General features: G+C 39.2%; 1 protein-coding gene across 2 annotated transcripts; it reads right to left on the bottom strand.

Moving 5' to 3' along the window:
- Positions 1–32,616: 32,616 nt before the first annotated feature.
- Positions 32,617–59,687, bottom strand: BACH1 (BTB domain and CNC homolog 1). Of its 2 annotated transcripts, none has more exons than XM_086617645.1 (5): positions 59,614–59,687; positions 46,423–46,720; positions 41,313–42,701; positions 39,343–39,549; positions 32,617–36,182 (listed from the first exon to the last, which is right to left on the bottom strand). In XM_086617645.1, exons 2-5 carry the CDS (start codon positions 46,660–46,662, stop codon positions 35,721–35,723), a joined length of 2,298 nt encoding a protein of 765 aa, XP_086473771.1. In that variant the 5' UTR covers positions 46,663–46,720; positions 59,614–59,687; the 3' UTR covers positions 32,617–35,720. The 2 variants fall into 2 exon arrangements, with proteins under 2 accessions (XP_086473771.1, XP_086473777.1); XM_086617651.1 differs by lacking the exon at positions 59,614–59,687 and adding an exon at positions 54,175–54,426.
- Between the last annotated feature and the right edge of the window lie 12,402 nt (positions 59,688–72,089).

Here is a 72,089-nt window from a genome sequence, read left to right as displayed (position 1 = left end):
ACATCAAGAAATTATTTTTAAAGTTCTTCAGCACTGTCCCAGCAACCTGACAGGCATTACTGAACTACATTTTATGCCACAGTGGCACAGCAGGCAAAGCGCTCATGGACAAATTATTTTTAGTCATACTCAGTCATACATCTAATAGTTTATATATCTAATATAATACTGTTTGCATCACTTTTACAATCACGAGGAACTAGTGCATTGGAAATGTATCACACTGAACAAAATGTCAAAAGAGACATTCAGTGCTTTAGCAACAATTCACCATTTCCATAAATACTTTGAATGGTGCAAGATAACACACTTATTTGCAGAGTATCCCAACTTTAGAGCGCAAATGTGTGTGCAGCAGGCCCTCAGAAGAGGATGAAGCGATTGTAATTGACTGTTCGTACTGTTGTGTGAGAGACCAAACATGCTAGGCAGGATATATGGCAGTGCATGTGCAAGGAACACGCTAACACTTCTCCAACTAGTGTGTTCTCCTTTGGCAAGAGTCCAGCTGGAGTACCGTGCCCAGGTCTGGGTGCTGTACCTTGAGACTAAAGGGGACAGAAGTGAGATCAGAGCAGTGACAACAGTCAGAGGTCTAAAAGCATCACCTGTGTGGGCAGATGAAAGAACTGAGGTCGTTTAGTCCAGCAATGGCTGAGGGGAAATGTGATGATTTTCAAATGTATAAAGGGTTGTTCCAGAGAGGAAATACTATTCCCTGCAGCACAGGGACAAGAAGGAACAGATCCAGACTTTATCCAGAAGGAGGACATTAATGACACAGAGGCACTGGAGCAGGCTGCCTGGAGAAGAGGTAAAAGACCTGAAGCTGAACAGGCTGAACCTCTCTCAGGGTCACCTTGGTCTATGTGAACCTGCCCTGGGGAAGACAAAAGGTCTCTGAACACACCACTCTCATAATAAAGGTTTTCTGTGTTGGTAGCACTGCCTGGCACACAACTCAAACTTTCTGTCTGTCCCATGGTGGCCTGGAAACGGATGGCATGCAGCCCCACTTCAGCACGGCTGCACCCAGCGACCTTCTGGACTTCTACTTTTGCTGATGCCTCCCCCTCCAAAATGCCATTATAGAAGTGAAGTGATCCGCTCTGCAAGGTGTCTACCTCAAACACAGTCAACTGAATATCCCCAGCTGTGCACTGTGCCTTCCAGCACCCAGAGAGCCTGAGGGAAGGGCTCGGCTTGGGACCACCAGCCCCCACCCCACTGCGTGTCTCTCCCCAGGGCTCTACAGAGGGGAATGGGGCCAAATCCAAGTGCAGAGCAACCCAGGGAAGGGGAAGGGACCAGTAACACAACCAGCAGAACCTTGACAAAACATACTCTATTTATTTATTTGTATGCAGCAGTGCCATGCTTGTAGCACGCTGTAAATTCTCATAATCAAGAGGAAGAGATGATCAGTATCTTAAGTGCTAGAAAGCATGGATAACATACATCAGCAAATACTTTGATCCCGACTACTTATATCACAGAGTAATGGGCTGAAATAAAAGTGGCTCCTATTGATGACTGACTAATGATCGTAAATTAGAGATAAGAAGTGGCAAGTCTAAAGCAGAGCAGAGGTTCCGAGTGCAGCAGTGGGGCACAAGGGTGGCAGGAAAAATGAACTGGAAAGATATTATGACTCCCAAGATCCACCAGAGGGCAAGGGAATTTTCCTCAACATAGTCAGAAATAAGCTTGCTGTTGAGAAGTGGAGTCACAAAGCACTGGGCAGAGCTGCAAAGGGAAGGAAGAAGTGAAGAGAGTCGACATGGCTGAGCAGAAAACGTCAGACAAGAGGGAATGAGCATGTCAAGGGGATGCCACGCTGCACTGCCATCACACCGGAAAGTAATGTGTATTCCCAATTGTAAGCAAGCTACAAGCATACTCCCCTGGGAAAATCCAGTAATGGGAAAATAAATGGGATGAGGACCTTGGATAAAGATGGCTTAACACTGTACTTCTCACCCAACCTTCGTCCTGCTCGCCTGCGATGGCCAGCGGCCAGGTTTCCTATTACACATCTCCCAAGCCTTGGGCTGAAACTGCACTCTCTGTCATTCCCAGGGTGGGGTGCTGCTTTGGACCCCTGCGAGAGCATCTGCAGGATGGTGTGACTGGGGACAGGAGCTCCAGAGCCTGTCATGAAGTCCCCACCAGCAGGGCTGGTCCCGGAGGCAGGCAAAAGTGCCATGCCGGGGACGAGCCCTGGAGCTGGTGACCTGGGCTGCCTAAAAGATGTGGAGAAAGAGGGAAATTACCGACAAAGAAGCTGCAGTCCTGAACGAGGATCAGCAGCAAAATGTAAAGACAGCTAAAAGGAGGGTGTATGAGACGCAACTTCAACAGGAGAAATAATAGGGGAGGAAATAAAGGAAGGAAGGGACTGAGTGGGAGGAGAAAATCCTACACCTGCATGTGAGGGGAATGGGCTAGGAAGAAAATTGCCTCTGAGTGAAAAGGAAGCAGCCTAGACAAAGCCAATGTGGTGGGAAAACAAAAGAGAAGAGAGCTAACACATTGGAATGAGAAAGGGAAGAAGGAAAGTGGGGCAGTTCATAGAACTCCTAATCAGTGCAAATGAGAGGAGAGCTGGTCTTTCCAAGAGCTCAAGGGCTATGTTTTGACAGAACCAGAGAACCCACGTAACTCTTTACATGCCATTCTCTGCACTACAAAAAATGGAGAAAAATCCAGGGTTATGGTAATTATAGAAATATTTCATTTTTCAAGGTTTGACTCAATGTGTCCCCTAAACCAGTGACATGGATCTGCGAAGAGGCTGATTTTATGCAGCAAGGAACTATTGGGTAGAGCAATGAAGAGTACAGGTGTGCCAACAAGATCAAATACGATTTTTCACTATAACCCACATTTCTGAAATGATTTATATCAGAGCTTTGCCTAGTTTAAATCAGCCAAGGCGTGTATGAAGTGACTTTCTGTGAAAAATATTATCTACATTTAGCTGAGGTTAACAATATCCCCAAAGTTTACATGAGAATCTGCATGCCATTTACAATTGATTAACTATTTTTTGGCAGACTATTTGTGCAATGAATTGATGACATTTTGAAAAGAGCTATCTGATGTTTTAACATAGACTTAAAATGTGACCTTTGATTTATACGAAATGCATATAAAGTGGGTAAAGTGAGGTGTTAAACTCACTGCATAAGTCTTGTCTGATAGCTACACAGCCTTTCTGTTTCTGCTTTCCTTACCTATGAGGTTCTCTGCAGGAAGATTTTGGTGGATTTTTCAGGTGCAGATTTGAGCATCCTCCATTCCACAGTGCTACTTCGAAATGTTAATGAACGATGATGCTCATCCAGAGCCAAAGCAGCTGCAAGACATGTCATTCTTAACATTAATAGATGATCAATGTTTATTCAATTTAGCCAGATTGGGTTCTTTTTAATAAATGACGGGACTTCTACATTTATTTAAGAAATCCATCACTTCTGCAGGTAGAAACTTACCATGATAGTTAATGTCGAACATTATTTTTTCGTTTAAATCTAGATAAAGAAACATGAGGGTTTCTGAGGTTAGCTTTAGCCCTTGAGGTGAAAAAGCAGATGGGGACAATCTAGTCTGAAGCACCTGCCAGAGTGACTCCCAGCTATTCCATCTGAAGAAATATTATACCATACAGCAGCAGTGGAAAGGAGAAACTTCTGCTTTATATGCATTTGTTCTTCTACATGTTTGGCTTTACACTTATTGACACAAGCTTGTTATCCGTACTTCAGTGGTTCCATATACTTCCAGGAGATCCCAAGCAGAAATACACATTTCTCATCGATGAAGGGTTTCTGCACAGTAAGATTGTTTCTCTCTCTGCTGTGCCAGAGCTCAGATTTCTGCTCTTGGTGAAACATCTGTCCAAGTTTCCTCATGCAACTGTCATACATCTGCTTTTATTCTGCTGCTTTTTGCTTTGTTGTGATCTTTAAAAAAATACAGAAGATTAGTGTATCAACAGTAACATGGCAGTTAAAGGTTGCACAGGGATTTTCCCTTCAAATCTGACCTTTCCAGTGTTATTGAAAAAAGAGCACAGTCATGGCATGCATATATATATATATATATATATGTATGTATATATGCAGGATCATTTCTGGTCTTTCTAGGCATATTGTAAGGCTATATAGGGAGGCCAGAAAATTGAACTGGAAAGAGTCTTGAGAGGTCACTTAGTTCCCCTGCACCAAAGCACAGCTGCAGATATTCGTGTATTCCTGACAGATGTTGATCTTTAATTCCTCCAATCAAAGAGAATCCTAAATATCTCAGGGTGGTCCCCTTGTGGGAGAGAAATAGGAACATTAGTGGTTTCCTAAGGGTTTCCCTTAGGATATGAAAACAAGACAGAAATTGTGACTTTTTTGTTGCTATCGATTAGATCAATAGCAGATAAAGGAAAAGAGATAGGGTGCCTGGGTCAGAAATCTAATCCCATAAACTAAGGAAGGTCCATTGGAACAGAGGAAGATAACATTAACCAGTATCTGCTTATGAAAAGCAGTATATGGAGACAAGTATCTCCATTTTCCCAAAGAAGGCATTTCAGCCTTAATTTTCATTGCAAAAATTATTGCAGCTACAAGGCCAGATGCATGCAGTAAGTTTTTGAACTGTTACAAGCCAAGAATTCTTCACCTTTGCTCAAAACCTGCCTTTTCTATATTTAGCTCCTTGTACCAAGTTGATCTCTGAGATCTTCACTATTGAGCAACTGAGGAATCAAACAAATCTACAATGCTATCGTGTAGAAACAAAAGGGGAGATTTCAAAGCAGTTTTTTCCACTAATAGAAACAGGTAAGACAACACTTGATTTCACAACTCAACAAACAACCCAAGAAAAACCCTAAAATAGCCAACGGGGCACTATGGATTTCTACAGTTACATAAAAGTCTCAGAGGTAATAATTATTGACAGGCATCCAGTTTCCAACAAATTCCCAGAGGCTGAAAAACTGGTCTACAAATTTCATGGAAGAGAGATTAATCTTGAAATTTTCTGTCTTATTTTGACTAGATCAGAAAGACCACAACTGATAACAGCCTTTAAGAAATCTGGCACTTTGAACCCGCAGACTACTCCAGCTTAGGTAGAAGCATGAATTTACAACCTTTTATTAAGATAGACATGCAAAAAAAAAAAACTTTTCCAAAGAGGATTAAAATGTGGTTGTCACTCATACCAAGTTTTCAAGCACTCGTCACTTACTACATCATTTAAACTGAACTGCCCAGTCCTCAGCCTTAGTAGTAGTATAAGACTACCAAAGGCTTCAGCTGAAGTCAGGTCACATTATGCTAAGCATTGCTCATGAGTAGAATATAGAACCAAAGTAAGCAGATGACACTTCCTATCCACTTAAAATAGAAACTGCAAGTGAAAGCAGAGAGAAGTCTATTACCGCTAATTTACACAGAGTAACCCATTTCAGAGGTGTTAAGCAATTTGATCAAGGTCACATAAGACATCTGTGGCAGAGCCAAGAACGAAAGTCGAGAAATGCAAAGTCTCATAGGAATTTCTGAACTCATTTATCTTCTCCTCATTTAAATCCTTAAATAGTAAGGACAAAACATAACTAACATGCCCAAAGATAACAGATACATGATAAAATTTGTATCATATAGGCTTTATATCATACAGACAGGCATGATTATGCTGCATCCATCAATGAAGTCTTCTAGTTCAGACTGACGCTTCTTTAAACAATTAGATGAGAAGCACAAGCCTGAAAAAAAATGTGCATTGTCACTTTTACTGGCACTAAGCAGTACTCTCTCTTCAAAAGTGATGGAGTACATGAATCTCTCCTAAAGAGCATCGTACTAGTTAGCAGACCTTCTTTCTCAAAATTATAAAGTACCTATTCAACAAGACAGACTACATACACAAAACCAGAGCGAGAATGTTTGCAGAGTGATGTGCCTGATACATGAATCCACTTCCCCTTCCAAGAAGCAGAGGGAGTCCCCATCCCTGGAGGTGTTTAAAAACCGTGTGGATTTGGTGTTGAGCAACATGGTTTAGGGACCCTGACAGTGCAGGGTGAATGGTTGGACTCGATGATCTTGAAGGTCTCTTCCAACCAGACAATTCTATGATTCTATGAAGGAAGATGAGCTATGGCAGCACGCCTGCGTGCACGTGGCATGAAGACATACCCTCCCAGTGCTGCAGTCACACCAGGATGGGGCTTTGCTCCGCAGCAGGGGCTGTCGAAGGCCCCCACCCACCGGGGTCAGCTCTGCAGCAGCGACGGACTATGCAGGATGACCAACATTTGAACAGACTAGTGAGCTTGAGGGAGAAATTTAATGTGTGCTTTGTGTAATGTAATTGTTATTTCACCTACTGATAAAAGAACAACCCCCAGGGGAAAGGTGAGTTAAGATGCTACCCCCAAATGTGCATGATCTATGCTGGAACATGGCAATGAGTGAACCATGAGACACGCGGACATATGTGACTTTAAACACGCATGTTCTTCTCTTTCACCCCCTAGTCCTACTATTGTAGCAGCATTAGCTTAGCTCTTAAAACCAACTTTTTCAATTAAACATTTTTCCAGCTGTTAAAAAAAAATAATTTTCAAATAAATTTAATTTTACATCTTTTCTTTCTTTCTCTTTCTTTCTTTCTTCCTTTCCTTCCTTCCTTCTTTCCTTCTCTTTCTGTCTTTCTTTCTTTCTGTCTTTTTTGTCTTTCTTTTTTTCTGTCTTTCATTCATTCTTTCTTTCTTTCTCTCTCTCTCTCTCCCTCCCTCCCTCCCCCCCCCCCCTTATGTGAACAGCTTGCCACAGGATGGAGAGTTTTTTAAGAGATGCAGGTAGGAAAGAGGTGGGAGGAGGAGAGAACTTTTCTAAAAACTGGAGAGAATGTGTAGGCACTGTTCATCTTGCTGTAGTTGAAAGGTATGACAGAGGTGAGGGAAAGATGAGGAAAGACAGAAAATAGAAGAAAAAGAAATCCAAGCATGTTTTTTAAAAAACAAACTAAGTAGCTATGAAACTCAGTAGTTTCTTGTAAGACACAGGAATTTGGCTCATTTAGAGGCAGCTCTGTTCCTGTGATTTCAGAGAATATTACAGCTCAGCACAGTCAATCCTTAGCACCTCTGTACTCTACAAATAATAACTCCTTCCTCCTCCTCTTTCCCTAACCACCTTTCCTGGTGCTAAAATCCTCCCTTACTCCTTACTTACCTTCTCTCTCCAACAGCCTAACCATCAACATAGAGAGTTAAAGTCAGAGCAATTGTTCCCAGTTTGTATTTCACTTTGAAAGTGGCAGTTTTCATTTCAGCAAAGGACAGTGCATGTGTCAGAAAGCGTTTTTACTTTTCCCAGCTGTAACAGTTTGTCTAATAAAAGTTATTATCTCTGTTCCCAAGCCCCACCTGCCTCATATTCTTAGCTCCTGATAGCGAGAACACTGCTAACTCTCCTCCCCTCCTCCCAAAACACTAACAGGGGTTCATTTATGTTAAAATTGAGCAGCACTTGAGAGAACACTTCACCATTTGTGGGATGTCTCCTGTTTATGGGTACAAAGATGCTGGGAAAAGACAGATTTGATCACATTACTCAGCGACTGAAGCTCTGCTTCAAATACTAGAAGTTAGTGTCTCTCTTTAAGACCCATCTGTCGACATTATTCATATGACACTCCTCACCGTACCATCCGAATCCTTTTAATGTACCACTTCCCACTTTCCTGTGTAGAGCCTAGTCATCAAAAATGCACTTTGGGTTCAGATAAATTTCTCTCTAACTTTGGTAAAGATAAGGAAGGGAATTTCAGAAACTAAAGACCTGTAGACATCTTCCAAATTATCTTTTGCTTTGTTTTTAAGGTAATTTAAGAAAGGCAGCTGCATTGACTTTTGTAAAGTGGCACAAGTGATTTTGCTTCGTACATATGAAAAGGCAACTGCAATGTAAAATTTTACATGACGAAGGTGATGTAAAATGCCTTGCCCAACCTCAGAGCCTCATGGAAAAAAAAAAATTGATTTTGCCATCTAGCGAAGAGGGCAATAGTGTTCTGGTGGAAAAATTCAACATTCCTGGCTCTGGCAGGAGCACAAACTCTGCCTACCAAAGGCTTCAGAACAGCCCAGGGGCTGCCGCCTGGTGCTTCGGCTTACTTTGCAAAGCATACCTGATACCTGAAAAGGAAACTGAACTTTCCAAGACTCGTTTTGTAGTTTTAGCAAGCAGGTATTCTTCATTGCAGCGCTGGGTGCAGGGGGGATTTCTCCTCCTTGCGTGCACACACGGCTTTTGGACAGAAAATTAGTTATACACTACAATCATGCATGATTCATAACATATTTACATATTCTGAAACAATTGGTTAATTTTCTCTCGCTTTACATGTAAATTACTTCGCATGCTCAGTTTTCCTCCTCTGCCCCTTTCTTTTGGGTCTAGGGTGTATTTAGGGTAGTTGGTCTGTGAGTTGGTGGTCGCAATCTCGCCCTGCCGGAATTACCTTTTCCCCCAAGTCACTGCATGTTCACAGTTCAGAAAAACATGATAACAAAGTTTATGCAGTTTCTGGGATGTTCCCCCCAAGGGCAGACAGTTCTTGATAAAGAGTCTCCGTTTTAATCACTCCTGACAGCTTCAAGGATGGTCATCTTGTTAGTTTCTTTTAGGTATGTGTAAATCACCTACTGTTGACTGAACCCTTCATGAAACTCTTACACAAAAACTTTAACCCCTTTACTGTTGAGTAACATACCTTTCCCAGAAAAGCTCCCTCTCAGTGTTGCTCAACCCTCAACTCCAACACGCAAAAGTGGTGGCTTTTGTGCAGCTCTCTGTGGGTGACAGAGCCCAGGTTCACACTATATGGTTCGTGTCTGGGCAAGCTCTATTTTTAAACAAGATTTTTTAATTTTTAAATAATTTAAAAATTTTTAAAATCTTTAAATTGTATTTTTAGAAACAGCAAGAACCCAGTTGACAATGTAAGCATTTGATTTGGTATCTTTGCAGGGATTTCAGGACTACAGAAAGTTGATTACTTACTTGAACCGAATTTCCTCCACATTTTTAGCATCCCTCCTCTTACTCATCTTCCTTGTGGCTTTATGTCTGTGAACTATAGCATGGAGAGGAGTAGCATTTCATCTCATAAAATGCGAAGAGTTCTTTTGCAAGAAAATTGCACATATGGTGTATGACACAGCCTAAAGATTCATCAGTCCTTGCTCTGCTGGTAGCTAGCAAGAGAAAAATCTTCCTAAAGGTAACAAAACTGGTAGGGAGCTCCGGATTTGGCCTAGGGAGAAGTCATTCTAAAATCCTGGAGGAAAAAGAGTTTTAACATATTCACTAAGTTTTGGTATCTGATCACAAACCTTAAGACGTTGTGTCTTAGATGGAGAAAAATGCCTCAAGAAACAGAGTGGAGACGAGAGGGTAGGAGAGCTTCTGAAAGTCACACGCAGAGCTGCCAAATTAAATGTCATACCAATATATGTTATTCGGGGAAATTAATACGCATTGTCCTACTATTCTGTCATTAAGAAAAGCATTCAGAGGTGATGCTGATGACAAAGCTTCCAGAAACAGTTGCAGCTCCTGAGCCCTGGGGCAGCAGCGGTAGCAGGAACGCTCTGCTGACATTGGCACCAGGTAGCTGCTTACACACCTCCTGCCTGCCACCCTCACTTCAGGGTGAGTACAGGGGTACCCCCAGGACACCCCCAGAGATGCAAATCAGGATTTCCCACTCCTGAAATATGTGTGGATGTCCAGAGTGAGAGGCATACCACCAAGTCAGCGTGCCCGGGAAGGGCCAGCATTGCCACGGTGCCTCACAGCTGGATTGTGCCCTGTGTTGTTCGGTGGGGTTTGCACACACGCTGATGAAAAAACACAGCTGGACTCTGGAGAGGGAGTTCTTGAATGAAGACAATCTCAGCATAGGGTCCCAAGTAAGACAGTGCAGACAATAAAACTTCCAGATCTAGTCTACAGCCAGTAGAACAGTGCTGTATTTGAGTAAAATACAAAATATCCACAAAATACAGCAGTCATTTAGGAAGGCAGAAGCTGTTGTAGACTCAGTATTTCAGCAGAGCACAGGGGGGTCCCTGAGCCAGCTCTGAGGCAACCTGGCCCCAAAGCATCATACAGCACTGTGCCAACTACGAGTTGCTGCACTGTGGCTGTTCAGCAAGGTAGAAATGCCCTCAGCATATTTTCGTGACAGAGAATGAGTCTGGATAAGCATTAAAGCACAATTAGAGATGTCTCCTTCAGACAAATGGATTTTGGTGCCCATGTTCCTCAGCTGTTCACTCCTGCCAAGTCAGAAAAAAACGACAGTGAAACAGACTGCCAGCTCATAAACAGACAGAGGCGATTGACTTCATTGCTAAAGAGGAGCAAACTCACCCTTGAAAACTCATTTTTTTAAGAAGTTAACAAAAAAGCAGCATTGCAAAGCCCTATACTTGGAAGTGCTTCATCCATGACTTGTCCTAACTATCAGCCTCACCAATACAGCGCAAAATCAGAGATGTTTCCAGCTTCAGCCCTGTGCCAGCAGTGCTCTCGGCTGCACACCCTTCATGGAGCCAGCCTCGCTGCCAGCCTCGGGCAGAGACCCCCACAGCCCAGCAACTCTGGGACCACATCCCGTGGGAGCTGGCTCCCTTCTACCAGTGCTCACGCTGGGGCTGATCCTAACTACCTGGCAGGGCGGAAACGCACTGCCCTTATCCTGCATGACCTAACGTAGCTTTGGATTTACACTGACAAGCGTGCTGTGTCTGGAGGTGTTCTCCAGGCTTTGACCGTGCTTTCAGGTTGGCTTTTAGCCTGGCCATAAAGTCTTCCGGGCCCACAGGAGGCAGGTACAGTGGGGGTGTGGTGGGACAAGACTGCCAGCAGCACTTTGGGCAGCCTGAAAAGGAAAGCCTATTGATTTACTGTAAGGTAAAACATACTGCAGTGTCCTAGACCATTATAATCCCATTTTGTCTTTGCTGAGGTTTCAACCTTCTATCACTCTCTTCTCTTCTCTTTAAGCAGGAGTGTCTTTATTCTAGGCACTAGACTGAGCTGTAGCCCCAGGAATTGTGTCCCAGGTCTTTACCGTTTAGGTAGGGGAGCAAACTGCAAACCTAGTCTGTCGTACTCTGCTCCTCTTGGTCAACATAGGGAGTATATTAGGATATCTTGTATCCCAAATATCTATTAACTATTCACTTCATTCCACAATTGCAAAGTGAAATCAGGTATTTCTTATACGAAATGGTATTAAAATCAAGATGATTTTGGAGAAATGATTACAAAATGTTTTGGGACCAGCTTTAAAAGTGCTCCAATGGCACTTTTGGCAAAGTAAATTCTTTGTTATTCAAGATATTACATGTACTTGGAGGAACTGAATGCAGGCATCAGAAATCAAAGTGATCACTCTATATCTGTGTTCCTTGTGTTTTGCTGGTCACAAAATTATTTTGCTTATTTTGCTCAGTCTTCTCAGAGGCTTAAAGAAGAAAGGAAAAGACAAAATAAAAGCTGAGAAATGCAGATGTGATATGAATTTCTAGAGAACTAAACCTCTTGATAAAATATAAGAAATTCATATAATCTTCTTTTCCCATCACATATGGTTTCCGTGTGGGATTAATGTTTCTCTTCCAATTTGAATTGCATGTTTCTTTTAAAACAGTAATTAAAATATTAAGAAAAGTCATCAGAAAAATAGATTTTAAGGCAGCTTTTCTTATTCACAAATGTAGTAGTAGTAGTTAAAAGAACCTCACTATTCCCAGTTAAAGGACTTCACACTACAACATATTACTGACATTCATCTAGCTATAAACAAACACCCACTAAAGAGCAGTACGTTATGGTTAATTAAACAACAACAGTTGGGTGGGAGAGGGAGGAGGAGGAAGAAATAATAGTCATTTAGTTTAACTGGAAAAACGTGAAGAGACTTGTAATGCAGCTACAAATTCAGCGAGTCAAAAATACAAGACTCTAAAGTTACTACAAATACAAATACAAGTACTACAAATAGCAAGCAATGTCACCATCGGGGCAGAGTCTCAGCTAACTGATCAGTCATCTTTCATTAGTGGTGTCAGAGCATCTGTAATTTCAAGAGAAGATAGAATGAATGTATCTAATCAATATTGGTCTTTCCACTCAAGCTCTCCCATTTATTTTTCTTCCAAAGGCTGCAGGGTGGCTTTTCTTGTCCATCATTCCATTTCTGCCCAGAGAGGAACACGCAGCCCTACTGTCAGTAGCCTGGGAGGGGAATGCTCAGCATTGTCCAGGGACGTGTGATTTAAGCTCATGTTCAAACTCATTCCCAGGTACTGGTAGGAAGACGGCTGCCACCCGGGACCCCCTGCTCAACTTCCAGCTCTCCTGTTGTACAGTCAGCAAAGTCTCAATTCTGTGGGGGCTCAGCGCCCATCCATGGATGGCCTGTGGTCTAGAGACCCTGCACTGGTAGGATATCTGGGGTATCTGGGTGCATGCAGTCCTTGTGCAATCGGCCTGATGCCTTCAGCCTTGGGCTTCCTGCGAGGGACCCTTCCTGGCAGGATTTGAGGTGGCACCACCAGACTGCTTGGCAAGCCCCAGGCTCAGGGGGATGATGAGGCCAGTAGCTCTCATTTTTACAACTTCCACCAGCTCTGATGCAGAAGGGCAAAAGTAGCCAGAAACACAAATATTTGTGGGATGGAAAAACCACTCCTACATTGCATTTATTCCAGGCTCATCTCTGCCCTTCTTTTTAAATAACACTTTAACGATACATTATATAGCAATTTAATAATAACTCTTCATTCCTAAAGTAAGCAACTGTAATTTATCAGCCTTTTATAGACTGATAAATAGGAACAGAGGGTAAATGTAGTGCAACGTTGAAAAATCAGCCCGGGTTGCCCTGCCCTGGACTATGCCTATCCACTGTAGGACAACTGTACCTGAGACAAGACACCTTAGTTCATCTCATCTCTGTTCTTTTGCCCTTGCCTCCAAATCAGGCAGCCAGAGGGAAGAGCAGCATTGCAGACAGGAAGGCAAAGACTGACACCTTGTGCCCATGGCACCCAGCCAGCTTTGCACCCACCGCTGCCATCTCCGGAGCTCAGCAAACCTGAGAGAACTCTAGCCCTATTTCCCACCCAAAGCAGGGCCAGCTCTGGGATCACACCAGGCTGCTCAGGGCTTTGCTCATTTGGTCTTGGAACCCCTCGCCCAAGGATGGAGGCTGCACTCTTGTGTTGAGCTGGGGTGCTGGTGGGCACTGGACTTAAAGAGGTTTTCAGCACAGATTTCTAATGAATCAGTCCAAGCTTTAGAAATCAAAAACATTAACTAGGAATCAGGGATGGTAGTTCCAGGTGACAAGGGACCTAGATTGCAACCCTACCCTTGCCAAGAGCTCCCTGAATGGGAGCAGGGGTTATGGGGCTTGGGTGCCTCAGATGCTCCCTCTAGAAAAGGTGAATCGTCACTTTGAAGTGACCATTTAAACTTCACTGCTTCAGTCATTAATGTTTGTAAGAAGTTATTAAATTTCACAATGGAAGGTGCCACAGACGAGATGCAAGTTTTCTTTCCTGTGATAATCAAGGAAAAATATTGCATCTGAACAGTTCTGTCTTCAGAGTCCTCTGTTAGACTGTAGCCAGTATGCATTTCGTTTGTGGTTTTATGGAAAGTGTATGTATGGAAAGTGTATTTCAGCACTTTTTCCAAAACTCATTAGCTAAATCAATTTTAATCCATTTTCTATCTTCCCCCAGGGTGAACAGTGGAGGAAAACATAGATAAAGAGAAGAAATGTAAGCAACATCTGCAGATGACGTCTTCCAGCAGTAGCACTCTAGCATCTGATAACCTCCCACTGACAGTCTTTCTTGTGGTAAAGGCGGTAACAAACTGTTGCTGGGCAGAAGGAAAATGTCAAGCACATCATAAAAGTCGTAGCAAACATATACCTCAAAATGCTGGAGGATTTATTGCAAGCATGTACTTCTCCTTTGTATTGCCATATTCTGAACTCCCTAGATCTTTCATAAACAAAAATTAAATGGAGTCCTATTTATAAGACAAAATGTATGGGTTTATGTATAACTTCTTCAATTATTCTTTTGCTATCAATATACCAGAAAGAATATTTCATACTCAATTACCTAAAAGAGTCTATCCAGGCTCAATTGCTCAACACTGTGCTGCCAGTTAAGGAAGAGAGTTTTAAACTCCTCTTCCTAAAGGCATAATAAATAACAAAAAGCTGCTTTGTCTTTTTTTTTTTTTTTAAGAAAAATAAAAGATTTTTATGCTTTGTTCCTGCTAGTGAAGCTGTGCCACTGCTTGTATAGGAAAAGCAATATTCAATAACTAGGACTTTTAATTTGTTTTAATATTTTTTGGTCTATGGTACGTGATGTACCTCTAATAATAAAGTAGCAAGCAAGTGCAGTGTGGTGGGTGCTGTATTCAGAACACAAATGAACTGGTAGTCTTTTGAAAAAGAGTAAGAGACCTCTAGAGCCCCACGAGATTAAGGGCTCTAATGCACTTGAAAGAACTAGCACAATGCAACAGCTGAATTTTACGTACCGTGCAATTATTAATCAATATAGCTAAAAGCCTAATTCTAATATGTTTTTCTAGCATTAAAAATATACTAATAAGAACTACACTTGTAAACTGCTTTTTGAAAAAGGAACTCAAGGCCTTTTCTTTTGTCACTCAACTGGCCCGCTGTCACCAACCCCACAGTGGAGAAGTGTTCAGAGGAGAAGGGGAAAAAACAAAACAAAACAGACGAAAAAAAAAAGCCACCAAACCCAACAATGAGCTCAGAGAATAATGTATCATGAAGAAGGCTAAACTTACCTCAAGATCAGGGAGACGGGAGGGCAACCTCAGTTTTGGGTAAGACAGCTGCACCAGTTCCCTGAGACAATTAACAGAGAGCAATGACTTCCTCAGTCTGCCGTGGGGCAGGCAGCGTGTATATGCGGCTCAGCCCAACATAAAGTATAAAACCTGCACAACTAATAAAGCAAAATTGGAAGGGAGCAGTGATTTGAGCTGGCTTCAACCCATGTATTCCTTTCCGGAGTCTGGGGAAGCCCAGTGTTGTGACATTGAGCGTATAAAGACTGTTAACAGGATTCATTTACATTTGTGTTGTGATTCAAATGTATGTTACAATTGCTGTATTATGCCTGTGTTGTGGTTTCAGTACATTGCCGTATCACTCTGCTAAACTAAAATCCCATGTAACACCAAATAAATCAAACAAGTAATTGAACATTAAGTACATTTGGTAATAAATAAAATTTTATAATAAGTAGATTCAATATTAAACCCTCTTAGTGTGGAATATTTAAAAGACCCTGATCAGAGAGTATTGGACTCTGACATCCACTGGCCTGGGCAAGTTTATTCTGCAGAAGTGTAAGTTGTAATTTTTATATCTTCGTATTCCGTATTACAGATGTAGCTTTGTGACAACACAATGTAGCACATAATGCTCACACATATGAATTTCAAAACAGCATGCCAATTACTATCGGAAGCATCAAGATGTATGAACAAAGACAGCTATATAAATTATAGTAATTGCTGAATAGACATAATCATGATCATAACCATGATCCTACATTATTATTATTACTAGAAAACAAATTGATTTCCTTTATTCTTAATTTCAAACACACTGGAGCCCATTGCCCACATTGCAGCACTTTTTCTGCCTTAGGGTGAAACTGAGCCTCCAGCCACCACTCAGCAGTGAATATCAACTGACAGACACTTCAGAGAAGGCACCTTACAGTATCAGTCATGGTGGTGCCTTAGCCGTAGCAACACCTCCTCTCATGAATTTGAATTACTCAGACAAAGCAGCATTGTTAATTGTGAGGAAGCTAACGTCATGATAAAGTTCCTACCCACAACACGACATGTCTACAACAGAAATTGTAAGCATGTAAAAGCAGCTACAGAGGGTCAGGCTGAGAGCCCATATAACACAGTCTCCCACGGTGGCTACGGTAGGTGCCAGGGAGAAGAGTGTGCAAACATACATCGTGCTTCTCCTGATGCTTTCGATCAACTCCCTCCCATTACTTGAAGCTGGGAAACTTCCTAATCTAGATGTGGTTGTACAGTAGACTTCCATTGAGAGTTACTCCTCCAAGCACTTGTCCTTGCACACTTTCAGTCTGTGTAACATTTTAACACCTGCACATATCATTTGGGCAAGATGACCAAGCCACCCATTGAGTGAAGACGCACCTCTTGTTTGCTTTGACAGGCTCTTTCCAGCCCCCTGCTCTTAGCAGCACTATTTCTTTGCCCTGACTCTGGACGGACAATCTCCTCTGTACAGACAATTTCCTCTGTACAGAAGTCCCTCACTGAGTCCAGCTGTTGCTCTGCGGGTGAGGCACACAGATGTTTCTTCAGCGCTCGCCATGACAGCCGTGCCGGAGTGTATGGAACACGTACTCAATCTGAATAATGATGTGATCCAGATTTCAACATAAGTTCAGAGTTTAACTTCACCTCGGCTGATTTTCTCACATTTGCTCATCTGCTTGTTTCAGTCGCATATATGTGAATTTTTTTATCTGTTTATACTGCAAGCATGTAGGCCTGATAAAGAAAATAGTGTGCTTGAAATGACATGTCATACAGATATAAAACTAAAAGCACCTACAGGGCCAAAACGCTTGCAGGTGTTTTAAAAGTATATGAAGACAGTATATCAGAGGCTTGGAACAGAAGCATACCATGTATCAAAAATCACTCTCAAATGACTGCTGAAGATGCTGGTATGATCAAGCAGCAAAATAAAGAAAGCTGTTAATAGTAAAAAAGCATCCTTCCAGAAGTGGAAACCATGTCCAAAGAAGGAAAACAGAGAGAAGCATTAACTCTAGCTAGTTCAATCTAAAACCACAAAAAGAAAAATACTGCAGAAAATTTTTTAAACTTTTTTCAGAGTTTTCAGATGTGGAAAATCAGCCAGTCTGTAGAACCTGGAAATGAAATAGATGTAACACAAATATACAAGAAAGTTAAAGCCAGAGCAGAAATGCTAGATCAGTTCTTCACATCTGCTTTCACCATGGGGAAGAGTGGAGTTGCCTGCTTCAGCTTCTAGCCATGCAGTCATCTTGAGAAGTTACTAAATAGCATCTGTTGTAGAGTTGCAGAATAAATAGATAAAACACATAGTAATAATCCCTGAGTACGAGATAGTTTTTGTTCAGGTCTGAAGGGTCTTAAATTTTAATTCTTGAAATAGTTAAGTGTGGTGTGTCTCCTACCGCATGTGCACCGGAGAAAACAAAAGTGATGACAACCTCTGAAAAGAGCTATGGGAAGATACACGGAGCTGCAGTTTAGTAATTCTGCTGCTTGTAGAGATCATATTGATTGAGATTATAACAGAGGAAGAGTTACAAGACACGTAGGTGGTATGATGAGAAGGGTCCGTATGACCAGAGGAGGGAAATTACAAACTTGTTAAGTGTTCCTCAAAGGGGTCACCAAGCATGTGGCTGTGAGTGAACCACATTTAGGTTTCCGAAATGGGTTTGTGTAAAACTACCTGAGCAAAGCTCTTGTAAGAGATAAGTCCTCTTTTAGATTAATAACAGGTTAAGAGATGGCAAATAAAAGGTAGGAATAAATTACTAGCCTTCACCATAAAGGAAGTTGCCACATGGATCCAGTAATGGTCTCTGTGTTCAACCCGCTCTTAAATTATCTGGAAAAGAAAGTGAACTATAAGATAAAGATTGCTGATAATAATAATTCAGCACAGTAAAAGGATAAAATGGACTATGACTAGTGCAGAAGGAGATTGAGCAGCTGGAGGGTAAAATAGGCAGATTAAATTCAATGTTGCTAAAGCACAGTGACGCTTATAGGGAAAAACAACCTTAATTAACCATACACACTAATGAGCTCTAAACTAGCTGTGTATCACTAAGGAAAAAAAAAAAATCCAGACCCAAGTGAATAGGTTTTTGGAAACAGCTCTGTGCTCAATGGTGGTCAAAACAACGAACGGAAGGTTAGAAAAGATTAGGAATAGAGAATAGAGCAGAAAGCATCCTTTACCAATATATAAATACATGTCTTAAGCAAGGCATACAGTTCTAATCACCTTATGTGAAAATGGATATAAAGCAGAATTTAGGAGATAAAGTTAAGAGAGACAAGACAGAAAATGTGAATAAGAGACCTATAATTCTTCCTTTTTCATAATATGAACACTTAAGGGTATCAGAAGAATAGGTCAGGCAGAAGATGTAAAAGCAAAATAAGAAGAATTATTTTTTTGAGGACGCAGTTAGTGACACTCACTAGCATGTCAAATGTACACCTTGTCTAAAAACCAAAAGGAACACTTAAACATTAAAGAGAAAAATTCAAATGCAACCTCAGGTTCAGGAAGCCCTTAGCCTGCAGATTATTGGGAAGAAATAACAGGAGAAGGACGACACTGTATTTGTCCAAAGTGATTTAGCCACTGTCAGAAAGTGCACACACAGCCAGATGGGCCCAGGTACAATCAGTATCACTGTTCCTACATGCTACATTTTGAAAACCAAAAAGTCCACCAAACAGCAGGAACAAATTTGCACAAAATGGTAGGAGTCAGCTACATCCCAGATTTACCAACACATGAATAAACTTACCCAAACTCTGCCCTGTCTTTATCTGCTTACCCCTGGGATGAATTTGCCAATATTGTTTCAGGAGATGGAGTTTGTTGTGAGTACCTCACCTACCACAATTGTTGTGGGTTGGAAACCATGTTCTCCTGTTTCCATTTCTGTCTGCAACTTGAATATCAGTAGGTGAAACCATGAACAAGGGAAACCCAGGTATGAAATAACTACAAGTCTTCCAGGAGCAGGATGCCAAGAAATTCATAAGCAATAACTGTTTCCCTTTCTTCATGATTCTCCTTGTTCTTCTGCATTCATTTTTCCCCATCTTTACTCAAAAGGCACATATTAAGTTATTTCAGAAAACCTAACTAATTTGAATTTTATTTGCTGAATGAAAGCATTTTCAGATCGTATGCAGTATGTCCAAGACAAATGAGATCAGTAGGCAGTTTCCAAAAAGACGGTGGAAAACTATTACAAGGAAAAAATGTAACTTTTTTCAAAGCCCAGAAATTTATCCCTTGTTGTCTACCATCCTGAAGAACATTTCTGAAAGGTACTAGGTACTGACAACAGTGTAGTGTGTTCACGTAACTGTTATAGCAGTTTTTTCAATGTCCCTTAATAAAGGCAATAGGCCTTGGAAATGATCACAAGATACAGGGCAGACAGGGAAGAGTCCTTATTAATATACAAATGCAGATACTATATTTCAATGAAGAACGGAGATTTTAATTTGTGTTTTTCAAAAAATGATGTAATTTACCATATAAGTTTGATGTTTTGCATAAGGCATCCTGCACAGGTATATAGGAAAGTTAAAATGTGGGTTCAAAAAGCTGCACAGTTGTTTTTAACTCTTACAAAAAATTGTAAGTGTTAAGATGAAAATTTCAAAATAGATCACTTGGCACACTATCTCACAAGCGGGAATAACTTCAAATTAAAGCTTTAATTAGTACAGCATTTAGTAACGTTATTAAGTTATCTTTTGCAGTTACAGTCCTGGAAAGTATAATCTTAATGTAGCTGAGACATCCCAAATTCTATAAATAAAAAATGGAAAGGACCTGATCTATTATATTGAAAACCAGGGGAACATTTACTTTAATACATTACAGCATGAGTTTTAAATAACATTTATGACAGCTTGTAAAATTTATTACCAAAGTAGCTATTTGCATTAGCAGATTCCTGGATATAATCACTCTCCAGACTTCCGCCCTCCCTGTCTCAGGTTTTCATGAATTTCAGCTGAAATGATTCATGGTTCCAAAATGACGTGAACATCAATTATGGACTTTTAACAGTCATTTTCAGATACCCAATAATGACGACCATATTAGTCTCATCTCATTCTAGTTACTCATTGCATTTTCCTTCTTCCTGGATCTTTGGAATCAATTGCTGAAACGTATAAAGGAAGTGGGACGTATTTACTTCTTGGGACTCATAGGAATAGTCTATAATAATCTGAGTGACTAAGACCTTTTTTCTAAAACAATTTACTAAGCTTTAACGCATTTCATGACAGCGCATAACACAGAACAGTACATTGCTCCTGAAGTGTAAACTGTGGGTCACAAAAAAATGTAGGGTTCCTGGATTAACTGGGACACGGATATAAAAAAAATAAAGAGTCAAAGAAGGATCTAGGTGAGATGAGCTCTAAATACAAGACAATAGCTGGTTTTATGCTGAGAGCACAAAACTGCAGGGAAAATAACATTGTTGACTGAAGGACACCAAATCAGGGTTCAGGGAAGCTTTGCGCTAATCCTGTGTTGTAATGACAGCTTAAAAATTTGGTACTTTGATGAGTTCTGAGATTGACTTAAACCTCTTTAATTTGGCTTGCTGGTATTTAATCTTTTAACTTTGCATTCTTAATCAAAACTCAAAGCAGATCTTTAATCTTGTATGTATAAAATGGAAGATTAGAGGACCCTGACCTGCCTCTAGTAGACAGCTGTTTGCTTCCCCTTTTGCTTCTCCTTCTCACAGTAATTGCAAGTGAGAGTCATTTCAAACCTGTAGGAAAGTCTTAGGAGAAAAGGGAAAGTAAATAAATATTCTCTGATAGAGAAGAATTGAAACCCTTCTCTCTCTCTTCAGTAAAGAATTAAAATCCATCAGAGCCTCTGCATGTGTTTCTTTTGAAACATTGTTAATGTGACGGGAAAATAATTCTGGTTTGGCCAGATTCCTCACTGAAGAGGGACAGCTATATTCAGATTTCCTTCACCCCTAGAACACCTGAGACATCTATAACCTTCAGCTCCTACTCAGGTTTAATAATACACATAATATGCAAGCCACGAGTGAGTCAACACAATGCTTCGCACAAAACTAGGAATTGTCTTTACTGACAAAAAAAAAAAAAAAAGATCTGTAAGAATACTTCTACCAAACATGTCTGGTTTTATTATAAATTCTTTGAGGTAGGGACAGGTTTTGTTAGAGAAAAAATGTGTAAAGCAACTCTTTTAAGGCTGGTAGATGCTCTTATATACCCAGAAGCCCCTTTAAATCTATTTAGTATTTGAAGGAGATCATGGTGGCATTAAGTCAGGGCACCTTAGATGGCCCCAGCTGCAGGGACCTCATGGTAGGGACTTGTAGGAGCTAACAGAGGACTTTGAACCGGCACTTCAACAGATATGCAAGGCATCACAAAGTCTAGTAACATCTCCTTTCCTCTACCCAGGTGTTTCTAGCTATTTGGACCACCCATGAAATTTCCAATGTTAGAGTGTTTGAAAAGCAGAATAGAGACCCTGGACCCACATCCTTGGGGCACCAGGCTGCTCTCTTCTGTGACCGACCTAGTGATTTATCTCACTTTGCCACAGCAAGACAGCCTTACTCCAGGGTTTTGTCTCAGACTTGGCATGAGCAGAAGCATCATTATGACATGGGTGATTTAATCAGTCCAGAAGTAAGCTCATACCAGGCATTGCTAATTGTGAGAGAGATCTGGGATAAAAGGGAAAGTCACCTCTCTTCCTTTGTGAACTTCGTTTATTCCCCCTATATCAAGTTCCCTGTATTGTATAGAATCTCCATGCGTCTGAGTTGCCTGACAAAACAGTTGCTGATTTTCACTACACGTAGATGAGCTGAAGTCATTTAATGTCATGAAAATCTTAATCAGCCACATTAGAAGAACAATCTTGATTTCACGATTTCTTTTAAACTCCTTGCACTTTCCATCACTGTCCTGGAAACACTATTTTACATCATTGTCAGTGATGGTTATCCTGGTTTATCTGTTCCTGAATTATTCAAACTACTTAAATAGAGGAAAAGTCTATGGAAAAGTCATTTCCTGAAGTTCAGTAAGAGTTCTGAACTATTTTCAACTTAGTTTGATGCCAGTGAGCTAGAATTAAACTTTTCTTAATCTGGATTGTTTCCTTAAAGAGCACATACAGCTGGACAGAATAGCAAAAATTATCCAGGGTTTCATTTAGAGGAGAGGTGAAAGGTCAAAATGAAAAAGACATTTTCAACACAGACCAGGAAATAAACACAGGAAAAAATTCCTCAATGAACAAAAAGAATGTTTCCAGTATGGCTTCTGACATCATGATTTTTATGCAGTGCATTTGTAAGCATAAATGTTATTCACATAATCCAAGGATCAAGATGAGATCTTCCTCCTCCCTTGACAAAGATATTTCAAGATTAAGAAACTTTTAAGAGACAACCCTGACCAACACAGGCAAGATCTTTCTCCACAACTTTCTCTAATGAGAGTGTATACAGCTCCACTTAATAATCTCCATATTTAACAAGAGGTCTATCACTGTCACCCAAATTGTAAGATTTTTTTTCTTACAGTCGCTCCTGTCACAACTCTTGGGCTTTGAAAGGAACAAGGAAAACTAGTGTGGATAACAAGGAAGACCTTTAATCCTCAGGTTTAATATTGGAATGGAAAAAGAATTCGGCAAAACAGAAGTTGGTCGTTTGGCTTTTTGGAAGTCAAAATTGCTGTTTGACTATGTGAGAAATGAAGAAGTTGGAGCGTTCTCTAAATACTCAGAAGTGTTCTCACATCCTTCTTATGATTTCTGGAAGCATTATCAGTGAAGTCAGTAAATCATCACATGATCAGGCAGTCCCAAATAGGACCAAACAACAGCTGGTATTAAAGTTTGTTATATATTAGCAGTTTGGACACTGTTATTGTTCTACTGGTTTATTTTTCTCAATTCAGATGATAAGTCTAGCTTTCATGCCAAATTTTTAGTAACTTTTCTCAGCTTCATTATCCTCACACAAAATACAATATTAAAAAAAAAATCAGTGGCTGTACATGCATAAATTGATGCAAACACATGCAATTTCTGCAGTGTGCTCAAACGAAACAGACCGGTCATCTGCAGCTTCATGGAGGAGGAAAAGAAGGAACCAATTCACCAAGAAACCAGCCTAACACCAGTCACCCCCTTCCTCTCTCCTCTGTCAGAATTGGCAGAGGTCTTTCACCTTCAACTTCTGAAACAAGACATTGTCTTGAATTCAAGTTCTATTATTACAAACATATTCAATACTCGGTGATTCTTCCTAGCTGTGGCTGTCCATTTACACTTCCATGTTACCACTGGCTCTCTTTCTTGGGAATCTTATTTTACTACGCAGGTTTCTTTGCAAAGAGTGAGAAAATATATCTTTGTTCCATTCCCTTTTAACTTCAAATAACTCTTCGAATTAGGTTTTCAGTGATATTTACAGTTAGACTAAAGGCTTAGGCTCACCCATTTCCAATGACTGCATGAACTTTCCTTCTCTCTACCTGTTTCTTATCTGAAAACCTACATTAAAATAGATCAAATACTAATCATCTTTTTTAGTATTTTTGTTTCTTCCTCTAGACGTGATGCTGCGCACAGCCAGTATAGTGGAAGAAGGAAGTCAGGAACTGAACTGTGGAATTGCTCCCCACAGTCTTGCTATGCTCAAATTCAGCCAAGTGTCTTGTAGATAGGGATGGTGAGGGTCAAACGTAGAGCTTCAGCACAGCTTCCAGGCCCAGATGGCAATCTTTAAGGTATATTGGATATACACGCACTGTCTGGATGCTAGGACAGCCTCAGGTACTGAATCAGCTTGTTTATAGCCTTAGTTTACTATATATACAAAATACATATAATGGGGCTAATATTTACTGGTTCTGCAACACTATCGTTAAAATCCATTTACTAACATTTGAAACATATACAACTAGTAACATTAACCTGCTATCCAAACTCTCCAAGTGGAACAAGACTCTACTTCTTAAGTGTTCAATTCAATGTAGATTTATTTGAATATCTGAGAAATATAAGACCAGGAGACCTCATTTGCTCTTCACACTAGGTTTTCTTCCATTGTCTAACACCTTCAAAATATTTGATGCCCACAGTTACTATAATGAATAAAGCTTTAACTAAACAAAATATCTCCCTATGATTTTTCAGACTGTATTTTGGTCTTTCTAACTACACCAAGAAGTCACTTGATGAACAGTTGCAGGGTGACTAGGAGCTAAGCAGACTTCTGATCCACTTACCTCACCCAGATAACGCAGATGTCTATGGACTGTCTGGACGTGCCCATCAATTCCACTTGGCCTGATGCTGAACTACGGGTATACTGACTTATCAGACCTGTGAATGTACACTTGGATGAAAGCACTGGAGAAGGCACCACACAGTAGCTACAGAGGCCTCCTTGCAAGCTCACCATCTAGTAGATAGGCAAGAAGTCTGGTTTCAAATCTAGCCTTACAACAGCCTTTAAAGTACAACACCAAAATCGTTCCTGTCAAATTGTACAATACAGAAAAAAACTAATTCCTTTTTGCAATTTGTAGGTTCCCCTAATTTCAACCTTATTTCCTGATTCATTTTTCCTGAATTAAGAATTCCTGTTTCCCCACACAAACTTGTATTGATTCTTTTGATTTATTTACTGACTACCGTATGGTTCCCTGCCTAATTGTTTCACCAGTATGGTAACTCTCAATTTGGCTTAGTTAGCTTTTGGCTTTCTTTCAATACATAAATGTGCTTTGTTGTCCAGTGCTTTAAAATGCCTTCTTCTAATCTGAAGTTCCTGTTGCCCAAGTTAATCTGACTCCTGAAATAAGAAATCTTCTGAGAAAAACCACTGCCAAGCTCAAACTATGCTACCTAAACCCACTTCCAAGCTTCCCTGAGTGAATCTGGAGAGCTGCCAAAGCTTTCAGTACCATCATTTAAAGTTATCTTTCCATATTTTACTAGGTTGACTAGTGGCTTTCCATTGCAATGTCCAAATTTCACTGCTATAACAAGTCTTCTTTTAATCGTGCCTCCACTTCAAGTAAGTGCCATCAGATATATAAGACATCACGCGAGCCTAACACAGACAACATATGGGAGATCTACATACCTGAAATGGTACTAAACACCTGTCTTTAGGCTACTAAATCCCTCTGTGATTAATTTTGCTACTGCCATCAGTGATGCTGGCAATCACAGATATTTTACCTTGGAGTTTACTAGGCATCTAGTTGGATAGAGATATTTCTGTGTAGCAATCAAACTACTTATTGCAATTACTCTTCCCACAGTGAGCCCCATTCCTCTGAATATGTCCACCCCTGGAAGAACACAGAATTTGAAAGCGTATCCACTGAGCTTTTCAAGCCAGCCTTAGTTCATTCAATATATCTCAATAACAGCAATCCTTGCCAGTTAGCAAGATGCTTCAGTTTGTCTTAATACTTGCTTTGCAATTCGGTTACAAAGCCTTGTTATAACCTACATTTTTGCGTCCTCCTGCCAGATCCACTAACATCGCAGCCACATTACCCTACTTAGTTCAGACAGTTCAAGCCTCAGAGCAGAGCCGAAGGAACTACCCGACTTTATGATTTCCATGCTAGCATCCTTCTACAGAAGAGAGCTGAAACCCACACATGGTGTGTACCAAGGGACCAGAAGAGAGGTGACAACAGCTCCACACCGTTACAGAGCACATCTGGCCTTGACATGCAGAGGGATTTCAAAGTAAGCAGTGAATTTTGGCCACAGTGACAACTGCTGGCTTCCCTGCTTTAGATCATCTGTGAAGGAGGTGAAGGCTGGCGATGCTGAAGCTGTAGCTCTTGAGCTATGCATGCAATTTGCCCTGCCAGAGTGGTTTATCCATTTAGATCCCTGACTGCTCAGTGCTAACGTTGAATACAGTGCGAATAACACAACATAACATGGAAGCACTTACTTTGATGACCACTGTTTAGTAAAAAATAAGAATGTACCATACCTATAGAGTTACAGTGGTAAAAACGTGAAATGATTAAGCCATCATTTTAAAAACTGTGTAGGAGGAGTCATGACTAAAATTACATCACTTGTTCATGTGTTTTACTTCCTATCTGAATAGCACAAACCAGGTTTTAAAGGGGATAAAAATAGCAGAAAAAAAATCAGCAAAAGCACAAAACTTCCCTTAAGTCTTGCACAAGATTATTCAGATTTACAAAAGAAATAAATCATAAGTCACATTCTGGTGAACAGGGAAGAGTATAGTCCTGGATCCTACTAACTCATAGACTTGACTAGTGATATTGCAAGATGATGGTGCTGCAGAACACACAGAATTAGGTTTCTTCTTTTGTATGACTACTTGCAAATTAGGAGAAAGAAATGCAAAAAGGACATTATAAAACCAGGAAGCTTGTGCAAAGGCACTTTTTTTTCCTTTTCTCCTTCATTAGCTAGCTAACATCAAAGCAAGGTCTGCGATCTAGCTGATTTCTGTCAGTGTTCCATCAGCGATTTTGAAAATAAAGGATGCTGTGGTGTGGAAAGACATCAAATTTATTCATACAGCATTGCTCAGTATGATTTGAGATTTGAAGGGAAAATTAAAATCACCATTGCTTATGAATAATTTAACTTTTAAAGTATTTTCATAAGCATTCATAAATACATCAGCTGGAGTGACTACGTCTCCAGCTGCTGTAACTTGTTTTTTAATGGGAGAACAAAATTCAAGACTTGTTTTTTAAAGATGTGAACTTAGCGAAAACAGCTACAATGCGATCGGCACTAACATGACTATTTTCAAGTGATAGGCCACCTGTAGAAGATGGCTATGAATGAACAATTTCAACAACACGATGCCTCCTGCAACGGTACGTGAGATCATGTTTCTCCCAGAGGTATTTTCCCTGAAAGAGTTTGCACATGAAAAAGTTATAACCAAGATGCCAACCCCAAACAGCAGCTGTTGGATCTCTAAGCCTCAGCCTCAAATCACAGCTCCTTTGGGAAACAAACCCAAACTCCCAACAATGCACAGCAGCTGGGTCCTCGGCGTAACATTTTATTTTATTGACAGATTTCCTGAATTTGTGAACCTGCAAGCATAATCTCAGCCATGAGAATATCTCCGAAAGTATTGAAATGACTGCATGGCAAGAGCCTCAGTTGCAGCATTGAGCCTTTCCCCCCACCCAGTTTATTTTTTCGCTGTTAAAGAGCTCCACAGAGTAATCCAGTCAACAAAGAATATTTCTGGTATCAGATACCAGATCTTCAGATCAACATTATAGGAAAAGAGTAAAGAAGGATTAATGTGCCGTCTTGTTTTATTGCTTGGTTTCATCAATGTTTCAGGCTGTATTTTCAGAGTTTTAAAGTCCAGTGTTAACTCTCAGGGCTGAAGGATAATGGTTTGATTTTAAGATGGTGCAGAAACAATTTTTGACAGCTCAAATTAAGGAATTTTTAAAGCTATTTTTGAGATGGGAATTATACACAGGTCATTTTCCATTACAAAGAAAAAGCATTTGAAATACCTGGAAATTTCTCCTAACTGTAAAGTAATAGGGGAATATATCAGCTTTGAAATAAGGATTTTCGTTATGACATCTGTACATTCTTGCTTTTAAGATTTGCATTTTAATATACTGAGAATAAAGACTTTTCTACATATTGTTCAAACAAAAGGCTGTTTTCCAGTCTAGCTTGTCATTTTTCAAGCAAACTAATATCCATAAAAGCACTTTTTTACTGTGTCTAGAGGAGGAGTTATATTAAAAGATAACTGTATTCTTGGTAATATTACAGCAGAAAAGTTTGCCATATACACATAAACTAACAAGTTTGGGGTTTGGTTTTTTTTAAGGTGATGAGGGGAAAAAAAGGATATGGGAGAAGTTACTGTTAGCATTTGTGTGTTAATGAGTCTTCAAGTACTTTACCTACATAAGCAATTAAGAAATGCACAAAGCTTCAACCTACAACTCAAATACTACCTTTTAACTTCTTCATTCTTTAATACACACTCTTAGACTTAATCTAGTACACTGACATCAACGTGAAAGATACTACCGTAGTTTCTGGGCAAATTAATTAAAAGTAGGCATCTATTTTATCTCAACTAATTCTTTCTCCTTCCCCCTTCCTTTGCGGACAGTGTTACGCGGCATCAACTGAGAGCTGCAGTTGATGATGCATAAAATGTGTAGAAGTAAATCTTTTCTTCCAAAGCTTGGTTTGTTCTGTTTGTTTATACCAAACACTTGATATCACCTGGTCCCATGTGGCTTGTTTGAAAACAGCATTTTTCTCCTTCACAGCAGCAGCCAGGACAAAGAGAGTTCATCAATACTTTGTTTCTTATTTTACTGTTGTTCTCGTTTCTGTTTTGAGTTCAAGTCCATAAGACACGATAGACTTTAAAAAAGAAAAGTTATGGGCAGAATGTATGCTTTTGGAATTCAGACCTGAATTCAATATAACATCAGTTATCAGTGCACTGCATTTGCATCACTAAACTGTTGAAATTAATAAGGTAAGTGTTAAACAAAATTTGCAGGTTAAAAAGCTAGAGATTGAAATTTATCTTCTAAATTTTTTTTTTTTTAATAATTTAAATTCACTTTTCCACTATTTTTTGTTGGTTTTTCGTACCAACAAATGCCAATTTAGTTGTTCTCCCATCGAGGAGTCCCCACACAGGCAGTACACAGTACCATGCTGCCATCTATTGCTTAAAGAAGAAAGTAAGACTGCACAGTTCCAACGACAAAAGAAACCACTGGACAGAGAGCACTTGTAGAACAAAAATCATCCAGGCTTCTCGAAACAGAAGTGATCGAGAGATACGCAGACACAGTTGTGTGCTGGCATTCCAGCTCAGTGAGCAACACCCGGGGCCTTATTCAAAACATCAGCAAGACCTCCGTAAGGAGTCCTGGGTTGGACTAAGTCCTAGCTGGCTGCTCTTCTTCCCACCACTCCCATCCCGAGTCAAAATAGATCTTTTTGATGAAAAAAGTATCTGTTCACATCATGGGCACAAATAACAAAAAAAGCAACAGTAGGTACATCAGCACTCTTGAAAATTAAGTTCTTACTTAACTGGATGAAATAGAGATTTGCGAATCTATTACACATTAAGGCTCTCATTAGCCTTTAATTTCAAGGCAGGTATTAGCAGCTTGCAAGAAAAAACAAAAACCTTGTAGAAAGAAAATCTTCACATCCCAAACTATTCGGGCATCAAGGTTCTGTTCTCGAAGGGGCTCATGATAAAATTACATACTTTTGCAGAAATCTGAGTTTTTTTAAAAGGTTAAAAATTGCAATACATTTCCATGAAAACAAAACTACAAACTTGTTTTCCTGTTAAAAAAATAATGAGAGTTGTTTGTTTTGTTTTTTTTTTTTTAATGTGGAAATCCTGTAAATTACTGATTTCTGTCTTCCAGAATCTGACACTTCCTGGTTTTATTTCCATTAGTAGTGGTTTGTTTGCTGTTGTTTTTTTTTAAAAAAAGAGAGAACAAAGAAGCTCCTTGTTTAATTTGGTTCCAACTGAAATCCCAAAAGCAGATGACGCTTTTCTGATGTTCTCTATAGGCATTACAAATATGTTCATTCTGGCCTTCTACTTTTGGAACATTATGAAATCACTAATAAGTCAGTTTTTCATTAGCAAAAAAAATGCACAAGTTACAAGAAGTCTTAAATTACTACTAGAACCTATAAAACCTTATTGATTGTTTTCATCTGTATCCTCATTTTTTTAATACATCTGTAGGTATATAGAAAGCTGAAAGCTCTTTCTTTACTGGCTGTAGCACTCAGAAAAAGCTTCTCACCAGCTGACAGGGAAAGAAACCCCCAACTGCACACAACACTTTCATCTGACAACTGCAGTCCAAGACCGTCTACAAGCAAATACTCAGCTTCTAGTGAACTTTCAAGACTTCCAAGAGAATATTGACCAATGCAACGTGGTTTTCTCTGCTTGACGTTGCCAGAATGCAGTGTATCAGCTGTCCTGCTCCTCAGCTTCCTCTCAAAAACAAATCCAAATGCAGTCAGGAAAACAGTGACACATGGTTAACTCCTATATGGATGGCATGGCTTAAAGAACACTCCAGGTACTGTGATGTGTGCCAATCCAGCTGTCTAGCAGGTACTAGCCTTTCTCATGAGTTCAGGGAAATCCTTATTTTTCTATATCTATATATACATTTTTGCTGCTCAGTACACTAGCTGGTAATACCATCGTTAAGTGTGAGGCAATATTGGCAATGTATTACAGAAAAAGTAAACCTAATATTTAGACAATATAATCCACCACCAGACAGATTTATGTTCAGTCGTAGTATAAAGCTGGTTTTACCCTCCCACAGTCAGGCATTCTGGGCTATGAGGAGGGACAGCATATTGAATGAAGTCTTTTGTAGGTAGCAAGTCAAAACTGTCCTAAAACAAAAGGGAGATTATAGTTTATTTTGTACTTTGCAAATCCTGTTATTGGGGTATCTCACATCCCTTAATCAAAATATCTTTGGAATAGGGACTATTTGTACGCATGCCTACAATACTTAGCGTATACGAAAGCTTTTTTTTAATAGTATCCTTAGAAAGCTAGACTGTGTTCTGAATAAGCATTATAAATATTACTTCTTCCACTTTTCTATCCCTTCTTCACTGTTTTGAAGAAAAGTAAAAAAACACCCTCTCTAAGGTAGGAAAAAAACTGAGTTCTAACACGTGCTCCTGAGAAGTTCTACTCTGAATCTTTCCCAGCTCAACAGGAAAATAGCACTTTTCATTCTTTATTTTTAAACTTGCGACATGGCAAAACATTTCCCAGCAACAAACGCCATCACCTGAACCTTCATACACCACCTTGCTCTCAACAGAAACGTTCTTTTCAACATCCTGTTCGTTTCTAAAGCTTCAATCTCTGAGGTGAATGCTGCTTTCCCTACTCCATCTCGATATCCAAAGGTGAGAAAAAAGCGATTGCTAGTGTCCACAATCTGTCAGATTACTATTTGCAATTCAAAAAGATTAAAAGTAATAATAAAAAAGCTTAAGTGCAGTGTATACAAATTTAAGAGGCCTGGAGAGCATAACAAGTGCTTAAATAGGCTTTTATAATATTCATATTCATGAAGTTTCTTATTCAAATCTCTGCTAAAACAGCTCATTTTCCCTTCTTTTTCCCCCCCCTTTATTTCTGTTCATAAAAATTGGACCTGTACTAAGTCTTAATGCACCAATATTAAACTTCTTCTTTATACAGGCCAGTGAATTGCAGCTGTGTGCTTTTGAGGCTCATTCTTTTGAAGAACAAAAGCAAAACAAAGAAGAAATCAATATGCAAACAATAGAATATCAAACAGACATAAAGGTCCAGCTTGCTCAGCCTCTATTTCAGCGTCAAAAAAGGGACAACATTCACTTTCCTCTGTAAAGATCAAATATTTTGTTTACACTCAAACCTTTGTCAGAAGAGTATTGAAGAAATCTGTTCCAAAACTGCTTCAGTTAAAGGAGGTTCTTTTACCTTCTTTCCAGCTTTTAGAGAAATTTTGCTGTTTCACTTTAAACAAATTTAACTCAGCTCGGTCATGCTCAGATAGTGACCCAGAGCTCACATAAAAGGTGCCACTTATCAGTAGTTCCTCATGTCTTCCTTCCTACAAAAGACCCAGAGGCAGAACTAATCGTACAGTACTGATCTCTGGCATATGTACCTTTTAGCTTTCATTGCCATTGCTTCTTGGGGAATATTAAGAGGAATTTTCAATGTATCACAGACTCCTGCATCAAGATTTTAAGTTTCCGCAAAGAGGAACCACACTAACATTCTTGTGCAGGTTAATGTCTTGGTTCTTAAAGTCAAGAAATGCACAACACACCAACTAAATTCAAGTGACTACAAATTCCAAGAACAAAGCTGTGCTGGAGAAAGAGAGACAACTTTTTCTGCCTTACCAATTATAAGTAGCAAGTTGAACCTTATAATCGATCACCCTGCTTTCTAGTAGTTTCCCCAAAAAAAGACTGTTAACTTTTAATGAAAGGTCTACTGGTAGGATAGAGTAATTTCAGACTTGAAAGAGTCAAATGCACAGGTTACAAAAACTTTAAATAAGGAAGACTTGTAATGAAAAGCTTTCTGAGCAAGGTAAAACGCAATACTGAAAGGCTAGAGCCAGTATTACAGTTTACTGTTTAGGAGGTACAGGATAAATGCAGTTTCTCAAAGCATAGTTTTTCTGTAATCCTTCTGATTATTAAAGAGGACACAACAGATCTACAATTACAAAGATACTTCTTGAGAAGTTTAAGGAACATACGTATCATTACAACTTCCCCTAGGATAAACCTCAATCTCACGCACTAATCTCTACTATGCCGGTAATCATCACCTCTAAGCTTTTTCTAGACCCAACAAACCTACAATATTGAATTAATCAGCCACTTACCTCTTCTCTCCTGTAAAACAATTTTTAAAAATTAAAAAAATAAATAAATATCAAAGTTCCCCAGAACAGAAAACCCTCTCAAACAAAACAAGACACAAAAGAGTCAGATAAACTTACAGGAAATTTATTCCAACTCAGTAATACTTGCTACTGTGTGTATTATTCAGGAACTTACAAACTATATAGACTACTTTGCTACCATTTTCAGAAATGTTTTAGTAGTACTATGTAAGTGAATAATGCACCAGTAAAGATTTTCACTGCAAATGATTTGTACAAAAAAGAAAAGCCTTTGTAGAAAGGAAAGTGGTTTTTATTGTAGTCTTAGAAAATACTGAATTATGAAAGATACAAAATCAACTGTTGTAATTATCTGTTTATTTTACAATCTGTATGCCATCATACTCTTATGGCTTTAAGATAGTCTGTCCAAAGTATTTTAAAACATGCTTTAACAAAGTATTTTACAATTTCAAAATCGAGTATTTCTTCACTGGAAAAAAAACAAAACAAAAGAAAAACTCCAAAACATTTACCTGAGAATTCTGTACCATAAAATTGTCATTCATTCTTATCTTTTGCAAGTTGATGATACAGGCTATAGAAGTCAACATGCAACTTGTAGGTCTGCTGCATTAAATAAGTATTTTCAAAGGTATTTAGATGCAGCTGGTTAGGCAAAAACCTACCCTCAAACTTCATCAAGTTCATCACAGGTTTCAAAATATGACATGAATTTTATCACGTCAATGACAGGCATGTTTTCTGCAACGGAAGCCCTGCACCGTTTGCTGGGTGGAATTCAGACCCTGGCTGATCACCAGACTGCAGCAGTGGAGCACAACTCTTTGGTGGATATTCCGGCCTCTGAACTTGGTAATCATTAACTTTGTTTTCCAATATCCATAGCCGAGTGCGTCGGGGGTTTGGGCCACTGGATAGGCTTAAGTTCCCAGCCAGTTGTTCTCTACATGTAAGCTCCACCCCTTTATAACAAATATTTAACCCAAGGAATTCCATTTCAGAGTACGTGTACTATTAGGACAATGCCTTAACGTCATTATCCACGTCATTTCAGAATACCACCAGCTTTAAAAGTGATATTACATACGGACAGTAGACAGGTTTGGGGCTTTGTTTTGTTTTTTTGTTGTTTCCTGTTGGTTTGCTTTTTAAATAAAGTGGAGACTTAAAAGCAAAACACTGCCCAAGGTGGCAGCACAGGAGGGAGGCAGGATTAAATTAACCAGGCACATACAGACGCTGGAGAAAAAACCCAGAGAGCTTCATGAGTAATACATATACAAGATCAACATATATAAATGATAGTCATTTAAAAGAATTTCAATTCAATCATCTGAAAATATATTCAAAGCAGTAGAACTCTCATGACGTCCACCATATAGTATTTATTTCTGAATTTCAATTACTGCAAGCACTGTGATTTACACAAGCTATGCTCCACTAACATAAATTCTCCCCTTAAAAAAGTAACGATATATGACGAAAATCCAAGGATATCACTAAAGATTTAAATCCCATAGGTGAGGTAGTGTAGTCACTCGTATTACGTGCTGGTTATGAGAAGTACTGTTGAAATTTTGTCAAATTCTTATTTTTTGTTTTAAATAAGTGGTTTAATAGTCTTAATATATTTATTAATGCTATGTTACCGGGGCAGAGGGGCATGGGGAAGAGCCTTGCCAAGAACAAGTTTTGTCTCATCGCAAGATTAAACTGCAAAGCAGTATTTACAACAGTTTTTGCTTAGTTGCTGCCTACTGTACATGCACACAAAAGACACAAAAAGCTAATATACATTCTGAGGTAGGAAATGAAGAATTCCACTGGCTTGTACAAGATTCTTCATGTTTCGTAAACCAGCAAAACCAAAGTTTTCTGTGGTGAGGTTCAATACTTTAGTTCTGGTGTGAGAATAACATCTAAATAACAAAGCATCATTGGTATACAACATGCAACTACTGTCATGTTAAAAAAAAAAATCTAAAAAACAAGGATTATTTTTGGTGGCTGAATTTTTCCTTCGCAAAGTAAATAAAGGAAATCCCTCCAGCTCATTTCCATATTATACTTTCTATATGCTTATACTTTTAGCACAAGCCATTGAAAATGTACTACAGCTTAGCCATGAAAGTATCCTGAAGACTAAAATTATGAAATAAGTCTTTACTGGTCCCAGTGATCAGAGAACAAATATGTTTCTAAGATTACTTTGGGCAATTAGGCACTGAAGTCAAAGAATTTGGTGCCTGAATACCTTAAAAAAAAAAACAATAAATCTGCCCTTAAACTTTCACAATACTTATTGTGATTCCAACTTACCACAAACAGTAGCAAGCTTGAAGGTGCAAGGACAGTTAAGTCACAATACAGCAATCAATTTTAACAAGCACATGGGATTCAGATGCCAGAGGATCCAATGCACATTAATCAAAGAATTGCATCAGTTTCAAACTTCTGCTTTTCCCAGTATGTTGTTACTCCTCTCAAAATTTAGAGAAGAGAGCAGTATGCTGCAGCACCTCTGCTGTTCCAGCTGTCTTAACTACTTACCGGAGAGCTAAGACAAAGGCATATATTCAATAAAAGTTGGCTCTGGTACAGGGACGGGAACAGCAGGAAGCAATGAGCTGTTCCAGAGCGCGCTTGCCAGAAGCTCCTCGTACTGTCATGTTATCCTAAACCATTTACAAAATTAACATTTATAGAGCTATATATGCTTCTTAAGGTTTGTCTACCAGGAAAAAAGAAATCTTGAAGAAATAAGAATTCCAGGTATAGAACTCATTGTGCATAAACACCTGTTAGGAGGCTCTTCTTGAGATGGAGAGTGGCATTAGGTACTGTGGCATAAATCAGCGTGAAAGCTGCTCTATACCTGAATGAAAGCTTCCTCACAAATAAACATCGGTGCACAGAGTTTATACTTTCCAACAACTTTCCGGAACTCTCCTTGGCTTCACCACACGGAAAACGCTCCATGGCCGACATGTACAAACTACACTCTAGAACTACACAGAACAAACCCAAAGCTTGGTAAGTAATACAATGACCATGTACTTGTCAATATGGTTTCAAAAGACAAAAGTTTCACCTTTTCTTTCACTTAGTAAGTTACTTTACGATAATGCTCAATCTCACTTTTAGTTGCAACATTGAGAGGCTGGCAATAGGAAGGGAATAGATTCACTCATCTGTAGTGCATTTGTCTGTCATTTGCTGACAGAAGTCTGTGATACCACTGCTCTGTCCGCACTGTTCCACAAGTGAAGTTTTCTCCAATGTTCTTACAGACACTGGATGCAGTTCTTGTACTTGATCGTATGTTGCATCACACACACTTTTCACACACTGATAAGAAGAACTCTGCTCATTTGTAGATGCAACACCTGAAAGACCATCTGCTAATTCTATGCATGCTGGTATCGCAATCTCACTATCAGATGGAGCTGTTCGTTCTCTCTCCAGGAATAAAAACGAAAGTGGACAATCTGAGGAAGAATATTTCGCAAGTATTTGTATTTGCTCATGACTCAAGGCTGCTTCCTTACACACCTGCTGGCAAAGTCCAGTCAGATTTTGCTTTGTCTCACCCAGAGTGGACAAAATGTGGTTTCTTTCCTTCAGCAAGTTCTCCTTCTCATTTTGCTGCAAGAAGAAAAATAGCTTTTTAGTCTGCATTTTAACACAGAAACTATAGCTTGTTATGTTCCTAACAAAGCTAAAACAAGACCAAGTATTCTGGTCTGCTGAAACAGAAGTAATTTGGCAATAAGAAGGTAAACAATGACAGAATCAAATGGATAATCCTAACCTCTCTTGAAGTGTCATCAACTCAGTTATTTGAAGTGATTTTTCAGACATAAAACTTTTTCAAAACTTGTGCTGGCAGCCAAGACAGTAATATTTAATTATTTAATAAATGAAACCTTGCTTCACTTACTATAAATATTGCTGAAACACTAATTCTACAAGGTAACATTTAAACTATTACCACTGGGTGAACAAAACATTAAGTAGAGCAATCTTCATAGAAATTTACATTTTTAAAAGTTAAATGTTGAAAACCAGAAATCACATTTTCACTATTGATACTACCTTGCTAGATAAAAATAAACTCAATTCTTAAGGGCCAAGTGCCCTGTAGAACAAACAATGGAGTTAAGAAAAGTTTCTAAAGTAAACAGAAAATACAGGAAAATTAAAGTAATAATACACGCTAAAATTGTAAAGAAAATATTTTATCTGGAAATGTAGCACTTCAGTCTGTTTCAAGGCATCAACTAGAACATTGGAAGTTAAAGAATTTAGAGTGACAGAGAAGTGACAGATTAGCGAACTGAAGAGACAAGAACAGGGGTGCCACTAGGTAGGTAACCTACTGTTGGAACAAGAGAATGCCAGCTGAATGCTTGAGTTTTATTCGCACAGCAAACACGCTTAAGTGGCAGATACCACTCAGACACGAAATAAGACTGTCTTTGCTCTGAAGAGATTACAATCCAGCTACATAATGCAAAAGCATTTTCCCAACATAAGGCAGCAAAAGGCATGGCAATTCACTAATGAATATCGAATAGAAATGGATTACTGAGGGGCTGGTCTAATGATGGAAACAAGCAACATCCAGAAAACAGAAAAATGAGGAAATGGTAAAGGATAGGAAACAAGCAAGACCATAATGAACCAGTTGAAAAAAAGCAGGAAAGAAAACAAACCAAAAATACCACATATTGAGTACTGTAATTATTAAGAGGTAGAGTTCTGAAGACATACAAAGCTTTTAACAGCTTTTAAGAAGTAAATTTAAACCATAGGGACTGTGTTTTCACTATTGCTACGTCAATTCACTCCTAGAAAGTTTAATTATTTTTAGCCCCTCTCAATTCCTTTCATATGAGAAACTCACACTGCAACCTCTACAACTTCTTTTGGAAAGAATTGACTAACTCTAAGTGGCATTTTGCGAGAGAAGCAGTTGCTGCCAGTCCTTTTTGCCTAAAATGATTAGAAAGTGTTTTGCTAATAAACTTCTTCTTGTCAGCATACTGGGAGCAGCTGTTGCCAGACCTCCTAATCCAAAATCACTATGTACATTTTGGGTACGTAGAGGCACTCAGCTGCGTATTATGGACTGCTCTTTAAACACAAACTTCAACATTCAGAAATTGTTATTCCAGTGTAAGTTCCCCACCCCCTCTGAAGTTGTTGACAGGTTAACATGTTTAAATATTAGTTTAATTTTAGCAGCATTATATTAATTCTGCAAAGTAACACCAGCTAGTTTTGAGATCATAATAATCACCAAACTGAGAGCTCTTTTTATTCTTCTGGTGAAGAATCTATCTAGTTCACACACTTCCTCTCTCTGCTATAGTATATATAACAAGATCTCAATCACATTTCTTGGAACACAGCTTATAGCATGTCACTCACTGACACATCCTTCTCCTGAGCTCCAGAATCTCCAGAGAAGTATATTGCTTTTTGAGGCCAGTTGTCCTTTACTCTGCTCCCCCTCACAAGTACCCTTATTTTAAAGTGAGAAAGTACAAGGAATGTGAATACAGATAGGTGCTCTGAAAGAGCTGCTTCTAACAAGTCAGCATGTCCTTGAGTGGCCCACATGTAGTCTCAAATACAGAAAACCAAGAACACACAGGTTCACCTGAAAGATCAATAAGCAAAGCTACATGGGGGTCAAAAATTACATCATCAGCACACTGAAAGACTTGTTCTGTCAACTCATCTGAGCTGTATGGCACTGCAGCCCTTCCTTCAAAGTCTGTCTCCTTTGTTGCAGAAGTAGAAGTGCGTATAGTGAAAGATGATGGACCACTTCAGGAAAATAAGTTCCTAGTCTATGGCACTTTGCTCTAATTTTATTTTCCTTTTCACTCTGAAGTCATAAGGAGAAAGGTGCAACATGACTACGTATGTTCCTAGCTGATGCAGGTACCAAGTTCATGTACACAAACACAAAGTCTAAAACACTCCATAAACAAGAATTATGAGTACAGTAACCCTAAACTTAACTATTTAGTGCACATGGTACAATCAACTATGAAATTGAGATGAGATGGACAGAAACCAAGACCAGAAAAAAAGTCACTCTATTTTTCTTGCCAGGAGAACTTCAGATAATCCACATTTCTCTTAAGCTATATATTTACATTTTTATTGCCTTTTAAGAAGGAAAAATTGTATTAACAGATGGTTGCAGAGAAATCTGGATGCATTAACTCCTGAGCTACAATCTTGATACAACTGCTAAAAAGGCAAGCAGCCTCCTGAGTTCTGCTATATCTTCCGCCTTTCTGCAAGGGTCTCATTTTTAAGATTCAAGACTCAGGAAACAAGTTCACCAGTCCATGCTGATATGTGACAAGAGCAATACTTACACAACCAACAATTGCACAACTGTCAACCTGATCATGAGCAACACCACGAGCTGAAGAACAAAAGCACAAAGCAAGAAAGGGGAAAGAGGTAGAAAACAAAGTAGAGGGGAATGATGGTTTGGGAATCATTCCGTACAATTAAGATCAATGCTGATGGGCTTCAGAAACACCATTCACCAAAAATTATGCTGTGATGCGCTTTTACTTGAATGACAATTCCACAGAAGCAAAAATGTAAAGCACAGAAAATCTAGAACTGCTATCAAGAGGTCATCTAAGACTGACAAAGCTTTCTAAGTTTGAGTGGAAAAAGTAGTAAGCCACCTCACTCTCAAACTACTGCCAGACACCTAGTCAAGAAGTTTAGAGAAAGACTCAAGACAACAGTAACAAATATTTATACATACCAGTTTTTCAATTTCAGATTCCAGATTTTGTATGCAGTCAAGTTTCCTCTTACGACATCGCTGTGCTGCAATTCTGTTTTTACTTCGTCTTCGAATATCATGAATACAGTCCAATTGTTCAGGAGTTAATTTATGCATTTTCAGAAATGACTGAAAGTCATTTCTGGAAAGTGAGATAATCCTTTGTGCATTAAAAGGCAGTTTTACCTAGAAGGTAAGATACAGCTGTAAATCAAAGGTGAAACTGATATACACAAACACCAACAGGCCAATTCAAGTCTTCATGTCAAGCATTCTTTACCACACAACCCGTCTCTTTCTAAATCTCAGAGACAAGAGCAAGCTAATGTAGCCAGCAGGTGAGGTGGATAAAACGCAGGGGTTTCAACTAGATGAGTTCAAGCACAGACAAAATAACTGGGTACTTTGCACATTTACACTAGATCATCAAAAGAATATTCAGAGTAGGATGAAATGTATCTTTGTGTGCAGCATACCATTAGGTGATACACTCTAGGAAAAAAGTTACAGTTGGGTGATGCACAAACTGTTAGTTGTCAAGAATCACTAATACAGTCTAAAGTTTCCCCATAGCTGTTAAGACTGGATCCTGCATACGTTTTTATACCTATAGTTCTCTGCTAAAAAAGTTCATCCGAAACAGGCACTTACTTAATATATAGAAGTTACCTAATTATCTTGTAATTTTTAGTGCTGGAGCAGATAGAGAAGCAGGTTCTTGCTACTGCCTGCACATCTGAGCTACAGAAGCAGGAGCTTCTGAGATATACATAGATCAGGAAGTCCTGATTAATACTGAAAAGCACCTTTACATTTACAAAATAATTGCCACATTTTATGAAGTATTCAACTAAAGACACTTGATTTTAATCCTTACATTTGACTATATTAAGTAGCAGAAGATGTTACCTTGCTGGGGTCAAAGATCTGAATCTAGTTTAAAAAGCAAACACAGAAACCCTTTCTGTATTTGACTACCACTGGTGACAAACAGGCAAAAAAAGGGACAGAGTATTGCCCTCAGCAATGATGCCATCTACTAATTTGTCATGTAAAGATGAAGAATACATTTAACCAATTCTGGCGTTTTGTTTGGCCTGCCAGCTTTCTATATGGATGGTAGCTTCCACTTCTTTTAATTCTCAGTAAGACCCTGCCTCTTGAAAAGAAAAAAATACTAGAGCTTTAAAAACACCTGAATTTTCATTACATTAAATGATCCATCATACAGAGTCACACTGAAATTCTATAATTCTAAGAACTATGACAGAAATCATTCTCGGTATATAGTAAAATCTTTTGAGATTAGACTACTTATGTATGGCATCTGTCTAAAACACTACCAAAGCAATGACATAAAGGAAAGAACTGTCAAATAACGTCTGCAGATGGATAACCTCAGTTTTAGAGACAGCAATACTATTAAAGCAGTCTTAAATACACGGCTACTGAAGCTATCTTGAAAACTTAATTTCCGTTTCACAGTAAATCTGAAGTATCGTTTCTCTCCCACTTTCTTGCCACACCTCAGACTAAAAACCAAGAAAACTTAAGTTTCTATAACACAAAGGTTACAAGAAGTTTAGAGTTTTCTTAAGTTTAACTGAAGTAAACAAACAAAATCCAAAAAAGAACCTCCATGCCTTGGTTCAAGGCTCACAACCTTTTCTAAAAAAGTTGCTCCAGAAAAATACTGAAGAGAACTAACACCTAAGCATCTACCACCTCAATATCCTACCAAAAAAATACTTTAGAAGTCTCCTTGAACAAGCAGTGATCTTGCAAATAAACCTTTGAATGGTTATTTAAATTTTCATTTCCTGGATTTTTAAAACAAGCAACCACACACAGAAAAAAAAAAACAAACAAACAAAAACAAAACCAAGAGATTCAGAATTAAGTTTCTGAATAGGGTCTTAGGAGACAAGAAAGCACCGAGATGTTCTTACCTCACATTCTTGTTCTCTTGCTGAACAGGATTCACTGTCTCCCTCAGTGTCAGTTTCCGAATCCTCACCCAAACTTATCACATAATTATAGGGACACTGTTCTTGTTGCTGTCCCTGAACATAATCTCCACTGCTTACTTCAGAGCTGTTGGAGCATCCTTCAGTACTAAGGTTGCTTATGAAGGGGCAGTTGACAGAATTCAACGTTGTAAAAGTTCGTTGAGAGCAAGGTTCAGGGCTTTCACTGATCCTGATACCCAGCCACGGGCACTCTGATTTTTTCCCCGAATATACCGGCTCCAAGCGCTCTTTTGAAACTGCAGGTGGTAAATGTATTTGACAGGCTTCTGTGCTGTAAATATCACTCCAGAACCCTTGTGCTAGATGTTCTGCTACCTCTCTCTCAACACTGCTTCGATCACCAGCTAATGTAATGTTAGTGGCTTCCCTAGTGCACAAATCGGCCTTTGAAGGTGTGTCATCTTGACTTTCAATTTTGTCATTCCCAGCTCCAGGATTCGATACAGTTTTTTCAGCTAAGACTGTGTTGTTTTGCAGACTACTGAAATTCAAGTTACTATATTGCTCACAAGTATGTAAAAAAGACACAGAATTGAGTCCATGTGGTGCAACGGAGTTTTGGGGGAAAGCAGCAAGATCCATTTTCTTCACAGGACACAACACATTCTGAGTCACAGAATCTCTCTTTGACTCTTCTTTTTTCTCAACACCTTCCTTCCTTTCTTCCATTTTTACCTGAGTCTCTTCACATTTTGAGACCAGCTGCATAGGTATACAGTCCTGAGCTTTTGGTATGCCATCATTATCAGATACTTCCTTCTCAAGAAGAGCTGCAATTGGTGGCACCTGAATGTCTTTAATACTGGAATTAGACTCTGAAGTATGAACTTTGTCATTTCCAAAAGCTTTCTGGAATTTCCTATACTTCGGGCATTGGGAAGACAAGCTGGAAACACTACCCCTTTCTAAATGTACAGGATCATACGTTTGACTGGCATTATCTTGGAAAGCAGGTGATGACTTAGCATTTTCTTCATCTTTACAGAGCTTTGTGTCAGGAGTTTGAATATATTCCTTTTCTAAAAGTTCTTCTGCTTCATCATCTATTTCTAGGTCTCCATCATCCACATTGCCAATTTTAGGGTTTGTTTTCTGACAACGCTGTGTACAACACTTCTTCCTAGGACATTCCTGAACTGATTTAAAATCCAAAAATTTGAATTTGAGAAACTGAAAGCAAGACTCTTCAATGTTGCGTACACCCAAAAATTCAGCACACTTGCAGACTTCAGACACATTGTCTTTATTTAAAATAAGTTTAGCTGTGTATGCAAACTGAAGCAAAGGACTAAATCCTTTGAGTGTTACCTGTTAAAAAATGAAAGAAAGAAAGAAAAAAACATTAATACAGCAAATATGGTTTTAAATAGAAAAACACACAGAACCCAAATTTACCTGTGAGCAAACCATGCCAGCATGACAGAACACAAAACAAAAGCAGATTTGTTCCACAAAGAAAACCTGGCCACACTCATTCTGATACAAATCTGATGCAATTTTATCCTGTACGTTTTCCAGAAATTATCTTCTTCACTGTGATAAATATCTTCAGATGATCCAACAACACAGTACTAACTAGTGAAAAAGCATTGCTGTATACTGAAAACCAGCAACTAGATTCCAATCTTATAAAGATACTTTTCAAATCCAAGTTGTATACAAACTACTCTAGAATAAGGTCAAAATGATAGTGGTATTTAATTATTCCTTTAAAGAGCAATTACAGTTATTTGCTCAGTCTTACGCATCATTGACACAAAAAAGTTTGATAAAATGGAATTTGACCACATGTGATTATTTATTACTATAACCACCTACCCGCTCCTTCCTACAAATGAGAATAATTGTACCCAAAAACTGTGCACCAAAACCAATTATTCTCACTTTAAAGCCTCTTTGCAGTAGGTATTTTTGTTTGAATATTTCCATCATTATCATCTCAGTTTTTACAAAAGAACAGTTGCCTGTTCGTCACAAACTGAACAAGATTGTCTTCTACACATGAAAAAATTACTAAAGAGTTAGGCTGAAAGCTGTAAACAGATCATATTACAAGTTACATGACACTTCCTTTAGCCTTTCTCTGCAAGTGAGGGATAACGCAATATGTCTGTTATTGCTACTCAAACTCAAGCCCACATTCTGCTCCCCTCCTTTGTTGAAATGAAGAGAACATTATGCTGAATAAAGTACTATATTAATGCATTAACTTTACTGAATTCTTCTGCCAGCAAGATAATTAACTACACATGCAATTTAGTTTAGGAATCAGTTAAGAGTTTCTTAGGTTTGTTTTTTTTTAGTGGTTAGTTGGTGTATTTTTTTAAAGAACACACACCACATGAAAGGAGGCTGAACAAATATGCACAGACACAGTTTAGCAAAACTGTCTGAACACTCATATGATCTACCTAAAGAATTCTGAAAATAGCATTTGAAATATGTTCTGGAGATAAGACTTACATTATTCACCATCACATTAATTCACCCTTAATAATGTGGGGCAGGGAGTGTAAAAGTTTAAGCTGGCAAGAAGGCTTCAAACTTAGTATAGCCAATAAATCATTACAGTGGGTTTAATAAACAAGTGATATTGAAAAAAAAACAAATAGAATAATACTTCAAAACTGCACGTTCTTTCTATTAAGGTAGAAACACTGCTAAAAACTTGAAGGATCATGAGGGAAAAACAAAACAAAACCACAACATTCTACTCCTTTTGCTTTCTCTTACACATTTCTAGCTGGCTACTCTCAAGCAAGATAGAGCACTGGAAAGACTCTTGGTCTTACTGACCTAGAAAAGCAACTCTTGCAGTAGCCATTTATTTAATTTGTATTTGGGCTGAAAGTCTAACTCACAGAATAAAAATATTTGTAGAAAAACAACACAACCAGCATCGAGATGTCAGTACTTAATATTTACAATATAATATATATAAAGTACTTTAATTCCAAAAATATTTTGGTATCTCAGATTAGGGACTGGTGCCTTTCATTTTAAACTTCAAACACTTCAGACGATTCAAAAGGTTTTAAAAAAATAAATCACATGACAAACCATGTGATCAATGTTTGTCTCTCTTAAATATGCAGCTTCATAAACTGAATCGTTTCAAAATACTTAGCGGTTCTCAGAAGAGTTGCTGAGTCTTAAAATGCTTTTACCAAGTGATCAGATCAAATGATTAAAATACGAGATTCACTGTTACTGTTTGTGCTTGTTGCTTCAGCAGACTCAGTTCTTACATCAGTAATGCTAGATCACATTAAGAGTGCTCTTAAGTCTACATTGTAGTAAACAACAGTATTATTACGTTCCTCCATTTTCTTTACAAACTCTGATTCCTTCTAACTTATTTCATGCATCCATTGGAATGCTGATGTTTTGCACTGAAGACTGTTTTTCCCCCTCCAACTTTGATGTACATTTCTTTTTTCTGCAATAACCTATTTTTTCATCATCCCAAAGCAAAATTCTCTCTTCAACATCAGAAGTCTTACATGCCACTAATTTCCCTCTTTTACTTCAAATCATGGCTTTGTGTCCCCAGGTATCCTACTTCCCTTCCACATCAGCCCCCATCACTACTTTTGTTTTAATCTGGAAGACATTCAGACTCTCAACATATTAAACCACTAAGAAAAAAAGCATAAGAAACGAACATACAGACACAGTAAGAGGGCTGAGTAAAAGTGACCTAGTGGTATTATGCTGTAATGTAATTTTGTAACAAATTCATTAATCAAAGGCCACTGATGCTCTTTAAAGAGACCACCTGATTCCTTTTAGTTTTCTATAAAATCAGAAAGATTCTGGTAACAGAATCTTTGTGCTTACTCAACACGTTACAAAGCCAGTGAAGCAGCTTAAATCGTATCTCTGCAATAACACCCAACTCAGTCTTGTACATGAACAAGTCTATAATGTAATCTTCAGTAATGCTATAAATATTCATTGATGTACATCCTCCCTCAAATTTAATGATTCTAGTTGAGCTGTCAACAATCTGCATATTATTTCCCACCCCAAAGCTGATTACTATGAAATAATGGCTTTCTGGGAGATAGTTAACAATCAACTCTTCAGATTACTGTTACCATTGGGCATAATCAGAGCACTTGGAGGCTCTTCGCTTTTCATCCACAAGCACAACATGTCATACAAAATCCAGTCACTTGTTTGCTTCATGCTTCTTATAACTTAACTAAATACCGACTGGAATCTTTAAATGTCTTGGACACTCCAGATATGTAATAATAAATTTTCTTTCCTACAGGTGTCATTCTCACTGAATCCCTTTAAATTCAAACTGATTTAAGAATACATATTTTGGGGATAAAAAAAAAGAAAGCAAGTAATTATACATTTTCTCAGTCTTAAAAGTAATAAAACAGTATAAAAAAAAAAATCAAGCTGCTAATGATCAGTGTGTAAAAAGGATGAGGAACTGAGAAGAAAATTGTTAACAGTAAGAAGCAAGGAATATAAGCACGGTTGTACTACTCAAATGTAGAAAACTAAATCTTAATGACACTAATTTAAAGATATTACTATTTTAAGCCTTAATTTGTTACTTAATTTATTACTCCAAAAGTATTCTTTTCATATAGGAGGACTAGTTCTGCAACACTTCTTTACCATTTACAGCCTGGTTTGGGGTTTTTTTGGGGGTTTGGGTTTTTGTGGTTTGGTGTTGGGTTTCTTTTTTTTTTTTTTTTTTTTTTACAAACTTACATGCTTTAAAACAGGTGCACAAATTTAAAAGTAACATATACTTAGTTGAAAATATCTCCCCTGTACATTGCCCAAGACAGCATTCACTTATCTTCAGTCTGTGATACACGCTCTGATCTGCCTAGCCTTTACCTCAACTAATGGCAGCTTTACAATTTAGAAATTCCTTCCCTTCAATTCTTAAATCCCCTACCTTAATTTCTCAGTTAAGCACCAGCCTACTGTAAAGCAGAATTGAACAAAACAGATTAGAAGCACTGGCAGGTAAAATACAGAAGGGAGTGACACTCACCTCTTCCGGTAAAGTGATGATAAGATCAGCATCCACCTGGCCCACAATTCTTGAAAGGAAGTAACTGCTGCAAGCTGCAAGCACAGCTTTGTGAGCCCGAAATCGCTGATCTTCCACTAAAATAGTAACATCACAAAGAATATCTTGCTTTCTCTGATCGTCAAGACTGAGAAGTACATTGGTACTGTGTACTGAAGATTCATATGCAAAAACTACACTGTTCTTCTCACTTAGAGACATCCTGTATCACAAATGGTAGTGTAAGTCTCAGCGGAAAGCATGCTTCTGTTCTTCAAATCTGGAGGAAGGAAAAACAAGTTGTACATATGAAAGTCATACCCAACAGGAACCTACTGATATTAAAACATAATAAGCAGAAGGTTAAACGTCCATTAATTCTTTTTAAGACTAATACTCAATATTTCATACATGTTAATACATAAATACCTCCTTATATGCATTTAAAGTACCCAAATCTTAACATGTACATCTTAAAATATTGCTTTAGTAGTCTCCTAGACCAAAAAAGGGAACAACTTTCCATGTGACTTCAGTGATAAAGAACAGATTTTTCCTCAGCAAGTGATTAAGTCATAACTTTACCATAACACCTAAAAATTATCTAAGCTTTCATTTTTAGTTATCAATATATTCTGACTCCAACACTATGAAAAAGAGAAATAAAAAAAAATGATACATTAAGCCAAAATTCACCAAAATTCTATGTCAGCTACTTTGTTTACTGATTCACCCAGTACAGACTGAAATACTTGTGTTCTGTTTTCTTCCAAAAGTAGTTTGCCTGCTAAACCAATCAGACATTGGTAAAATACTCTCATTTTCTCTCTAGTATGTTGGTGTTCTGTTTTTAAAGCAAATAAGTTCTCCTATTTTCCACCTACCTTAATTCTCTAACGCAGCCCTTTTTTTCCCCTCTCCTGCTTATCAGTATTCGACTTGTCATGCTGCTTAGAAGTTTGCTTTCCTAATGCATCACTATGATTCAGATCACCTGGCAAAGGAATCCTTTTTATGACAGAGCATCAAAGTTCTAAAATAACAGTATTTATTGGATAATAAACAACAGTAAAAGTTTTGTGATATACAAAACCTTGAAATAACCTCATATATAACTGTCCTGAAGCTATTCTTGGACTCCCAGTACCTGTAAAAATGAACTAGGGAGAAGTCAGCCCTCCTAGAGAGTGCAAAGCTTAACACCATTTTCAAGTCTGATCTTTACACTGTATTTCTAAATTCCTGTCTTCTTTGGACTGAGCCTTTCTTCCAGTTAAAAAAAAAAAAAAAAAGAAAAAAGCTCATTAGAAGTGTCTTCATATTTAAAGCTCAATCAAGAAACCACATGATAAGACTTGGAACTGTCCTACAAGAAAAACACAATATTACTACAAAAAGTGTTACCTTAACAAACGGAGCACTCAGATTACACTGGACTAATCTACCCAGCCCAGAGTTACTGTAACTGAACCCAGTTCCTGAGACTCACTTCAGCTGATGGGGACTGACTACCCAATCATTATATTGCTCAATAGAGGTTGTTATCGTACACCAGCTCCCAACAACAATAAAACTGTAGCCAATGCAAATCCTCAATTTTCAAATATGGGAAACTTTCACAACATGAGGAGGGAGGAGGGCATGGCCATTTTTAAACACAGTGGGGAAAAAACCAACCACCTTGCCAACTATATTCCTGGTTACTCACTACTCAAGTTATTTTCATGGCATACAGGCATTTTCAGTGATCTTTTGAACAGAAAGAGAGAAGGAAAAAAATATCTACACTTCCAGTCGCAGTAGTAGCACAGTACTAGTAAAGTGCAGAGCATCAGCATTATCTGCCCTTCCCACTCCCTCACGGAGCACTCTATGCTCAACTTCACCAACAAAATGTACAGATCATAACTTGGCAAAGACAAAGTCAGTCAATCTGTTTTGGGGCATTTGCTTAAATATACAAGCTTTTGTTTTGTGAAAATAAAAATTCTGAGGAAAAAAATAAAAAATGTTGCACAGATCAGAGTTTTCCCCACTAAGCAATAGCTATACCATGCACTGTTATCCCTGAAGGGCTTATTTTCGGAAGCAAAAAACACAGCTAAAATGTTTTCATATACCTAATGACAAGACTACAGAGATTTGTTTACTTAGGAAGTATTTAATTTCTAATCAGTTTAAATGGGAAATATGAAATAATTCCCTATGAAACAGTTTTCATGAAATTCTATTCTTACAATAGCTAATGAGAAGTTAGGAGTGCATTAAGTCATGTATTCCTAACTTGTTTGCTGTATAACCTTAACTTATCATATTCCTCAGATATTTATTACAGGTCATGCAGTTTAACAAAGTATGACTCCGTATTTGTTACCAGAAAGTCTTAAAAAAAAAAAAATCAACAGAAGGCAAAATGAAAGACTAAACTCAGGGTGGTGACAAGCACAGGGAAGCATTAAAGATAAGGACATATTTTGGGGTGAACATCTAGGTGAAGTTCATGAGGGAGACTACACTTACAGACAGGCCTTTAAAGGTTCTTACTTCTTTTGAAGTCCCAAGTTCTCCTAACCCTCTGACAGACAATCCATGTATCATATATGCTGCTCTTGCGTTTTCCCTTACAAAATCATCAGTTCCAATATCCAATTCAGCTCACTACACTTTCATAGCATGGAAGGCTAAAAGGAACAGTAGCTTGTTTATATAGATATACATATGCAGAGGTCAATCCTCCTTTTGACTTCATCTCCACCAGGACACTGCTCTCAATGCAGCGTGCAGCCTACTTGAAGCACTGATAATGAGCTTCCAACATTGTCGCTGCCAAAAAAAACTAGGTTTCAACACTGAAACACTACTTTCTGTTTCTTGAGAAGTGAAAATAAATATTTAATTTGAGCATAACTCAATCTAACACTTTACTCTGACAGAATGTTGTACTTCCTAATGTGAAGATTTCATCAGCCAAGTTATGCTCCCATTATATTTAAACTGGATGCAAGTGGGGGTTTTTTTTGAGGTATCCAAAATATAAAATGTAGCATTTCATTAAGTATTTCAAAAATTAAAAGAAGCTTAAAAAAAAAAAAATCTAACCAAATAAACAAAAAACCCCCCCCAAACACACCACTCAAACACTAAATTTCTCTCAGTCGTCTTTGTAAAATCTAATTACTCTCATACATGGTAAAGAGAAATCAAAAGCAAAAGAACCAGAAGATTGAAAATGCTGCTGAAAACAAAATGCATAAAACAGGAAAGGGAAAATGTAACCACTGTAAAAAGCTGTAACACTTTAGAGAAGTACTAACAGAGGTCAAACTTGTGAATGTCTTAATTCTGTTTTCCAGTTGTGTAATAAAGGCATGGTACCACATTTACGATGGTATTAGTCATGACAGCCAACTAGATTTTCCACAGCACCACGTGAGTATAAAACACAGTTGTCGATAAGATTTGTTATATACATATCTACAACAACTACAGGACTTACTGTTGTACCAAAGAGGAAAAGTACATCTCTTGTGTAAACTGTTTAATTTTTCTTCTCCCTTAAGTATTCTCCTGAAGCACTCAAATTCTTAAAATTAATTTTATTTATGGATGGACAAAGAGGGGAAAAGGTGTGAAGTGGAGAAAAGAATTCAATGGTGCTTTTTAAAAAAGTTTTACAACTTACAAGCTTATGCTGCAACTGTCCTACAAGGACAGGCCCTTCTAGGCTTTCTTCCTCCTAGTGCAGGTATCTATTTTACATAATTTAATTTTCCACAAATATTATCTATCAGATTTTTTTCCCCTCTCAGACAATTCAAATGACAGCAGCAACAAGTTACTAAAAAGGAAAATGGACACTACAATGACAAGACAAATTATTTCCTTGGAAGCCTGACTAAAACTCCTGTTCTACCATGCTATTTTCATTTTAAAATTAACACCTAAGTAAGGAAAACTAAACACAGGCACAGATAACTTGTAAAAGTATTCCAAAAGTATTCAGATGACTGCATATTTAAATCACTGTTAACTAACTGAGTGTCATCAAACAATCACGTGACTGAATGCAAAAGATGCTAAGAAACAAAACCATGCAATAATATTCTTGAAGATGTGTGATACAGCAGTTACCATCAAAAATAAGGGGATTCCAAAAGGATACTTCAAAACTTAAAATAGTCCTTACAACACAGGTTGAAAAGATTAAAGGAATAACATGAAAACTCAGTAACTACACATCCTCAGTGGACGAAAACTAGTATTGTCAATACAGGAGCATTCCTCAAATTCCTCTCACCTGAAATTCTGCACACCTACTAACCTCAAAGTCTTGGAGGGGAGGAGAGAAGAGAATGTACATAAACACATACGCTAGTATAAAAACTACATAAAGGAACACTCGCAGCTGAATGAATCAAGTTCTGCTTTGAAAACACAACTAAGAATGCTACTATGAAGTTTCCATTCTTTATCAGATAATGATTTTGAGATAAAAAAATGTTTTGCCTAAGGGCAAACACGTTTTCTCCTAAATACTACCTATAAAACTTTATTCTCCTTTCAAAGTGAAGTAACTTCACTTTTTTCCTCCTTACTAGCATACAATTCAATAGGAAAACTATGTCTAACAGTTACCTGTAAAATTATCATATCCTCAGTAAATTCAGACATGTCTACTTTTAATTGACTAGATATGTATGCACTTATTTTCAAACATACAAAATACTTATCTTAATGAAAATCAGCACTGCACCAATATTTAAAAAATGAATATGAATATATATTTGTTTAAGTACAGAGTGCAAAGATCAGAGCAAGATGCTTATCAAGATTCATTGGCAAATACAGATATCCAAGGCTCATTTTTCTCATGCATTTGAAGTTATTCATTAGCTTGTATTATTAATATGGAGGTAATTGCGAAGTACAGCCAGTAAGGTACTTCAAAATTAGACTGCAGGTTTGCTCATCTGATTGCTTACAATTGGTAGCAATTACTGCTCTTTAACTCCAAGGTGATTGCAGCATGTAAGTAGTTAGTTAAATGATCCTCAACTTCCTTCCCCCACAATCTCTGGTGTAAAGAGTCACTTGGTGCAGATCTTTAGAAAAACCATAAAGTCTCCCCGTTTGACACTTAAAAAAACCCAACTATATATTCCAAAGATGATAATCACTATGGTTGAGACCAGGTAAAGCTATAAGGAATTGTTGTTGCTAAGTTACAGAAGGAAAATAAAAATAGATAATATTACCTTGAATAGATACCAAAACAGTAGGAACATATTACCAGGATAAAACTCATAACAGTGTCATGTATTTCTCATCCACACACATACAAATCTGGCACAAGGTAGGCTAATTTTGATGCTCTGCAGCACCACCACAACATGTAAAAGTCTGCTCTCAACATCCTGTCGTCAACAAGAAAATGGTTAAGCAGGAGGTGGAGGAAGCTTTGAAGCATTAAGTTGTCACTGCAGCTGACAAAAGCCCGCACAGAAATCAGCTTACCTCCGTACATTTACAACAGGGCAAAAGGACGGCTTGATGTTTGTCTCTGAAAATTCAATTGCACAGTCCTGGAAAGAGTTTTGTACTGCATTTCACAAAGATATATACTTTTGAATAATACATGTAAAAATAGAAATAATGTATTATATAAATAATATGCAAAAATTTACATAATGTATATGCATTTATTAAAATGATGAAACTGGCAAACGCCTTTTACAACAGGTCTTCCTAGCAAACCACTCCTAAAAGCCAGGATTTGACATGATACCGCTTTCTCAAGTATTTAATCCTGAGAAGTAATTTTCCCCGTTATGCAAAGGAGAGTAGAACAGTGTATGTATACTGACACAGAACACTCGATATGAGCCTTTTTTTTGTATTGTTGAGCCTACACTTCACAATTTGCCCTAACGATTAAGCTCCTTGCATTTGCAAGAAACTGATAACAAACAGAAATTTCACTCAAATAGGAAGGTTATATGGCTAACCACAAGCACTAGCAATAAGACAACATTCAAAACCTTAGAACAATAAAGGAACAGCTCACTGCAAATATTAACATCTGCAGCAATTATCCCAAATCACTGCCACTTAACCAGATGCCCACTGGACAACTACCAGAGAATTCCAACTTTTCTGTAGAGAAGTTCTAAAACACAAATGCTCTGTCCAAAGTATTTTGTTAATCGTGAATGCCAAACATATAGGATCATAAAAAGCAACCAAACTGAATAATAGTATGTTTTACTTATTCAGTCAATGCAGTGAATTATTGTAAGAACGTCTATAGATTTTCAGTGAAGATTTGAACAGAGTATCTTGCATTTTGCACTGATGTTAGAAAATGCCCCCCAATGCCATACAGTTTACAAATAAACTTCCCAGTAACTTAGAAAAGTTAGTCTGTTAGTTATCTGTTAGTCAGATCAATTCTGAAAGCGTACAGCTGGTTTATTGTATACTTGCATCATTCTTTCTGAACAAAGAAAACAAAAATAACAGCTGGAGGTGTCTCTGCCTGCGGATGACAGCTGTCAGGAACTTAACCACAGAATAACTTACAACAACTGTAAGATGGCTAACAGGTAAACTCAGTGTCCTTTATTTTATGCTCAAACACTGCAAAAACAGAAAAGGGTGAGATTTCAACAAAGGAGTATGATTTACAGCTAAAGAGAGTATTTTGAACGTCGGACCAGCTGACGCTGGAAAGACACGCTGGTGGCATTAGAAGAAAATTCACAACTAGAAAGAATAAGTCACAGAAATGAGCTCTACAAGCTCCGAGATTCTTTAAGGCAAACAGCCAAAGAGTACTGAAATAGCCCTTAAAACTGAGATAACCAGTTTGAAAGTGCAAATCACTGTCGTTTCTGCTTCTATTTACCTTATGATACACCTATGATTTGTGTACACGTTTACTAAAATACTTTTTGAACATTCTGAGTTTAAATATTTCAAGTGTCCTTAAAAATACTAAAGAGCTCAGAAATCCATAACAGTCATACCTATACTACTCAGAAGGCTTGCACTTTCAGGAAAGACATAGCTGATTTCACCAAACTTACAATCTAAAACTCTTGGCAGTAAATCTAAGGACCTGGCAAAGAAAATCCAGTATCTAATGGTCACCAAGATACAATGGGAACCCATATGCTTTTTGACTCAACCGAGTCCAGCTTCCAAACCTAATGATTGTCTGTGAAAGACTCACTGTCAAATAAAGCACAGGACCATACTTTGTTACCATCATCTGTAATACACTTAATAGCAAGTAGGGAAACAAACCACCACAAACTGACCCCTGATGCTTCTGTCTTAAGCTGTACTAAAACAGCAACGCTACTAGCAAGAGTCAAGCAAAAATATATGAGCTACAAGTTACATCCTGTCAAGTCAGTGCTTTCTTTTAAAGAGCAACAGCCTCTCACTTATTTTCCATCAGTCAATAAATCCATTTCAGCTATTCCTAAAAAGAAGAGCTAACATTTTATTTCTAGACTCTAAAAACTAAAAAAAAATCTAAAATTGATATCTAGGCTAAAGCCAGATATCAATTATCTGGCTTTACCATCACTACCAACTCAGTCTACGTGTATGTTTGTGGTTTTTTCCCTGACCTTCAGCTACCATAAATTTCCTGTAAATGATCCAGCCCAAAAGTTACTCAATTTACTAAAAAAGTAAACAAAACCCTGTTCCTTAGTCTTTACTTACTTGGTGAACAACCATCTGTTCATACCATACTGGATATCAATCCTCTGTAGTGATCACAGTAACTCTTACTAGTACATTGGTGAAGTTCTTGAAATAAGAGAAGGCAGAGAGTGAAGCTCCCCTTCAGTAGCTGCAGAACCCAGGCAGGATACCTTCGTTGTCACTGCTATCTGAGCTAGTTGAATTTGGACATCCAGATGCAATTTCAGTTGTGATCACCATCACAGCAAAACAAGTAAGATTATTTTATCACCTAGCAAACAACAAAGGTCTGCATCACCAATGCTTGTAACGTATCCGTACTCTTAGAACACTTCAAATTCCTGAACAGTTGGAAATAAGACATCGTAGACCCCAATAAAATCAGCTTGGAGAAAACAAGCTCTGGGTGCTATTCCTGGCTCCTATGCTGATCCACTCAGTAACTTCCAGCAGGTCACTTATCTGTGTCAGTTCCCTTAGGGTAGTCATTTACATTTACTTTATCCTGTAAAAAATTTTGTCATCTACAGATGTAAAGTACAAAGGAACAGCTATCACTTGCTAAAATAAGACAGTTTGGATAAGACAGTTTATTCAAAATACACAGCAAAGGCTTTTTTCTAAAGTTTTATGCCTATATCCTTGCCCCCAGCTACCTGTCCTTTTAAGGAAATAGTTATGTTACAGATGAATGCCTATAGCAGTTAATAGCTGCTGATTCACGTTATGCTGACAAGGAACGAACAATCATTTCAGTGTTCATGTTTACCGCTTCTCCACCTTTAGTTCAAGAAGACTTCAAAAGAAAAAAATGAACAAAAAAGCAAAAAGTAAGCTTTGCTTCATAAAAACAATGCTTTCTCCTCTAGAAAAAAGGTCTCATCTTCAGGTGATTAGCACATTCACAACTAAAATTCTAAATTGTACTCTTTCTCAGTCTAAACACCTGGACGATATTTTTCACAGCTTAACTACATAAATGAGCTTTTAAAAAATTATTAGGTTGTATTTCTGCAAGATAATTCTTATCACAGCATTTGGACTCTTGTCAAGCCACAAGCAAGAATCAAAAAGAATCACAGGAAGTCTGACAAGTTTTAAGTCTGCACTGAGAGTCTTAATTAGTTTTCCAGGTTTTAAGCATGAATATTTACTTTTTTTAAATATTTGCAAGCTATATGAGATTCCTAGTAGTCACAAGACTCCAGAAGCTGGGATTCTAAAGAGAAAAAGCAAAGAATTGATACCATGTAATCAGGGAAATTTTCCACAGAGCAGAGGCTTGAATAGTTTCCCTCAGAAGATGAAATAAAACAGTTTGTATCAAAGCCAGAAAAAAATATTACTACTTTGCAGTTTACCATTATTTTACATAACACTAATTGTTTAATTCTTGGATCAGGGATAAAAATCATGTTGTGGGATGTGGTTTGTTTCACTGCTAAAACATGAAACAGGACTAAAGGGATTTCAGAGACTCCTTTGCAGCAAAAACCTGTCACTTGTAATCCTTCAATCCTGACGGTATTCAAACAGAATTACTCTGGGAAGATAACAATGTGCAGACTTCCTAAAGGCATGGTTCACCTAAAAAATCTCAAAACACCTAACAACAAAAAACTCCACAAAATAACACCTCAAAAAATACCAGTAGAAACTTATTTAAAAAAAAAAAAAAATCAGAACTAGGTTAGATAATAAAATATTCACTTAGGATAAGGGGTAAACTGGCATAACATAAAACATGCACAACTAACATCTACCGTGAACTCTTGCCTTTACTTAAAGGACAGACACCTTCGCATTTATTGCTACATATTCTATTCCTTGCCACAGTTATACAAACCATATGAATTATTTCATTTTAATGACTGTCAGAATCCATTCACAAGTATGTCAAAATATTTATAATTAATATAAATTAACCATCTGTGCTTCTAATGTACCTTACTCTAACTTAGAGGGACACAAGAAAAAAACGTAAAAAGAACTGAGAAGCAAATATACTGGCAAGTCAAAAAAAAAACCTACACCATTTTTTTTTAAATTATATTCATAATCTTGTTTCTGGTATTAGCTTTTTAACTCTGATTTGTTTGCACAACTGCTCTTCCCAGTATGCAAAACAAAATTCTGTGAATACTTTAGACATAAATCAGAAAGAATTTCAGAAACATTTCTATGAAAACAGAAAATTATAGGTTCATCGAAACTGGCAATAGTTATATAATAAGGAAAAAAAGATGCAGAAGATCACACTTCAAATGGTAGTTCTAGTGAAGACGTCCACCAAATCACATAAAGCTGTGTTTCAGTTTCCCCATCAGGAAGCTGTAGACCATTTCCTATTTGACATACAATGTTAAAAGACATGGCCTTACTAACTGAGTTGTAAATAAGTATTTTGGGATGGTATCATATAAAACTTCTTCTTAAAAGAAGCATAAACAGGGATAGCAAACACTATCTATTTACTTATCAAAGTATTAGTCAATGGGCCAAAACTGGAATCCAAACACCTACAAACATTATCTTAACAGTTCAAATGAAGTCATTCACAAACAAATTATCTCAACATGATTCTAAAGATAAATGGAATATTCTTTAAGATGCAGGCTCTCAGTTAAAGGCATTTCAAGCGACTGACATCCTAGGCTACCTCTTCCGCTTTGCAATGTATGTCTAATGATTAAACTCAATTTATTTGTATTTCACCAATGCTTCTAAAGTCAGTTTGCCCTTCATAATACACTTCCCCCTCCTTTTTAAAGCTTCAGTAGCTGACCAGTCAGTTGAGCCTTACTCTGAACTAATAACTCACATTTATTCAAAATTCTAAAGCTTCCCTTTGTATTACTTAACAAGAACAAAACTTCCCTCCACCCTGAAAAGGGCCTTAAATGAAAAATACAGCATACTGCTGGAGACGGAGCTACTTTTGTGATACAGTCTATGATTTGTTACAGCAAAGGGAGACTTTCTATTACTTTTTTTTCTCCTCTCCACACTGCTAACCTCTGAACTGGAAGTGTAGGACAGGGAAAGCTGCAGGTGGGTCCTCATACATTATTCCCACGTGGTCATACTAGGCTGAATTCATACTTAATGGTTGTTTCAGCAGTTATTTTTTGCTCACTTAAGTTTTTGTTCCTACCCACATTTGCATCAACTTACACATTACCTATGGTTTAACTGTGGATTGCATATAAACAGGACTTATGCTATAAATACCACAAAGGTTTCTTCTACCCCTAAAACATTCCCCATGAAACTTTCAGTGGTTGAATTCTAAGGGACAACCAAAATGCCAGCTCTCAGACACAAACTTGTATCCTTTGACTGTCCTAACACCCCTCCCACTCACACCAGCATGCCCAGCACAGGGAGGAGTACAGGTCTATGATTAAAAGGAAGTCTATGATGAACTTATACTAACAGCTCTTCCATAAAACTGGGAAGGGAGGTGGGGATGGCAGGGATAGGAACGACATGACAAGGAGACTTGTTCATCTATGTTTCCCTAAACCATAGAGCAAAGTTATTTGGGACTCACACAGCTCATGTGCAAAGACATGTCTATCTTATGCCAAATAAGAGTGCCACCTGATCCAAATGATCAGGTAAAGGGTACATTTTTTAATACTAGCCAATATATTAACATAAATTTATTACTGTTCAAAATTCCTCAGCATAAGTATTTTAGAAAATTATTATTGCTATTAAAAGCAAATAAACATTTAGCACATCAAGATTTTGCACATTTTTTAGCATAAAACACTCAAACATACAGCAGATGGAAGTTAAACTTCCACTTTAGCATTTTGGTTAGAATCAAGAGCATGCCAGCGTAGCAAACTTGCCAAACATCCCACTTACTGTGTTTTTGTTCACTTCACAAAATGGACCCAGACAACAACAGTAGGTTCTTTTTTAGACTACACTACACTGGGAAATGTACTGTAAAAGTACTTCTAAAGAAGTTCAAATACTAAAGGATTCAGTAGAGCTAGTTCAAAGGAAGCCCTTCTGAAAAGCATATAATGTGGATATTCTGTTTTCCGCAACAACGGTTTCTCTCTTATGAATCTGCCACTTTTGGGCCTCACTACTTGCTAACATACACACTGATTTACACGTGTTAGGGCATCCCAGAGTAACTCTGCCATTTAAGTCACCTTTAAAGTTAAACTCATAAACCACAAAATAAGATTTGGAACATCTTAGTTGCTTTAAATTGGATCGATCATGTTCGATAGGAATATACTACGTTGTTTTCTCCTTAGTGTGGCATAATACTTGAGATTAAAAAAACTGACTCTATTACTAGAGTATCCAGAGTGCTGTGCAACCTTAATTTACAGTGTTTCTAGATTGCTATTATCCCATTGATACAGCCAAAAGTTCTTCACACACTGAAAGTGCCTTCCTTAAGTGCCTCAAATTAACGCGTCTGTCAAAAGTTACTGCATGATGAAATCGTACATACAGTTATCTCCACTTTACTTTCACTGCTAGAACGCTTGCTTTTTCCTTTTTATATTTCAACAAACGTTTAGAGGGCCTAGTTGCATATGAATTTTGGATTACTGTTATACTGACATACTAAAATGGAGAACGTAAATATAATTTTACAGAAAAGCAGGTGATGATTCTTTTATAACTACATTTTCAGCATGCCCCGAAGCATGCAAAGTATCTCGCTGTACACAGCAAGGCACACAGGCTTTGGACCTCGTTGTTTACGTTCTAAAACAAATCTTCTCCAGCTCTCACAGAGAGTAACAAACGCTAAACACACCGCCTGCACGTTTCACCCAGGAAAAGCGGGGCTTCCCAGGAAGCTGAGCCGCCCTTTACGCACAGGGCCAGGCAAAGCGGGGCTTCCCAGGAAGCTGAGCCGCCCTTTACGCACAGGGCCAGGGATCGCGCCGTAGGAGAGTCACGCCTGTGTCACCGGGGCGCACGGGCACATGAGCACCGGCGGAAACCCGGGACGAGACACCGAATAACGACTGACCGCCCAACCCTGCGGCGGCGCTGGGCTCAGGCTCGGGGGAAACACCTAAAGCACAGCACCGAGGAGGGGGAGCCGGCCGCCGCCCGGTGCCCAGCGCTGACAGGGCGCCTCTGCCACCGCCCTACACCGGCCTGGCGCCCTCGCGAGCACGGCAGCTCCCTCGCAGCCCTCGCCCGGGGTCCGACAGCGCCCGCCCCCGCCGCGGCGGGACGGGCCACTCTGCCGGCCGCAGGGCGGGGGAAGGGAGGGGGCTGGCTGACTAACACCGCCCCTGCGAACGCGCCTCAGCCTCCGCCACCACCCCCCGTCGGAACGGTGCTGCCCTTGCCCGCCCGCCCCAGTCCTTCAGCCCAACGGACACCGGACAGACAGACAGACAGACAGGCCCGCGCGCCCACTCCCCGTGGCGGCCGGTTCAGCTCGGCTTCGGCTCGGCTCACCTCAGTGCCTGCCGCTGCTCCTCAGTACTTGCCGCCGCTCCTCCGCGCGGGCCCCCTCCCCGGCGGCCTGGTTGGTTGGTTGGTTGGTTGGTCGGTCGGTCGGTCGGTCGGTCAGCCAGCCAGGCGGCAGGACGGCAGCGCCGTCCACCGCCGCTCCCCCTTCCTCCTCTTCCTCCCCGTCCCTCCAGCTCGGCTGCTCCTGCCACAGAGGCTGCGGCCCGACTGCGGCGCCCGCGGTCAGGTGACTCCCGACAACATTACCCGCCCACCGCCCCCTCCCCTCCCCTCCCCGCCGCGCCGCGCGCACACCCCGCCCGCTGATTGGGCACTGCGCTCCCCGCCGACGCGCAGCCGCCCACACCACGGCGCGGTGCGCAAGCGCGCTGCGCCGGGCGCCCCGCCGGCAGCCGCTCCCGGGGGCAGCGCTGGGCTCTGCTGGGCCCTGCTGCCCGCCCGCCCGGCCGCCCGTGTCCGGCACGGCCGGCGGCCTCCCCGCCCGCCGGGGCGGCTTGAAAAACTGCGGTGGCCAGGGGGTCTGGCTTGGGTGCTGGAGGGGCCGTTCGCTGCCGCTCTGAGGGGAAGGGGCTCCGCGGGGAAAGCTGTAGGTGCCCCCGAGGGGCCAGCCGTTGCCGTGTGGGAAGCGCCGGTCGCGGCCCCGGTCTCGGCCCCGCAGCCGTCGGCTCGTGTGTTGTCCGAGGGGGGACGTAGTGTGGCGGTACGGGCTTCGTGTGGTTTGCTGGTGTAAAACTCTTAGTCTTTTAGAAACGTGGTGCGAGGCCTGTGGTGGGAAGTGCCGCCAATTAGGAGGCTTGGCCGATAACGTGATTAGTGATGCTTTTTTGCCAGTAAACGTTAAGCTACCATGCTGAGGGATTTTTTCCTACTGTAACTTAACTGACTTGCTGAGCTTACGTCGTGTGGTCTGAAATGCTTTCTGGAAGCTCAAGCCGCGTTGATGTGAGGGTCTTCTGCTGGAAGTGTCCCACTGGCAGACCTTGTCCTTGTTCAGGGTCTGGTTTGTCAGCCAGCTGTCAAGCTCTGTGCTGTGCTGTGTGAGAGAAGATAAGACGTCAAGGCAGAAAAGTACTGCAGAGCGAGTTGTGGTGAGGAGATAACTTTCAGCTAAGCAACAGACACACTGACGCTAGAACTGAAAATGTTGTGGTGTTACAGTTGAGCTGGTGTCCCTATTGAAAGGCAGACTAGGATGTCCAGAGCTACGTGTATGTAGCTTGCATATTGTTTTCAGGACCCAACGAATATTTTTGTGTGATGCCATTTACATGTACAAATTCAGTCTAAGATAGCCAAGAGGATGTCTTAGAAACTGCTGCTGTATGTTACTTTGTCCAGGACCAGAGAATTTCCAGTACTTCTAGGCTCTGGTAGATAATTGTCTCCTCCAAAGCAAATTAGAGTAGCAGTCTAAAGGTCTTTCCCTCTGCTAAAAATAGCCAGAGGGCAGCTTGTTCTCCCTAGTATCTTGAAGGCAATGCAAAGGGGAACTAATCGAAAGTTTGAAAAAAACCTCTCCTCTTTCTTATACTAAAAGGGAAAAAATTCTGTTTGTCAGATCAGAGAGGGGTAAATTCCCTGTACCTGTTTGTTCAAGGGCAGCACTGAAGGCAACCTCCTTCCAGAAGCAGCATGTCCTGAATAAAACCTTAATAGTGACAAAAGATGCACTGCCAAGGATACCAATGGGAATTTCATTGTTATGAAATTTTAACAAAGTTTAACATTTTCTTTTACGTTTTTACATTTTAATTATAAGATTGCATTTATGCTTCATAAATTAAAGCAGATAAGAAATATACAATATGTCTTACACTGTTTTTAAGTGTCACATAACTTTCTCAAGCTGTTTTTACAGTAGGCATTCTAAACTTCATTTTAGCCTTCATGAGGATTTTTGTGGAAGGTATAAGCAACGATCTCACTGGTAATATATAGTGAAATATATATGAAACCACAGGGAAAAATGCTTATCTTCGAAAAGCATGAAGTGTCATTCTTAAAAAGATACTTTTATATATTAATTTACTCCTGTGTGTATTAATACTCTCTTCTACACAGTTAATACCATTACAATGGTATTGCTAATGAAATTCTTTTCCTTACTTTCAGTGGCAAGCTGGTTAGAATTTACACAGGTAGGAGGTCTGAGGGATCTAGAACTGATTCCGCTCCTGCCCAGTGAACCAAACAGTTTCATTTTTACAGCAAACTAGAAAGGAACTTTTCAACAGCTTTCTTCAAAGTTATTATACCAGATTAAAACTGGTAACAGACCAGAAATCCCTGCTACTTTATTAATTTGTTTGCTAGCTGAAAAGAGGGCTCTGAATGGGATTTTTTTTTTTTAAGTAAGGAGTGGCTACATTTCACAGGCAGGCTTCGCTTTTCCTTGGATCATTTCTAAGTCCTTCAGTCTCAGTTTTGTAAAGTGCATTTTGTTAGTATTTCTTTGTCTCTATTTCTTTAATCAGACATCTTCATTGGCACCCAAAATAAAAATGACAACTCAAAGCACTGTAAAAGCAGATGTGCAACCATACCTCAAGTAGCAGTTCCAGATTACTTACTCAAGGGTTCCCAGTTACTCCAGGTTCTGAGAATTCGTAGTACTTACTCTGAAAACTGTGCATGCAAATAGGAAAGTCTGCAAAATAAAAGCTGTCTTTTCCTCTATCAACAGCATTCAAGATAGATGTTAACACCTTTTGTAGATGAACAACAGGTGAAAGTCAGTCTGTCTTCTTGTTACACCTGCTGCAGGCCTGGCACATAAACTAGTTGTCTTCCAAAGCAACACACCTTTCATTTTACTTTTACACGTGCCTGGATTCTTAGAGTCTTTATTGTGGGCTAGTGCAGCTGAGTAACAGTTGTCTTTTGTAGCTGACAATCATGCAAAACAAATAAAAGCAACATCAAGAAAGTAAACAATCTACTGTACTGGCTGAACACGAGACTATCCAAGCAAGTCTGCAGCAAAAAAGGATTATGTTCCCATGTGATCATCCATGCTAATGGCCGGGACACAAATGTACCTGTGCCATGCTGGAGCTAATGAAGCACAGAGGGTGTCAAATCAAAAGAGGTACTGAAAGGCTAGGAAGGGCAACAGCAGTGAAAGGATGGGACCAGGCGAGGAATGGAAGATTCCAAAATAATTGCTGAATTAAGAGCAAATCTGGATAATCAGTTACTAATTTTAAAATACATACACTTCTAGTCTTTGCGTGTTCATTTTGTACACCGATTTTGTGAGCATTCTCTGAAGGAGATAAGATGCCTTTGAGGTGAGAAGAATCCCCCAATAGGAGGAAGGATTGCCTCTCTGCTCCCCCCTTTTCCTTGGGATTTCTCTGACGCATGTGTTTGTGTGGATTTCTGCTAATCCACACAACAAGTCGTATCCAGTACTTTGTAAATGGAAATAACTCCTCTGACAGTTCTCTTCATATGTAATGCAACCGTTACTCCTGTGTTTATACAACTTCCATATTTTGATTAAGCAGCCATTATTGGTGGCCCAGTTTACTAAATACAACTGTATTATAACATGAGTATCTGAGATATTTTGAATCTCACACAGGATTCAGCAAAGTCACACATTGGGGAGGGAGGGTGTAGTTCTCTTTGCCATTCATCTGAAGAGTGTATTGAGCAGAACTCAGGTTTTCTCTTTTGTCAGAGGCTAATACAGATTTTTCTTCTCCGACTGTTTGATAATTGCCTTTAACCTCATTAAGAAGGCAGCATTTAATTACTTTTAGTTATTAGTTGGTCAATGTATTCCCCAGTGCAATCAGAGTTTCATTACAGAATAATGTAAGCAATTTGTTGGCAAATACCTTTAAGGACAGTTATTTGATAATGATATCCAAATAGTACCTTTTTGCTTGAGGTTTGGGTACTACCGGTTCTTAATAAAAATATGTTCTGAGTCTAAGTTTCTACAGTTGCTCTGTGTGTTTTCTATGACTTGTAGTTCTCATGCTCTTACACATGTTTGTAATTCCCAATCCACTAGTACTTGGATGTGAAGAAGGCAGCTTTAAGACAAGTGTTTAGATGGTAAAAATTGAGTTGCAGAAATACAGGATGTTCTCAATGTTTAAGCATAAGCAGAAAACTTAAAATACCTAGCACTAGACTAAAAGGTTGGGTTTTTTCTGGTCTTACACTGAAGATTTTTGTGGGGAAAAGAGGGGAACAGAAGAGAGAATAAATAAATCAAACCAAAAAGAAATAAAACAAAAGCAGCTTGTACTTTCACTTAAAGATTGGCTATCAAATCTTGGGACGGCACCCACCAAGAAGGGATCTTCGACTCTTGTTCTCGATCCTTGGGATGATGCAATGCTGACTTCCCACACAATAGGGAATGAAATTATGGCGTAATAGCTTGCTTCTCACTCATAGTCAGACTGAAGAACCAAATAAGTACTTTCCTTATTGAAATTAGACACAACTGGAGAGAGGAAAAATAAAAAAGTTAGTCCATTTTTTTCCTAAAAAGGAGAAGTAAAACCAGCAAAAAGGAGATCTGGGAGCTAAGCTGAAAAACAGGGAAGTACATCTTCCTGCAGATGAATAATGAATGTTTTAAAGATAAAACAATATAAAAACCGGAGTGATAACTGCTCATAGAATTTGTGAGCATGATAACAAATGCAATTGGAAGGAAACAAAGAAAAAGGTCCCTTTTTTAATGCAGTAGGGTTTGTTTTTTTTTCTGGTACATTGATGACAATGGGATTTTAAGTCCTGTTGTACCAAATAGTGTTATTTCCCTACGAAGCGTGGCTACAGCTGTGTCTTTGCTAGTGTTGTTTACTGCTTCTGGCACACTAGATGCACAGCCTCAGCTAGCACTGGTTTGTGGCTCGATTTCGCTGAGCTCTGACTAGTCTGTGTGCAGGTAATGGGCCAGAGAGATGAAAGTGGTCTAATCTCTGGAGGCCAGTTGTGTTGACTACAGGGCACAGCCTGAAATAAGGAACATTTAGGACATCTTTCATATTATGTGTCATCTTTTTTGCCCTTGCCCTCTCTTCCTATGCTGAAGCTGGTTTCATACCATAGAAACTCAGCTAATAAATTCTCCAGAGGTAAATGACAACATATCCCAACGCTCAAGGTGAGATTCATCTCACCTAACTTTATCCATATAAAATTTAGTTGTCTAGTCTAAGCTACTTATCTAGGCTCCCGTGCAGTCAGTCGAACTAGATAGATAGGTATCTCCACAGGGTAATTCTTCCTTTCCTATGGTAGGTGTCTGAGACAGGTGTGATGAAACTCCTTTTGGAGAGGCTTGTCTCACGCCTTTGTGCGTGGCAGGAGTGTGGATAACTTGGCTAGGCTAGAGGCATAACTTGTAAATTGAATCTGTGCCTCCATACTTACTTTCTGCAGAATACTGGGATCAGAATCCTCTACAGCAAAAGTGTCATGGAGCCATTGAGAAAAATACATGCTAAAGGCTCATTTTCTTTTCATCATGAAAGGTCCAATTTTTTCTGACTGGGCAGGAAGCTTACCTCAATGTCAGAAGAGGGTTTCTGTCTCTGGCCCCTTACTTACCTGTACCAGACTGATCAGGTATATGTAACAAATCCAGCAGTTTTGGTCATAAGCCAAATAAATGAGTGTACAGATCACTGCAGTAAATCAGATGTAATAGACACGCTGTTGTCCTAAAGGCATCGGGATTACATGCATAAATTGAATGCACTGCAGATATGGAGTATGTCCGATGCTTTCCTGGGAGCACTGGCCGTGGTGTTGCAAGCAGTAAATTACTTTCATGCATGTGCAACAATCCCAGGATTTCCCCAGAGCCACAGATTTTCCACGTGTACGTACAGCAGCTGTGTTGCGTATCTGTGACACATGCATGAGGCGATGGCAGATGGAATGGGAAGAGATCCCAGTTGAGACTGGTCTGGTCTTGCTGGAACGACTCATTGCTCTTTGGCTGTACTCTTGCGCTCCTCCACACCACGAGCTGTGTCAGGAGTGACCTGGTGGAAACCACCGCACTGGCTTCATGGGACAGAGGCTGAAGACCCTGTTGTAGACACATCCACGTCAAATGTGACTTTGGTAGGTGCCATAGAGAAGACTAGTCCATTTACACTCTGCTAAATGAAAACCAGATCACTCCCTCCTGTGAACTTGCAAATACAAAAGCTGTTTTTTAATCTACACTTAGATAACATTTTCTAACTGTAAATCAAGCTATCAAGGAGCTACTGTGGTATGTGATGTATTTAAGTGACTGAAACTTCAGCACTATGTCAATATGTACAAGCTGAAAATCTCTTATTTAAAAATTATTTTTAAAGTCTTTAAATGCATTATTTTAGAATTTATTTCTGTACTGTCTTTTGCTGTATGTGTGCGGCACTGTTCTAATTTTTAGGAATACACACGCTTATTTTTTGTGGTTTCTTGCTTACAAAAGTCTTTTGTTCATTCTGGGAAAGCATACTGTTAATCATAAGGAAATATTTTTAATTTCTCTGTTTATAAAAAAAGACAAAAAATGCTTTTCATCTAGCAGTAAATCCTATTCTAGTAAACTATCATTTCAAATGCAATTACAAAAGTGATTATCTTAAATCTAAGCTAATTTAGTCCAAATTCTCATGAAAGCTTAAAATGAAAACTGGCCTCTCAGTTAAAACGTATCGTTTTTGCAGATGTTATTTTTAAAAACAGAAACCTTAAGCAGTAATAAAAAGAAAAAAGGATTTTTCTTTTCTTTAAAAGAATGAGGATTTTTTTTTTTGATTCTGTGAGAAGGGTTATAAAATGTGTGTAAACGATGGCAAAAAGGTGGGAAACATTTCAAAGTGTTTAGCTGTAGAAAACAAGAGGTCTGCGTAGATAGGCTGAGAGAGGTGTGCGAAAAGACCAAAGAATGAGAATTGCAGCAGGACAGCTAAAAAAGCCCAGTCGGGTACTTAGCTTGAAAGAGGACAACAATTGATTTATTCATGTAAAATGAGTTTCCTTTCCTGGAAACCTGGAGTAAAACTAGTCGTGGCTGTAATTTTGTCAGACAGCAATGCCTGATCTGAGGGATCTGGGAAAAGACCAGAAATGTTCAGGAGGTGAGGTGAAATTACTGCAGCCAGACTGTCCAGACCAGGCATTATCACACAGTGGCTTTTTTGAAGCCTGGGAGGAAATCTCAGTATGTGGGAAAGCCAGTGTATGTCATCCAGGGCTCGATGAGTGTTTGCAGTCTCAAGTAATGCTGTGGGACCACAGCTGTGTGGGTTTTAGATGAATTCGCTCCCTGCAGCAGAAAACCACTGAGCCTGAAACCAGCAGGAGCTTAGCTTTCAGCCAGATGCAGATCTGCGAGCAGATTCACGGAAGTGCCGAGGTTTTGGGAAGATGAGGGGAGACCTGGTGAAACACCTCGTGCTTGAGGGGCTGAGGATGTGCATTCACAGAACCACAAAGTAAGTGCATGGCAGCCCTCCCCGTTTCCACGTGCCCTTCTCTTATGAAAGGGTCGTGCTGGGGAAGAAAGTCATCTCTTCAGAAAATAGCCTTTGCAGTACTAGGGAAAGAAGAACCCATCTGTTTCTTTTAACTAATAATAGAGTCTATGGACAGCCTCCTGAATTAGCAGCTTGGGTTGGCCCCTCTGCACACCCTTGGTTTAGGAGGACTAAGAGCTGGTAGTACCAGCAGGTGTGTCTGGTTTCAGGCTCTTCTCTTGCTTTCACTCTAAACTGCTCTGAGAAGACTGCTCGTTAGCGCTACATTATCAGGGCTATCTGGAGTACTGGTTTGTTGCTCTGCTAGTAAACTGCAAACCCTCTCCACCCTGCCCCAGGTGAAAACCCAGGGAGTGTTCATTACATCCATGGAAGGATGAGTTTTCTTAAATGAGAAAAGTATTTGTGCCTGAGACCTGTGAAAGTAGAAAAGAAGTGGCTTCTCTCTCACACATGCAGATTTATAAATCTCTGCAATACTTGAAATGTTGAAACTTTGGACCGATTCCCTAAGAACTGTAGTCATACCCCTGAGAGAAGAAGGATGTTGAGTCATAGTGAAGAAAGGAAAGAAAAGCTGAATGTTTTTTCTATTACAATCATCCCAGAGGTCAGACGCAACCAAGACAGACAGATGAACAACAAAAACACTGGTTAAATGATTCAAAAGGCTAGGTTTTCTGGCATTAGACAGAAACATTTCAAACACTTTGAAAGAAAATATGGAAATGAATTGTCATTCCAGTATATCGAAGCATATTTGCCTTTTGAGTCTAATGCCTGAAGAAGGATTAACTTTAAAATGTTTCGGTATAAAGCTTCTGAAGGACTTACACTTAGCCTGTCTGAAGGCTATTGTAAATATATCAGGACCAGAACGGTGAATAATGAAGTCACATTTGCTTTTGGAGATGTATGACAGTGGCATAAAGCAGAGACAACATATGATTTTTTGCAGCGTGGTATAACATAATTTTTTAAAAGCACCTAATTAAGCTACTATTTTTCTCAAATACGTTCTTTATGATCACTCAGCTTGCGTTTGCTACACAAGATGATTGCAAAAGTGAATGATGTATTTGAAGACCTGGCTAAGACTGGAAAGCATATCAAAATTAGGAAAGAATACAATACATTCAAATACTTGGCTACATTTTAATTTCACAGCATAAGGTTCTTATTGTAACCTACTACTTCTGTATTGATCGCGCGAGGACTTGCCAGGAAGACGGTTTGACTGTTTGCCATGTTAAGTCTACTGTTACAGCTTTCTGAAAAGGGGATTTATTTTTCTGAGGTCGTACATTTTCCCATTTCTCATAACAGAGGAAAAACTGATTCAGTGCCTGCTTCTGTTTAGAGCTGAGCATTAAATGCCCCACAACAGAAGCTGTTCAGTTCTGGGACTCATTACCATGTTGGAGTCTCAATTGAGAAACCGGAGAGATTACTAGTTTGTTTGTCACTGGGGTGATCCAGTAAGAAGAGGGAGCCAATCTTCACCCATCTGCTCTGTCTCTGGATTTCCTCCTGTTCTCAAACGATGACGGGCCAGTCAGCTCATCGTGCACTTGGGTGTGACTGCAAGCCATGATGAGTCACGGTTTAACTGCACGACTCATACCGAAAGGAAAAGGAGGCCAGTTTTAACTCTACTTTTGATTTTATCTCCAGCTTACTTCTGTGAAAGTCACAGAGTCCAAAACTGCTACACACAGCAAAAGGTGTGAATAAGACACAGAAGGAGGTATCACCATCAACGTGCAAAAAAAGAAATATACCTACAATTAGCTGTACTGGGTCTGACTGTGTTGGAGTCTCTTCTCAAAAACAGAGCATTAGATGATGCAAAAACTAGTGGTCATCTCTTGTACGAGGATGAAAGTGGCTGAAAACAGCAAGTTCACAGTTGGAAAGTGTACTTGCAAATCTGGAACTTGTTATAGAAATGATGGAACTGATTATATAGTGTCATTTCCTGATAGCTTGGTTCTTTGTTAATTTTTTGGTCTTAGAAGGCATTGCCTAGGACACAATAGTCAGTTTCCTACTGTTCCTGCTTTTCCTCTCTCTTCTTTGGACAGCTGATGATCCACACCTGTGGAGATTGGTTCTGCCAGTACTGGAGAAGACTCCCAACGTTTTTTAGAAACCTTCTGTTGTTGGGTTTCTCATGGTGCAAGGTAGGAGCTTCTTGAAACCATGCTCAAAGTTTATCTCAGGAACGCATTGTTTCTTTTCCCCTTTCCCTTCACAGAATCACAGAGTGGCTGAGGTTGGAACGGATCTCTGGAGGTCATATGGTCCGACCCCTTTGCTCAAGCAGGGCCACCTAGAGCCAGTTGCCCAGGACCATGTCCAGATGGCATTTTAGCATCTCCAAGGATGGAGACTCCACAACCTTTCTTGGCAACCTGTGCCAGTATTTGGTCAACTTCACAGTGAAAAAGTGTTTCCTGATGTTCAGACAGAGCCTCCAGTGTTCCAGGTTGTGCCCATTGCCTGTCACTGGATACCACTGAAAAGACTCTGTTTCTGTCACCTTTATACCCTCTCTTCAGATGCTTGTACCTGTTGACGAGATTCCCCCCCTCAGCCTACCCTTAATAGGGATGAAGTACTAAAGGAGGGCTGAAATAGGCCAAGCTGCCTAGTCAGGGACTAAGCTGACATACCTACTCAGCAAAAACCTCTGGTGCTGTTCTTGCTGCTGTCAAATGATTGCAACACTTTTTGAGACTTGCTTTTTCTCAGGCAAACGAGTAAATGTTGCATTTGATGACAGTGCAGGTCCTGGGTGTTTGTTGGAGCCCAGATGCTGTTCCAACCAGACCTTACCTAGCCTGGGAGCTTTCCAAAACACTTTATGCTTTGCAAAAGTACATGCAAAAGTCAGTGAAGACTTACTTAGACATCCTGGACCACGCAGCAGCCTACTGTTACCTTATGCCTTTTGCCAGATTCAATATCCAGACTGGACAAATGTATCTAGCATAGCTGTGAAAAGCAGCCTGTGGGTATGCTGGTGATAGTTCCTAGTGCATGTTTTGTATCTTTCCTGAAATGAGTCCCTCTCTCTTGTGCTTACATAGGGTCTTCAGTCCCTAGAAGAGACCAGTGGGTTACATGTTGTCTGCTTTACCTCTCAACAAGCATTCAGAGGGATGAGGAAGAGGAGGGGAGGCAGAGGGAATGAAGGGCTGCTGCTCTCCTAGAAGGGTGGGAGAGAATCAAATTCTAGTGGGTACTTTGCACACAGACTTATTTCCTGATAAGGAGAATCGCAAACATGACCTTTAATTCCCTGTAAGGTGTTTTCCGGCTGCTGTTTAGTTTAGGAGATTAATTTTCTCGTATTATTTCATATGCCACTATGATTTCTTTGCTTTTGCACAAAATCCTCATCTTTTTATCTATCTAGCAAAGCCTGGCTATATTGACTCAAAGACTATCCCAGTACGTAGCTGATTGTAGTAGGACTTTGTGCAAGACTCTTGTCTGTGGTCGGGTGTACTCCATAGGAGGTCAAGACCCTTACAGCCTTTCTAAGGGATATGACCATTTGTAGGATCTCCAGAGCAGTATCTTCTCTACCTGCTTTTGCCAAGCACGCTGCTACTATTGGGGCTTCAATAGGGAGTGCTTGGCAGAGCAGTCTCCTGTTGAATAACCTCTCAAAACACACAGGGTCATTTTAGGGTTTGTGAGTTGCCCACAGGAGCAATGTTCTCTGGAATGTGTTGTACCCATGCAAATTACCTACTTCTCCTTAAGTCCCTCCACCTCAGAATGGCTTGTAAAATTGGGAATTCTAGGGTTCAGGTGGAGTTTTGCAACTCACAGACAACCTGTTTACATCTCTACGCGCAGCCACGGCAGAGCACAGTCATGTTTGGTCCTGATAAGATATAAACCTTCAGCTCCGAGTGCTCATTTGCATGCCTTCCTGCCATGTGAAACCAAGTTACTGCCAAGGAAAATGCAAATGCCTTGTACTTTATGACAAATGCTGTAAATCAGAAATTGTGGTAATTATCTCACATGAAGTCCCTCTAAGAAAAAACAAAATACCAATGTTCTAGTTAAATGCTTATGAATCACTACCCAGTAAAAAATGACACCACCTGACACGTTTCATGTACGGTCTCAGAAAACGGGGAGAACGTACTGAACTGAGGCAGCTAGTGAAGGTGTTGCCCAGTGGTTATTATACGACACCAGAAGATATATTATACTGCACATTTCTTTCAGGCAGAGAAATGTAGCAGACCCTGCACAGCTGACACAGTGCTAGGAAAAGAAATCTTAAAATGATAGTTTAAGTAACAGAAATGTGCAATTTTTTTGCATGCAGAAAGTGGAATACAAATTAGATATTTTTCTCTATGGACTTAATAAATATATGCAGAAATTGCAAGTAGGTACACAGTCGTGACTATTGCCTTATTAATAGATTGTAAGGCACAGGTAAGGATGAGCAATCCAGGTTTTTAACAGTGTTTCTGGAACAAAGCAGTAAATGAAACAGAATCATTCAGGAATGCAAATGAGCTGCCACTCCATCTGGGAACGTAAGCTTTGGGATTGGCATTTATAGCCTATGTAAGTAATGTTTATGCAGAATTATGCAACTCTAGGGTTGTGTGCTAAATACTCCAAAGAAAGAGTAAAAGGGGTATAGTATGCAGTGAATCCCTCATCTGCTAAGACATTTAACAGAGTACATGTCAATAAGCAGAGGAGTAGTCTCACTAAGATCTGAACGAGCAAGCCTTTGAAAATCTATTCAAAACATAGCCTGTTCTGTTGAATATCAGGAAATATCAGAGATTTTTTTCTCCATCACTTTGATTTGTGCCACTTGGCAGTTTCATTGGTAGCACAATGTGATTTAGAAGACTGAAATGATGTAGCAGAATAGGAAGGAAACTCCTTAAAAACTGATCT

Source organism: Tauraco erythrolophus, chromosome 1 (assembly GCF_009769465.1).
Source record: "Tauraco erythrolophus isolate bTauEry1 chromosome 1, bTauEry1.pri, whole genome shotgun sequence".
In the NCBI taxonomy this organism is placed as follows: Eukaryota; Metazoa; Chordata; class Aves; order Musophagiformes; family Musophagidae; genus Tauraco; species Tauraco erythrolophus.
Note: the sequence above shows the minus strand (reverse complement) of the source record. Positions and strands in the feature narration are given on the sequence as shown.

What these genes read in the sequence shown, in the direction of transcription:
- BACH1 (XM_086617645.1), bottom strand. Translation starts at nt 46,662, where the DNA reads ATGTCTCTAAGTGAGAAGAACAGTGTAGTTTTTGCATATGAATCTTCA. An exon ending in TCATCACTTTACCGGAAGAG is followed by an intron (nt 42,702 to 46,422) that starts GTGAGTGTCACT and finishes ATTTTTTAACAG; the next exon opens with GTAACACTCAAAGGATTTAG. An exon ending in AATCTGAAATTGAAAAACTG is followed by an intron (nt 36,183 to 39,342) that starts GTATGTATAAAT and finishes TTCTTCTTGCAG; the next exon opens with CAAAATGAGAAGGAGAACTT.